We start from the raw sequence: 71,928 nt of genomic DNA, 5'->3' as shown, positions 1-71,928 counted from the left end.
ACCAAAGTATGCTCTCCTGGTGCAGGGTTATGATCCTGCTTTTTGCCTTGTTTCTGCCTATTCAGATCTTAAAATTCACTGTCCCACTGCCACAGGAGCCAAAGCTGCCCATGACCTTCATGCTCCAAGCAGTTCTTCCTTGTTTTAAAGAATCAGGTCCAGCAGAGCATATCCTCTCTTCTCAGTCACTTCTAATTAGCTATAGTCAGTTACCAGTTATCAACAATGCACTCCAGAAACTGCCTGGATTGCTTGTCCCTGCACTATTGTCCCTCCAGCAGATATTGGGGTGGTTAAAGTCCCTCATGAGGACCATGGGCTGCATACATGAGGCTTCTTCCAGTTGTCTGAAGAAGGTCTCAACTACTTCTTCCTCTTCAGTCTGTAGGAGGCACCCACCACAACATTGCCCTCATTGGTCTGCCTCTAATCCTGACCTGTAAACTCAGCTGGCTCAAACTCCATCTCAAGGCAGAGCTCCTTGCATGCTTGCCAGTCTCATGTACAGAGCAGTTCCACCTCTCTGCTGTCCCAGCCTGTCCTTCCCGAAGGTCCTATATCCATCCAAGGCAGTACTCCTGTAATATGAGCTATCCCACCATGACTCCATAATCCCAATGAGATCAGAGCCCTGCATTTGCACACAGACCTCTAATTAATTTTATTCCCCTGAACAAGCTGCTCCATTAGGGAGAAACTAATTTTTCAGCAGGAAGTGTGTGAGTATCCACCATCTAAAGGCAAAAAAATGGAGGCACCACAAATTTGTAATTAATTTATAAAACTCTGGACTAGGAAGTATATTGCTAAAATACTGTTTAATTATACTATTAAGTGGAGGGTTCAAGGGTAGGTACAGGAAAACAGTGTTTTTCACACCTCAGTTACTACCTTGAAGTAATCCAAGGTCAGGTGTAAAGGCAGTCAAGGTCTCATTTAATTTTAGCACCTGCTGGCTATTACAGAAATCATTATGTCTCTGCCCACTTTAACTGGCAGGCTCAAAAAAGAGGACTGTATTTGGGCCAAGATTTTCCACTTGAAGAAATGAGGAACAGTATATTTACAGAACAGAGATTTATTACATTCAAGAAGCCTAAAGTATCTGGTTAATTACAGTTAAATTCCTGGAATAAATTGACAATATTCCAAACAAGGCTTTATCAGCTTCTTTGTAATACAGTCCATTTTACTGGCATGCTGTTCAAAGGTTTCTGTTGCAACTCATATTTAGGAGAGTTACGTAAAAGTTGATGTAGGAATGAGTGACAAAGGTTTTATTTATTTCATATTATTATCTGTTGACTTTTAAAGACCTAAGTAACAAGACAGGTTAAGCAACAAGTCAATGATTAAACTGATAAAATGAGTATCAACTATCCTAGTTTTAAATGAGATTTAGAAAGTATGAAGTATAAAAAATACAGTTCTCCGAGTTGTAAGTTGAAGTACTAAGATTCTTCTGTTCTACTGCTTATTTACAGTCTCTGATATTTATTAATTGTCCTCTTTCTCAGACAACTTATTTTTGTATAATCTTTCATGTCAGAGGAGAGGCGTAAGTTTGGTAAATTTCATTTTTAGATCAACTTTACAACACAACTGGGTTATGCTTTGTCAAATTTTCCTAAAAGAGTTAGGAATTGATGTTTCCTCAGAGCAAACATTTTAGAATGTAGAGGGTATCATGTTATAGCAGTGACATGAAGGTCTTGCATAGTTCAAGGTTACAGTTCATCACCTACTTGAATAGTAGTTCCCTCACCTTTTCTAATTTTGAGTCATCTTTCTTGGACTGAATTGAAAGCAGTAAGATCTAGGTATATCCTTCTTTGGCCCTCTCTGGAATGAATTGGTTGTGGAGAAAAAAGAATGCAGTTCCAGGGTTTATATACACTTCCAAGTTGATATTAGATATCCAGGGGATAAATATTTTCTGTTTTTAAAAAACTGATATTTCTACATCCATTTTTTTTCCTCTATCAATCTTCTGTTTGGCAGGAAGTATGTTTATTGTCTGCACATTAATGAGACACAATCTGAAATACAGAATCATCATTAAGTATCTGGATAATTTCCATGTATACAGGAAGGAATCCCTTTTGTTGTGTTTACATGAGGATGACTTTCTGGCAGTATGCATTACATATTGGAATTCAGCAGTTTAATAATGTTAGAACAGCATCAATTGTATCTAATAATCTTATTATTACTCCAATATTTGGTACTTTTGATGCTCCTATCAACTTCTACTGCTGTGTTTATCAACATCAGATATTGCAGGGGAAAGACTACTGGAAAAACAGTAGGGCATGATTTTTGTCCTTCATTTGTCAGTGACACTAATTTCTTTGTTAATCACATATACAGATTCTGTTTTCTTTGAGTTGAAATAGCAACACTTACACATAGGAACACACCTATACTTCACCTTAAAAAAAATTCCTGTGTATGTTTGCTGCAGCTAAGACTCAGCTGCAGTCTACACAGTAACCGGAACAGCAGCTCCATAGTTATCGATCATTGTTGCTGTCTTGTTTTGATTTTTCACTCAAATTTAAGAGATCAGAAACTGGAACATCATTCTCCACACTACATTGTGGTTGATTGGTGTGGCCTGGGGATGCTTGTGTTAAGTATTTCTGTACATCAGAGGGGCTCTTGATTCCTGCTGGACCCCACTTCTCTGCTAGTTCCTGACAGATGGAAGAGTTAACACCAGGACTGGCTGCTTGGTCTCACCCTAGCTCCAGAGAACTTCCTAGCCAGTATTTCTGTAACAGTATCAGCTTCCTTTCCCCATTTGCCATTGTGGTAATCAGTTTCTATGTCCAAGAAACACAAATATGCCTAAAATGGGCTGGTGAAACATAGGGACTGATTCCACAGGCTCTTGAGGACTTACTCCACCATGGGTTAGCAACTGAGAAAGGGCTGTCTCCTGTATAAGCACAGCATGTCCTCTGGGAGGGAAATTCCATTGCTCATGGGAAATACCAGTTTTAGGGGAAGGCTTGTAAATTCAGAGTTATAGTCACAGTCTCCCACTAGTTTGATGCAATTTCAAGGAAAACTTGACGGCAAGGATAGAAACTTCTAATCTGGCTCCATATTTCTGAGGAGCCAGTACAGAGGGAGGAACAATGGCTTATGCTGCTGAGTAGGTGAACTGCCATGCTTTGAACTGATTTTTGCCCTTTTTCACATAAATTGCCTCATCCTACACACCTATTCAGAGAAATAGTTAAAACCTAAAATTCTTGAATTTGTAAGACTCCCTTTCTTGTGAAGGTTTGGCTAGAGGGGTCGCCAATGACAAGAAACAGAACTAGACAAATTTCCATGTGTGTAATCTACTCTATCACTATTCTCTAGATAACCTAGTTTTGTAATATGTTCTCTGTTGTGGGATGAGATGGGACCATGAAATGTATCTGCCAAGTGAGATTTGAGATAAATAAGGGATCTGCCAATGCAAATGGTTCATATTTTGGGATGTGACCCAATTTTGGACAAAAAGGGCATTCGGATTGGGTTTTGATAAATGAATCTTTTCTTCAGAGTAAGCCCAAGTTAATACTTCTATGAGATAAGTAACCTCTCCATTTCCTGATCTGTGTTGTTTAAATTTAATAAGCTTTATACTGCATTTAATTTCTATTTTTCCAAAAAGGGAAGTAATTTGTTTTCAGAATGCAAAGATGTAAACTGAAGATTAGAAAAGAAAAGAAGATAAACTAATTTCCCAAGATCTATTGTTTAACATCTCCTTACCACCACACTTTTCTTTGGCCTTCAAATCCCTTTCTCCCCTCAGTATCAACTGTATTCTAGGTGGAAAGCAAGAGGACAATCTGACTGACCTGGGCCCTAGTACATGAAATAAGGATCATCCACCCAGTTGTCTGTGGTTTCCTTCAATCTCCTCCATTTCACCTCCATGTTTCTTACCCCCCTGCTACATGGACACTGCCTGCTCACTTGCTTGTTATTGCTAAATATGGCAGTAAGTACCTTATGCTTTGTTTGCACCTCCATGGCTAAGATGACCATTGTCCTAGGAGAGTTGTGGCCATTTCAGAGCTCTTTGTTGTAATGTGCCTAGGAGCTGTGCACTAGTTTCACCCACCAGTCATCCCACCAACATCTTCTATAATGAGGTGGGAAGAGGTCCACCAACACAGTCATATATGACTTTGTTGGAATTAAGGTGGAAGCAACTGAATGATAATATGATATACTTTCTAATTTTTCTGAGTTTGGCAATATCTCAGCTATGTCCAGGACCCATTGTTATCTAATTTCCAGCTCCTTTCATTTTTCCATAGCTGGGTGGAGTAATGAGTACTCTTCAGCTGAACTTATGACCTTGACTTCTTAATATCTCAGTCTTTCCAGTGCAAGTTGGACATTAAGGGTCTGATCCTGCTCCTGCTGCTCCTCTTGCTTGTCATGAGTGACCATAACCATGTTCACCATTTACACAAATTCTGGTAGGGAACAAGGAAGAACCAACAAGAACTTTGAGAGCTACTCTACATCAGGGTCCTGAGGATGCTAATAGGCTTTAATAGCCCTGATCAGACTCACCTGGGGCCTCCTACACACCTTTCCCATGAGCACAGAATGGCATTTAAACTCAAGCTTGGGCTTTCAGGCCTGGCCTGGGGTAAGCTGGAGGTGTGCTTGATGCTGCCTCTTTGTGTCCTGGCTCACGGGTGGATTTTTTTCCTAGATGGGCAGTAGGTGTAAGATAAAGCCTGTATTATTTCCATTCCTATGTCTGCTCTGTCTCCTGGGTGGCCTTCAGGCTGATGCTGCAGATAATGTGTCTCCAGTCCTGTATTTGGCCCTTTCTCTTTCTTCTGCTCTTGGCTGACCCCTGGATGGCCCCTGGTCCTGATTCATCTCTTTGCTTCCTCTGGGCCTGTTGTTGTCAGCACCCTGGCCCCACTCAGGTACTGTGGCGATATCCTCTGCTCCTGGCTTATCCTCCCTATGGAACAGTCTTGCTCTTCCTCCTCCCTGATGTACAAGGGTCTTCCTTGCAGAAGGAAGAAGGCAGCTTATTCCACATTGAGTCCTGCATAATTCCTTATAGCCAAATCCGATGTTTCCTCTTCTCCTGGATGCACAAGCAGGTGTAATGAGCTTTCCATCAGATGCTGAGTGTGTGATGTCCCCCTGTTCCCTTAGAGGTCATGCACTTCTTGAGGCAGGATGGGGCAGCACCCCTGGGCTTTACTCTAGGTACTTGTCTGGGGCTGATGCCTGCTTCACAGCCCTCCCTCAATAAGCAATGAGAGCAGTCATCTGCTTGCAATGCTTCAGAGCACAGTAGAGCCTTCTCTAGAAAAATTAGGTATGGAACTGAGGGTTTAAAAGGCTAACATTGACTCTGGCTTGCCAAATAACATTAGCAGGGGCTCCTCCTACACCTGCAGTGGCTTGCACTGTCTGTTCATAAGATGCCTAGAGTACGTTTCCTCTCCCATCCTAAAAGAAAATGTTTCTTGTTGGCTACAGAAGTAGTCTTTTTAAGCATCTTTCTTTTTCCTTGACACTAGACACAGTGTGAGAAACAAGTAGAGGTTTAAAAGTTTGAAGAATGAATTTACTTAGTGTGAGTATTTTAGCAATTCAAAAGCCCATCTAAAAATATCCCAATATTTATTTATTAATAATACTTCACTCATCACCTTTGACATTTAGTTTAAAAGGACAGTGCATTCATTTACTGGAATACATCAACAGTTCATAATATTTTTATCTTTCCAAATATTTACATAAATGAAGGCTAACCTTTATTGAACTCAATCACTATCATACTGTATAACATCAAAATGTCAAAAGGAAAAAATTGAAAGAATAAAGCATATATTTACTCTGAGGCCTTCAGGAGACCTTATCAGCTAATACTGTACTAACATGTTTAACTTAAAGCTGTGATTCCTTTAGGAACTTCTAAACTTGTAACCCTTAGCAGGAGGGAAAAAAAAAAAAAAAGGCATGTAATATCAGTGCCTTAATTAAAATTTAATATAACAAGAGAGAATCTTATGTGGAATAATCAGAACTTATTCATAGAAGAACACATTCTGAATTTCAGTTGAAGTTAGGTAGAGGGAGGCACACCAAGTTCCCTATACTGAAGTTTAATATCTGTTACTGTAGCTGATTCCACATATGGTCAGCCCTCCTCTTTCAGCCAGGCAGTTGTGAGATGGTATCTTGTTAATAACATATATGCTTTTGCTAGAGTGTGTTGGCTAACTGCCTACCATCAGGGAGAAATTCTCCCTCTTAGGACAGATTGTTCCATGGTCATTTTACCCTTTATGACACTCCACTTTAAATGTGTGAGTGATAAAGACAGAAATTGGATTTCATCAGGGTGCAACATAGGATTGTTGAACAAATTTTGCCCTGTTCAGAAACAGAATGATCAGAGGGCAACTTATAGTGAAGATGCCCTGATTAATGAAAGATTTATTGAATAAGCTAAATTAATCTTAAAAGCAGAGTTATTCCTCCACTCTTGAAATGCAGGAGGAAAAAAACCCAGATGAACAGCTACTAGAGTTAACTCGCTGAAACTTTGCACCCCATTCCTTTCCTATGTTTTCAACCTATACAGAAGACTGCTTAATTATCTCCACAGGGTAAAATTCATTGTAAGCTGGTGATAATTTTGGCCATCCTTCAAGAAGTTAAAAGCTTCCTTTATTCATAAGAGTAGTGAATAGTGATATTTTTCAGCGCCTGAGAGTAAGAAATGGCCAGTCTGACAAGATGGATCATAACCCAAAGTGGTGTAGAAGATATGTGTCCTCTGTGTAGCAATAATAGGTGGTGCTGCAGGGATGAAAGAAAAGCTGCAGGTGACTCTCCTGTTTAGTGGCAACCATTTATAATCAAGTTGGGAATGCTTTCCAAGCTGTAACTGATGGTTTGTCCCGAGGCACAGTTTGGTTCAAAGGAACCCTCAGGTGTCTGCAGTATCATTCATGCTGTGAGCTGTCAGCACAAGGGAAAGAGGTTCTTGAGCACAAGCAGATCTCAGTCAAGACACATGTCCCTTGGCTTATTGTGCAAACACTGACCCAAGGTGTCTTGCTAGTTGTGATGAGCTGTCATCTGTACAATGCTGCTGGAGCTCCAAGCAACTGACTGTGAGTAGGCAGAAAGTTGTACAGCTGTTGACAAGGTTTTCTATAAAAAAAGGAGAAGGTAGTGGTAATTTGTGGGTGTATTATTTTCAATGTTTTTTAATGTGTGGTGCTGCATTCATAGAGGTGTCAAGAAAAGAAACGCTCAAGACGAGTGCCCAGCAGATCTTTTCTTCCTTTCCCCTATCTCCTTCTGTGCTAGATTTTCCCATCCACGCTTTTGATGACAAACTACTTTGTTGCCAGGATTTGTGTTGCCTTTACATAGCTGAGGCCACAGAGCAACCTTGTCAGTGCAAATGTGGGATGGCAATTACTCCAGTGGAGAAAAGGCAGAGTAGCAGGAGGAGAAGCAAACAGGAGTTACAACAAAACTTCATTTTTTGAAGTGGTAACAAAACTTCAAGTTTGAAGTGGTATTTTCTAGGCAGAGATATTTCTAGCCCTGAATGTTTTATATATCCCTATTTTTGTACCTGAACATGCATTTGCAGTGATAATGTCATGGATGTATTTTAGAACACGTGCTATTTGTTAGTTACAGAAGTAATGTCAGTATTGTCTAGAGAAGTTTTAGGATGTCATTTAACTTTCCAACATTTAAAAAAATATAGTATGCAATATTATCTTATAGAAGATATTCTATTTATAAGTAACTGGATTTGAAGGTTTTCCCTTCTTGTCTCCCTTGATGCTGTGTAGGTAGTTTCTCATAACACTGCAGGAGATGTAATTGATTTGCTCTAATTCTTTTCTGTTCAGTTTTCATCTGCACATCAGCCACAATAAAATATTAATACCTGGATTGAACTAATAATGCTACATGTTGTTGCTACAGGCAACATCTCGTTTGGTCACGTGTACTCCTTCTTTGCTTTTTCCAATAATGTCTTGAAAGTATTGATTAGTGGACAAAGCACCACTTTGCCACTTGCCTCTTTATTATTGTAAGGAAAGGAAAAATGTTTTAATGCAATAAATTTGTTAGTGAATAGGGGTATCAAATTCAGTTCCCTTTGTGGTGAGCTCTTTGCTGTCTGACAAAGAGCTTCCACACGAAGAAAAATGCTTTTTGGGGAAGAATCTTTAATGAAAGTTGGTCTCTAGTGCCTTACAAATGACAACTTCTCTGTGCCACTAACTATCTCAGACCAATGCTGTAGGAGGCTGAAAGCTGAAAAAGATTTAAGGTCTTCAGAACTAGCCAAGAGATGAAAATCTCCATGAGACGTATTATGACATTTGTTGGACTTCTTGGTTTGGCCTCTGTTTCTTCACCTGGTAAGGGGCAAATCCCATCACTGGCCTCAGGACAACTACAGAGAGAGGGTTTTTTTGGCATGTGTTTCCTAGGCACTACTGGAGTGGACATTTACTTGAAAGTGTCAGATGGGATGTTGGCATGGTTGGTGTTGTGGAGACCACCTGCCTCCTGTGGGTAGGGCTGTTTTGGAAGAATTTTCTCATTTGAAAGTTTTGTCAATTTTGATAAACATGAATTTGTAAAAAAAAAAAAAAAACAAAACCAAAATTCATTTACAGTAGAGTCAGAAATCAGGACTGAGAGAACACTAGTTTTAAATGTACTTAGCATATGGCCAGTGCCTGCTGGAACAAGCTGTAGGCATGTAAATCCCTGAAAACAGTATCCCCTTGGGAGTGCTAGTGTCCAGTGACAGCCTTATGGCATTATTCTCCCACTGATCTCTTCAAAAACTTGTCATATCATGTGTGTTTGGCTACCAGGTGAATTGGCAAGGGACAGAACATAAGACCCTTTATTAATTACATTTTAAAGAGAAGGATAGAGAGTTTTGATTTCCCTGATATAAGCTTGAGGATGAATATACCTTTTATAATTATTTTTTGCTCTTAAACTGGGGGAAACTGAGGGAATTTTATTCTTGGTAATTTCAGGGCCAGCAGCTGTCACCTTTCTCCTAGAGAGGACTGTGTTTGCCGCCCAATGCCTCTCTCTCCTGGAATAGGAGGTACAGCTTGTGTCTCTGTGTATTCACTCTTCATCAGACAGTGCAAACATGTAGAGGAGGACGGGGAGCATATACCATGTAGCAGATATGAACTTGCTTACCATGAGTGATGCTGCCAGCTGTCTCCTCTGGCTAAAACTGGCCTCAATACCACTGCCAGATAAGCTCACCACCACTGGATATGTTTAGCAATACAAAACTGGGGATTATTACCCTTGCTGTGCAGGTGGAATGTTTAAACAGAACAGCCTGGATTCGTTCCACTTTACTTTCAATTCCTCTGCTGGGTAAGTGTGGATATAGTGGTTCAAGGTCCTCTTTCTGTCAGTGGCAAAAAATTAGCACTTTCAGATGCAGTGCAGCCCATCCAGGATGTGATTCACCGTCTACAGGTTACCAATTTATTTTCCCTTGTGCACAAAAGGTGCATGAGTCTACTAGGTTTAAAGTTAAGGGCTTCAAGTTCATGCCTAAAGCTTTATGATGTGAGCCCAAATCAAAATGATGCAGTTTGCTAGTGTGGCAGATCCAGGAACCAAACTTTAACATCTCCAAATCCCTATGATGCTGTAATTTATAGTTCATTCTGCTTCTTCTGTACTTGATTCCACTAAAAAGTGTAAAGAATAACAGAAATACTTATAAGTCAAGTGTATGTCTTGGAATGACATCTGGGCTCCTTGAGTGGGTAAGACAAGGAAGCTGAGTACCATAAAAAATGTACATGTGCAAGGAAAATGTTATAATCAGCAACAAGGTACTATCACCCCACTTTTTCTAGCCAGCTTCTCCCCTCCACCCGGCCAGAGTATTAATGAGCATCTCAAGCCTCTGTGTTGATGGACAAGCTGGTATTCACAATGTTTTAATACAGACTGTGTTTGGGGAGTTTCGCAAAGAAAGAATTGTTAATGAGTAATCCTTGTCCATTAGGGCACTGAGCCAATGAGCCCAAGCTTTGATTCATTGTGTTATCACTACAGGCTTCTGCTAAACCTAAAAAAAAAAAAAAAAAAAAAAACAAAACAAAAATGTTCCTCTGTGAGAATCGTTAGGATACTGAACTGAGCGCAGAACTGTCTTACATCCTGCCATCTGCAGTCTTCCAGAAAAGAACAGTAAGTAGTAATTCCTTAAATTGATAGCTCTTGCTGTTGTGTAGTATAAAAGCAACTTTCCCACCTGAATTATTTAGTGAAGGTTAATGGATTTTTGACCAAGAAAAAAAAGATTTTTAAAGCTAGTATTTTATTGAAGAATAATATAAAGAGGAGTAATTGCATCTGAAAAACTGGTGCAACAGTGGGAATTCCTCTTGGGAAAAATGTTAAAGTTGTGAAAAATGACAGTGTTGGAATTTGTCTTTAGAAAGCTGGCTTCTGTGTCTGTGTGTCACTGGAAAAGAAAGCATAACTTTAATACTGAGTCTTTCCTGCAATAACAGTATCTAGCTAAATATGTGCATCAGCTTTAAAATTGTACTGGTTTGTTAATTTTTTATTATTTTAGGAACAGAAAATGTTCAAATGTGTTTAATGGGAGAATAGAGGACAATTCAGAAAAGGAGTAGTAATATTTGTTTTATGTAATTTCTTTGTTTGACGGTTTTGTATGCAGATTCCAGGTGCCTCTTATGAAGTCCGGGACTTCATCACTTATTTCACATAACTAGCACAAGCAAAAGAGGGTTTCATATTTCAAGCAATTACTGTTTGAATCCATTGCCAGTTTTTTAAAAAATGTAAGCTTATTCTGAGTGTTCCTGCTAGCCATTTATCTTCAGAAAACTATGACTGTGGTGGGACACATTTGACTTTTATTTTTATTGCTATTGTTTGTGTTACAGAGAATCTAGGGTCCCAAACTAGAGTAGGATCTCACTAGTCTAGATTGGAGTCCAAACCAATTTAAGAAAGGAGGGTTTGCAATTTTATCAGATGAGATATGAAAAAGATGTTGGAGAAAGGAAGACATGGAGAAATGGTGTTCAGCTAGTCATCCCAGGGACAGTCAGAAGCTGGCCCCACTCTTTGAAGTTACTTTCCTACTTACAGAAATGCCATTGAGACTTCTGTTAGAGTTTTCAGTTCTATTTGTGACTGACTTACAGATATTTATTTCTGCTTCAGAATTAAGTTGTAAGAATATCCTATATTTTTTTTTGTGTCCTGTGGCTCTGTGCTGCTCTGATTTTAAACATCATATTATAAAATCTAAACAGTAATTTTCAAACAAACACAGTAACACCAGTCTTGTCTCTGGTTCTCAAACTTGCTCCATATTGATGCTTATATTTTGCATCAGTTGCTGTGTAGTTGCCCGTGGTGTCATGCATGTTAAAAAATGATCTGGCAGCAAAAGGCTAGAAACAAGGAGCACAAATCTTCCCAATGCTTTCATGTCTCTTTGATACACTTTAAAACAAGCAAGCAAGCAAATAAAAGCGCCTCTCAAATAAGTGAGGCACTGCATTAAATATTCTACAAAAAGGCTGTGAGGGCAGATCAAAAGCCTGTGAACTAGACAGGAATCTTCCCATTGATGTTAACAGTGTTTGGATTGGGCCATAGATTAATGATGTTACTGAAATTTCTCTTTGAGCAGTTGGCAGCCAGATGTGAATAGCACAATATTATGGGATAGAAGGATGGAAATGTACCTCACTAATAATTGTGAAAAATTTTGCAGTGCTTTCATATAACTTCCTTTACTGAGTAATTGAAATACATTCAATCATACTTCTGAATTTAAAACACAATTAAATTGTCATGGAGTTTTCCTGATGATCATACGTATTTTTACTTTACCTGAAAAATCTGGGTCTATGATGCTTTTGTCTTTCAGTGAGCCTAGTTGATTTTAAATATTTAATGAAGAGGTTTGGCTTTGCATACACAGAAGTCAGGGGAAGCTTTACTATTGACCATAGTAGGGTCAGCGGTAGTCCTTTGATGTGTCCACAATAAATGTGAAACATACACGCACATGCATATGTGTATACATATATATTTGCATACTTCCATGAATATTTATCCTGTAAGAAAGCTGAATAAACATGCATGTATGTACATACAAGGAAGGAACAAGCCACATATATAATAATATACATCTCAATTTTCTCAGTTAAATATAGAATACATAAACATGCATTGATTGACTGCTCTGAAGTATGCTAAAGGATACATGTAATAATTTTACATAATTCAGAGCTCTTAATAGACAACTGATAAAAATAATCTCAAGCAATTAGGCATATATTTTAGTTTATACATACTGATCTGTTTTTCTTTGCTGTATATTTTTGGCCTATGAAAATAATTTCAAAAGGTGGAATAAATAGGTTTATTAACAAGCTAACTGAAACAATTATTTGGGGGAAAAAAAGCTTTGTAATTTATCCCGTGCATCTTAATTTCTCTTGGAGTCATCTTATTTTGGAGAGCAATATTGATTTCCTGTGCACCTATCTGATGCATTTTTTTGTTACACCTCAGGATGGATTATCAGTCAAGTTGGCTAAGGTAGTCTAGATTCATCTTGACAGCAGTATCTAAAAGATACACTTCATATAAGGAAGCAAGCATGAGGTAGCAATACCTATGAATGTTTAGTCATACCAAAGATGCCTGCCAATATCAGGAATCATTCCACTATTATGTAGTTATGATGGATAAAGAAATCTGAATTAAGAGAGTGGTTGCTGATCTCAGTTTGTGTAGATGAACTTATTCTGGAAGGTGAGATGACATAGCTTTATGTTATGATCCAAAAAAATACCTCAGACCTCCTATCTTTGGAAGGAATGCTTCTGCCAAGAGGTTCTGTGTATACATGCTGCACATGGCACCCTTTGTCATCCAGCCATCTTGCTAGCAATTCGGGTGTCTCTGCTGGGTGTGACTATCCCAGTGGCCAGAGCCACGCTTCTGCTCCATGGGAGTTGCAGCCAGCTGGGACCACAGTGGTTTAACCATGGCAGCAGCCCAGGAGGATTAGGCTGAGAAAAGGTTGATGGTGGGGTTCATGTTGTGGAACTGGCACTTTGAAAGTAGAGTCCACCCCTGGGTCTGTGATGCCTTGTGTCACTGACTTATGGTGACCTATACTACTTTTCAGAACTGGCCAATGTGTGCAATAAACGGTGCTTAAATGCTCTATATAGTGTACCTGGTGTAGGTCTGAAAGCTGGAAATTGGTAGCTGCTGCTTTTAAATATTGGTGAAATTAACTAGATAAATCTAATATAGGGTAGATGGCTCACAGCAGGCTGGATTCAGGGGCAAATCAAAGCACAGTGTCAATCAGCATTTAATGAAGAGTTTGGTGTTCTGGCAAACTTACAGTAATAGGGCTACATGTAATGGAAAATATATTTCCATCCCACCTTTTTAATGGTGATCATGTCTTGTGCCTTGCAGAAATCCCCAGAAGATAAGATTAATTTCCTCCATGAAACCCAGTAAATGGTCTACATCAGCTGCATATATTAAAGAAAATGAAGTATTAAAAAAGGTGGGAACTGTAAAATCATTATGAACATTTAACTCAAACTGAATTTACAGATCAAAAATAATGTGGTAGGAGGGGTAGAGTTACAAAACCTGTAATCTAGCATACCGGGAGGTTATGACAAATATATCCTAAAGTTTCTTAGTATAAACAAGGCAGTATTAATAGCACCAGGGGTGTTTTGTGTGTGTGCAAAGAATAGTAGATTGTAAGAAGTCTATCTTGAGGTTAAAAAGTGACATTATCTAATGACATGTTAAAAAATCAAATAGCCTCAAAGAAACAAGAAAGAAGTTTATAGACATTTCAAGGAGACTATAAAAACAGACACTATATTACCACTTAAAAATATAGCTTGCTTGATTTCTCCTTTATCTGCAGCATGGACTAGACATATGCAGGATATATACCTTACAAACTAAGCAGCTATGCATTGAAAATCTGACAGTATACTGACAGTCTAACAAAATACTTTAAAATGGATGTCATCTTGGGACTGTCTTTAAAGTATTTTGATATCCAACATTACCTAAGAAGATAAATTCTAGGCTCTATATGAACATATAGAACTTCACAATCCCAATGCTGACATGTTAGCTGTTGCAGTGTTAGCTCCTCAAATAGAGTCTGAAGAGGACGCATGAGAAATACTAGTAGTGATGGAACATAACCTTAATGTTTGGCTGTAGGGAGAGCTAATCCTGCAGGGAACTGCAAGGGTTGTATGTCCATGGGCTTTGAGAAAGCTATCGAAGGGCTTGGACATGAGGAGAGGGTGGAGATGGCCTCTTTCTAGTCTTCAGCAAGAAAATCCAGAGAAACACACAGGAGCCCTCTGAAGATGCCTCATTTTGACGTTCCTCTTACCATTATAAGGGTCCTGACTGTGCTGCTGTCTTCTCCCATCACAGAACTCTTGTAACGGGCTGTAAGAGCAACCCCTCTCAAGGGTTTGTCATGGGCAGTTCACAAGGAAACTGACTGTCAGGAATGGTAAGACCTCTGCAGCCATGTGGGCAGCCCCACCTCTTGAGTTCACCGGATACCTTCCCCAACAAATGTGGTGGCAAGGCAGAAAAATGGTTGGAAGTAGATGTGGGTGTGCTGGGGTGGCTGGGCTGGCTGCCAACCCCCATCCCAAGATACGCTGAGTTTTTTGCTGTTGCAAAACTGTATTTCTGTGCTAGATTTGAGACTGTGTTTACATGTTATTTGCCACAAGAACCCTATCTGGTCTGTGATACAAGTAGCTTTTGACATTTCTGAGTAAACTGTTTAAATTATCTGTGGGCAGACATTTAAAATACATCTGTCTAATTAGAGGGCCTTTGTTTATGTTAAGAAAGAACTTAATGAATCCTTACGGACAAATCTGAATATAATTACACAGTATGCTTGCCACTCTCACAAGCTACTTCCCGGCCTGCTCAGAACTGGGGCCTCCTGCTGCATTCACGTTTTTGTCAGATGACTTCACTTCTGCTCGAGAAACATGCTGAGCCCTTACTGGGAAGCGGACTGGGTTATAACTCTCAAATGCCATCAGTGAGTGGAAACGCAGTTCCAGGGACAGTCCCACGGGAATAAAACCGAATGAAGAATTAAGACTATAAAACAAAGCAAACCAGATTTCTGTCAACTTTATGCAGAATCCTCTTGGTGTCTGCATAAATCCTTGAGACATCTTCTTAGAGCTGTATGTTCTCCTGTTGCTGATGGTCCTGCCTCAAATGAAACCTTGAGTTGCTGCGTCCCAACCCCATAAGCCAGACCTGGGCGAGGGAGCCTCTCGCACGCCTCCCTGGATGCGGTGCTGCTCTAGCTATGGCCTCTGCTCAAGTAGGAGGCAATGGCAGGTCTATTGCCTCTTATTTAATAGCCTAGCAGTTGAAGTGGAAAGGAGAAGATCTGGCTACAGTGCTACAGTCAACTTAAGAAGATGAAAGCTGCTCCATTTGATCTGCTAGTAAAGGATGCTAGTGAGCGGGCACAAGCATCTCCCAACCTCCCCAAGTGAGAGTTGTACGGCTGCTTGAGACCACAAAAGGAGTGGATAGACGAGCCTGGTTATTAGACCAAGGCTTTGTTTTCTGATTTTGTCACCCTTTATTTTATTCAAAGAGTACTTACTGAAGGCAAGATAAAGAGCCAGTTGCTGGAAATTAAACTCAAATTTCCTGGCTTGGTTCTTCTGGCCTAACTTACACTTTTTTAGTAAGCAAAAACAATGAAATAATGAAAGGGTGATGAAAAAATAATGCAAACAACTGGTGTTCCCTGTAAGGAGGACTGGGCAGCATGTCCTCAGCAGGTCAGGCCAGATCTTCAGTCTGGAAATATATGAATAAGGTTGAGGATAAACTGCCATTAGTTTTAAATGAACAGCAGAAGGATGGCAAATGAAATATACCACAGCAAAGAAAAAACAAACTAGATGCAGCATTTTATTTAAAAGCTGATTTAGGTGTTGTAACTTCAAGCCAACATTTGTTACAGTGAATATTGAAACAACCTCCTGAATCCTGCCTTACAATAGGTACACAAAAATTAGTTATCTTGTTTTATGTATTCTTTTTGTTTTATATCTTTCAGGATCTCCCTTCAACCTATTTCTTAATTAGCATATTCCTCCTGAACTGAAGAATAAATGGGATCTGAAATGAATTTAATAGGACATCACCAGCTAGCCACTGCTGATGGATTTTCTCTTGCTGAAGGTCCTCATTTGTTTGGTAAGTCACCAAACTAGGTTAAAATAGCAAGCTATTCTTTACTTGTAAACCTAGAAGAAAATGCATGGATATCTCAAGTCAACAACGTGTTTGACATGTGCCAACATTCTTAAATCTTCAATACCTATGGAAGGAATAAAAAATAATGGGTCTGTGGTGTTAATGTAACTCTACATGCTATTGCTCTCATCACTGTCATAGCAGAGCTTGTAGGTTGCTTCTATAACACTATTCTAAAACCTGAAACCATTCAGCAAAGACAGACCTTTGTATGTAGGCTGGATGTTACTTCATGTGAGTATGTTAAATCAAGCTGAGTAGATATATTTTCAGTTAATTTGTAATAAAATTATATCATAATGTATTTGCATTGCCATATTATGCAAATTTATGAAAGTAATTTCACCTAAATTAAAAGAGTTGTCTTATCAAGACAATTAAAAACTTATGTTATTCATTTCAATTCACAAGAAAATTTATAATGCAGGCTGGAAAATTCTCCTTGCTCCAGTTCCACTGAATTTTTTGAGGCAAAGTATGGGTTTGTTAATTAATGAAGAATTCTTGGTCAATATTTTATAAGCATGGGGAAGCTGTCTTCTATATGTATTGCTAAGAAAAAAAGAGAAGAGAATAATAAATTTTTAGCCTTTCTTTTGGCAGCAGAGGGGGACCTCCATTGAGTAACATGATACATTCAGGGCCTCACACACAACACAGACCCCCACAGAAAGCTGTAACACTTCAGAAGTTTCCAGTCCAAATAAGACGAGAATTCTGGTTTTTTGAGCGCTGGAAAAATTGGAAACATTTCAGTTTCATCTATCTGAAACAAGAATAGTAGCTTGGGCATGGAGGGACTCTGATGCAGAGCCATTCCTGTTGCAGAGCTCTTAGAAGTCAGGAGCATCTCTCCAAATCAGACCACTTTGAGTGTCCTGGCTCCATACAGCTAAACTAAAGAACTAAAGCGCTATCCCTAATGATAAGCAAAACTCATTGCACTACTGTGTGTTGTTGGTTTTGGTTTTGTCTTTTTTTTTTTTTCTCTAAATGTTTTTGGTGGGAGAAATGTTTTTGCAGTTGTTAAAAAGGTATATGTAAATAGCTAAAATGCTTCTTTGCTACCTGTTAATTCCAATGTCGGGCCATGATACACAAAGAGGAGAATGATGTTCAAATCTAGGGTGTCTAATTTTATATCCAGTCATTCCTTTAAAAGACCTGCATAACTGAACTACTTCAGATTTTTGTCAAGAAGATTTTCCCCCTGATGTCTAGTTTTTTACTAATTATTTCGTTATTTTTAAAGAGTAATCATCAGGTAGCTTCAGAAGAGAAGGTAGCATGTTAATATAAAATACTCTCCCTCTACATTGAAATATTACTCAGAAATTGTGATGCCTTCAGAATAGGGATTGTTTCCCTTTATAGGTATTCAGAGCTTAGTACAATGGAGACTTAATTCAAACTGACATTTCTATAACAGAAAGAAATAATGTATTAAGGGGTTGAATCAGGGGTCCCATTAGAAAGGAGACTTAGCACTCCTGCTGTGTTTCACTTAAGCTGACCTCTGTTTTGTATGGCCACTTGGTCCTGTTTTGCAGGATGTCACTCATGTCTCAGAAGTGAATTATTTACAAATTTGGTGTCTTTTGCTTTTATAGCTAGAAGAAAAAAAAAAAAAAATCCAGAAATATTATGCATCTGAGTCCAGAGAGGAAGTTAGTCATTGTGAAAATATAAGTTCATCTCTTCAAAATGTTTGTAGGAAATGGTTTTGCCCCTCAATTTTATATTTGTAAACTACTCGCATTTTTTTTTTTGACATTCAGTTTTGGCAGGTAGAGACTTGTGAAGCCAAGGAAACGGGAAGAAAGTTTTTCTTTTAAATGACCCTTACAATATACATTTCTCCCAGGACTTCTCACACACTACAACTTTGATATAATACAAGGGAGAAATTGCTGGTTTGCCAACATCAGCCATTATACAAAACAGTCTCCTTTTTCAAAGATGCATACTCATATTCTGTAAAAAATATTGGAATTATATTTTCATTATGCTTTGCTTAATCCACGGGGACAGCGTTCTTAGATCTTCAAAAACAAACTTAAGTGCATCCCCAAACATTAGCTCCAGGTCTCTCAAAAGAAATGTTGTCAATCATAGGTTGCTTGTGCTGTGAACCTCATCACCATGGTAATTCCAAAGCAATTCTACCTACTTACCCTCAAGATTTCTAGGATTAGCAGCAGGTTTAAGAAGAGCTTAAAGAAAAAGGGTTTTCTACCTTACAGTAGTTGGAAATTGTATGTTGCTATTCTAACAGTGTAAGTCTAAGGTAAAGCATCTCTTTGTCTTTGGAGTTTGTGTTTTAACTGTAGTTTTTCACATCTGTAGTGATGAATCCCTGGAAAAGGGGACTCAAAATGCAAATGAAGAAGGATCTTTAACCTAGCAGAAGTGAGGTTCCTTCCCTTTCACCCTGTCTTCCTGGAAAACTGCTTCTATTTTTCTACCTCACTACTCAGGTGATTTAGAAACATCTTAGATCTCTTTACAAAAAATATCCTTTTGAAGAAGTAGCCAAAAACAGATACATAAAATGATACATCCTCTACAGCATCTGCATGCAAGATCAATTTTTGATTCCTTGCAGCTCTGGTTTTCCCAGTGAGGGAAAGGGATTCTTGACGACAAAATATCCCAGAGGTGCATGGGTCACCATGAGACCCCTCCTGTTAAAATAATTCTCTTCCTCAGTCAACCTGGTTTTACTTCAAAAGCCCCACTGAATTCTATGGGAAGACTGGCCTGTTTTCATATCCTGAAGTAAGAAAAAGTGACACACCTACAAAACTGTATTTCTGTAATTTAGGATTGATATCCTGGTCTCCTTTAAAACCTTTGGGAGCTTTGTGTTTCACTTTAGTGGAGCCATGAATTTATTCTGTGAACGTTTCTACCATGATAGACATAGACTGGTCTGAGCCCTCTGCTTTGCTCCAAATTGACTGGATGCAAACTGTGACCTAGAAGACACTGAGGTGCATTAGCAGAGCACTATGCCTTGCTCTAAGGCTTGGCAATTCAGCTGGGACAACAAGACTGCTGAAAAAAAAAAGGTATTTGGTAACATCTTTCAGTTGCCTTTGAAAGTCTTTCATATTAAGGCCAATACATGTGTTAAATACCTCTATTTCCATTATCTTATTTCTTTCAGCAGTTGTCACTTGCCTTCTTTTACAAGGGACCGAACTAATTTTCAGACACCAAAAATGTCTCCTTCATATTTTAAGAGTGGAGGGTAAACGTATATATTTGTATGGCATATGAAAGATATACAGCTTTTGGCTCAAACGATCATTTACATAAGTAAGTAGCAGGCCTTTAAAGGAATAGCCCCATTCTATTTTCTGTGAAAGCACCTTATATAGGAGTTATTAAGATGCAAGGTATTAAGTGTGAAACTTCAAGTATCAGAGATAGAATTATTTCTAAGAACCTGGAAAGGTAAGTCAGTAGTATTATGTTTAATTTGAATAAAGACCTATTTTAAGTATTTTTTGATGGCCTGACAATGTGTTCCCGTCATGTGACATAAAAATGTAAGACAAGAAATGCCACTCTCATTGTGCATGTCCCTAGCTGAGAGAGAAGTTTTGGGGGTGAATGAGCACCCTTAAAAGTAGTGTTGAAATGGACAAGGAAGAATAAACAAAAAATTACATATAACAATGAAGAAAAAGAAAGCAATACACTTAAACTTGTCTTAAATATTTGACAGTGTAAGAACAACAAAATGCTATTGAAAATTGTTGTAGGCATAGAAAAGTGACTAAGATGACCCTAAAAGGCTGACTCCTTTTAGATAAATTTGTATTTGTTCTGGTATTGATTTTTTTTTTTAAAAAAGGTAGTAAGATCAAGTGTCCAAACTGATTAAACAGCTTCAAGATCATAAGATATGTTAAATAACTGCTTTAGTACCACCTGGCAGATGATGCAACATCTGGCTTCATCCCTGCAGAGAAGATAATTAGGCATGTAACAGACCCCCAGATCAAAAAGAAACAAACCAACACAAATTAAAACAGAATATCTTGTATGTATAATAATTAAGAGATCCAAACCAAACAGAGTGGCAATCTGGGAAAAAACAAAATAATGAGAAGGAATGTAGATGAATGGGGCTCTGAGGGTGAAGATTGCACGACTGAGCAAAGCAAAACCAAAATGCATTTGTGCGATGTTTTCTTTTGTGCATGTGTGAGTCATCTGTGGATCTTAGCCTGGAGACTGTTTTGTGAAATAAGGGGAATCTTGCTGTCTGGGGCTTGATTCTCTGCCTATTTACTTCCAGGTGTGACCCTCAGACAGACTTCTGCTCACAAATGTGATATTGGGTCTTAGTGGGCTCATCCACAGTGCTAAATGAAAAAGGCTGAAGACTGAAAGAGGCACAGCATCCTTGACTGTCCATCAGACACTATTCAACTCATCTTGCTCTGGGGCTCTGTTTTGGATTACTTTAGTAGATGTCTTTAGGACATGGGCTTACACCAGGGACTGTTCCCAAAAAGGCAGCATGGACAAGACTGCAGTAGGTTTGGGTCCTTTTACCCTACACGGTCCTCTAACATTTGTTTCAGTGGGGTTTGTACCTTCCCACCTTAGTTGCCATCAAACCAAGACATGCCACAATCATCTGACTTCATGTTGTCCCAGTAGTGCTGTGGTGGCATCCAACACAGCCCTCACAATGTTACAGATGCTTTGATCTGAAATGACATATTAAACAATAATATGAGTGCCACAAGTAGGCTACAAGGGCCCAGAAAAGTAAGGTCTGCAACAAAGTCTGAGTAGTGCAGATGCATTCTGCCCACCCTAGAGAGAATTAGTTGCCCCTAAGCTAAATAGATGAGACTTGATCATTGATGTTTGGCCTTGGGGCAAAGACATCTCTCTGGTGTTCTTCTATCTTGTCATACAGATGTGTCCAGTATGGCCTGAGCATCTGGACCTTGTTCTGAGACTAGAACATCTCTGTGATTAAAACATCTGTTAATCGAGTCAGCTAAAACATGCTTCTTGTGATACTGAAGTGGTTAATCTATTGCACAGCACCACCTGACATTACTAAATATTTATTGATAAAAATTTGGTTGTAAATAAACCACAATAGGTACAAAATTACAATGGCTAGGCCACTTGGAGGCATCCCCTTGAAAGGCAACCAAATTTTATCCAGGTAAATCCACACTGGGAATGGGCACTGCTATTGTTTCAGACATTTACAAACCAGTTTCTCTGTAATGAAGTTAATCAGTAAACTATATAACCTCTGACCTGTGTCACTCCTTTGCTAATCTTAAGGAAAGCTCTCACAGTAAAGAAGTCAACAGGATATGGACAAAGCAGAATTAAGTTTTGTTTATACGTAGTCTTTTGGGGTAGGAGGGAAGAAAAAGAGGGGGAAAGGAGGACTGGGTACCTTAAGGAGAGTATTCTTCTTCAAGAAATGGTCAGACTGAAGACAGCCTAAGGTAGGATAGTTGTGTTCTTGCTTGGATGTGTTTGCCATCTATTCTTGCATTCTTCCTTGAAACTGTAGGATGCTGGAATGCTGTTTACACCAAGTGATCTGTAAAGACCTGCAAATAATTTGCTTGTAATTAAATCAAGTCTTCATTAATTGTTATGCTATGGTTTCCAAAATATTTAATCCTGAATCTTGTTCTTATTTCTTTAAGTTATTTCATTAATATCATGCAGAGAGCCAGAGGTCCATATTTTAAACCTGTTTAGAATTTTTTTCTTTTCAATTAGCTTTATATTAGTGGAACAATAGCTTTTACATTAAAATGTGATCTCCTTGTAATTTCTGTAAGATTCTGAATTAAAACTCCTTCAATCTGCATGTAACCTCAGAATAATTCTGCAAACTGAAAATAGTTTCTTTAGTTCCTACAAGGAAAATTCCCTTTCGCTTCTACAAGTGGTTAAGCCTACATCAAAAATTTTTTTCAAGTCTTATGTAAAATATTCTGTGTGAAAACAAAAGCAAAACTCTCCAATGAGTATAAGTTGCAAGTGGAAAAATATATGTAAAATGATGACCGCATCCATCTGAAGGTTTCACTTTGATATTAGTAAGTTTTCCAGATTTCTGTAAAATGCTTTTAATTGAAAAACATTTATTTGCAAAACATAATCTAAAAGATCTACAGCTGCAAGTAACATCACATTTGTATGTGCTTAAGTAGTCTTTATTTAAAAATGTAAGAGGTATGATTCCAAAAAGAATAACAGATAAATGTTTCAAAATAGTTAAGACCATCCAAACGTAAAATATTGCTGTATTCCAGTGAGCTCATTTCTGATTTCACTTTCACTGCTTATACGACTGCAACTCCAGTGATTTCAGTGGGCTGGCTCATGCTTTACAGTGGCAAGAGCCCAGCCCATCTCAGACTTCTTCTAATATATATCTGGACAAAAGCATATGTACATTCTGGTTGGCAAGATAAGGTTAGTTTTATTTTGTGATAAGAAACTGCTTGGTATAGACTTGTGTGTACTTTGCAAAGCATAATTCAAAAAATCAGTGTGGTTTTCCAATGTCACAGAGGACAGCAGTGCACCATCAGCTTTTACTAGAAGCCTTGTGCATGCAGAGGGCTGTGGAACACAGTTCAGACCATGCATTTTGGATGAGGCCATAGAAGTACTTTGTCCCAATAATGTCAAGGCATCTAGTTTCTATTTCAACAATTTGTTTCAATTTTTAAAGATAATATTTTGGAGTAAAAGCATGTTTCCACTAAAAAAATGAAATGGTTTCATTTTGAAATCATCTTTATGGAACACCTCCACAGTTTTAAACAACTGTTTTTAGGAATCACTTTAGATCACTGATGCTTTGGAGCAGATAATTTCTTGCAGTGTTTAATTCTAGACTCATCTCCAATTTTGTGGAAAAAAAATAATAATTTTACAATTGTTTTTGATCTGATCTGCGTAGAGAATGGTCTCACTGAGCCCAAGTTGGCTGATTTCTAATGATGAAATACAGATACCACCAAGACCTTCAAACAGGTCTACTTATAAAACAAAACAAAAAAAAGCCCCTTTAAGCTAAAGTGGGAAACCCCACATAGTTACAACCTAATTATCTTTAAAAATCATCCTGGTCTTCATAACTAGTATCTGAGAACTTCCCAGAGTTTTGGCTGTAAACCTGTTTTACACAAAACTCTTCTTTCAGTCTCTCTCAACCCTGTCTGTTCTTACTTTTCCCTTCCATTGCTCTGAGCATGGACTCAATTCAGCTGAAATGTTTAACTATGTGCCTGACACAGAAGGAAAAAGGAGGAGATACAGGCTGGTTGCTTTTTTTTTTCCCCCCCATATTTAACTTCATGCAGTAAGACTCGGATTTTTTTTTGTTTCCTTCAGAAGCAGAGTAGAATTCATGACTGTGAAGATTTTTCTAACTATATCTGTATTTCAGATGGATCTACAGTGGTTTAAATAAACACCCAATATTGTCTCAGGATGGGCTGCAGTTCTTCAGTAGTCCTGAGTTTTGTAACAAACCCTGAGATTATTTTTTTGCTGTGGAAGGACTGTTGCCTTCTCTCCTTGCTCTTTCAGAGGCCCAAGCAGTTCAGGAGGCTGGTATAGAGTTTTTGTGGAATTTCTTGTGGATGGCATAAAGTTAAAAATCAACAGTTTCTTCCTTTTTAATTTGGGATTGTCCTACTTTCCTTTAGCAAACTCAGTAACGAAGTAATTACTAACTAGCAAGTAACAACTTAGGTCTCCATGGTGAACATATTCCTTTCTAAAGAGAGACTGAATGATTTTTACAGTGATTTTGTATCTCATATTTAACACCAGTTTTTGTACCTAAAGTACCTTGAACAGTCTTAATAAACAGCAATCTCAACAAATATATATACTAGCAGATATCAGTGACAGTCTGCATTTGATGCACGAACCTGTAACTTCATCTCTAGGCACTTCCACAGAGTCCCCAGATGTCTGTATTTTGTCTCAGGTCTCTGTATGTCTATGCTGTTTATATAAAGGGCATAAACTTGGTTTTGGGAAGTGCCTTCTGCTATTCCTCTTCTGCTAGCATAGCACCTGAAGCCTATTCTGGTGCAACTAAGTGCAACCATAATTAAACTAATTGTCAATAATAAATGGTACTGTTATTCTCATTTAGTTTCATGTCACATTTTTCCAGACGTATATCTTGCTGCTTATTGTTGAACTGGGACCTCAACATCTGCTATTGGCAAAAATGTTCTGTGGACAATACAGCAATCACACAAATCCAAAACACTTGTATGGCTTCTGCAGCATGGTAAAGTAGGAAGGGCAGAAGGCTGCAGAGCAAGAGCATGAGACCTTGAAGGTGAAAAAGTAGGTGAAATGAAAAGGTTAGTTTCTGGCACTAATTGAAGTGAGACAAAGGAGAGGGAAGAATCCCCTGCTACATATTTTAATTATTGTTGTCATCACAGATGTTCCCTCTTCTTAACTGTTAGCATTTCTTCCTCGTTTCGGATTCCTCAGAAGTGAAGGAGACTTGCCAGGGAACCAATTTTATGTCAGCAAATAAGTTTTTGGAGTGCTTCTGAAGCACTGTTAAGTAATGGTCACCAATGTACATTAATCTATGATTTCCTTGTAAATACTGCTGATGATTCCAACAAAAGTGGGACTCAGCATCTTCCTGGAAATATGCACTGTTTTTCTAAGATTCTCTTATTGGAACTAATGAAGGAATTGTGTCAGTTTTTCATGAAACAGCAAGATGTGGCTTTGTCCAAGAGAAAATATGAAGTAGCTTGCAAATAACTTTTAAATTACTATTTTCAGCTGTTTGACATGGTCTTGATCTTTATTACACCATCCAGAGACTGCTAGATGTTGTTATAATACAGAAAAAAATGAGACTTTGTTTGCATTTCTAAACCTGCTGTTTAGTGGGCAAAGTTAAGGCAGCTTCCAGATACTGTGTTGATCCCAAGAGGAAAGGTTGCCATTCCTTCTACCACTGCCAGGTTTGTTGTTGGCTCAGAGGTGAACAGTGCTGCCTCACAGAGGTGCTTCACATGAGACCCATGCAACTGCACGGAGTGGCACGGGCTTGTTGGGGCTGGGCACCAGGCTGCAGAGGCTGGCTGGCCAGCCCCTGGAGCCTGGATGGTGAGAAGGTCACATTTCACCTCTTATATTAGGAATATCTTCCCTGTTCCTTCATGGTAACCTTACTTTGCCCTTTCGAGCTCTTCTTGAAGGTTTATTTTGTGTTCTTACTCTTCTAATTGTGCCTCACTTTTGTTGTCTTTCCCCAGTGCAATTTTTCCCTATCATGATGTATTCATGTGGAATTAAATACAAATTAACATGATGTTTGAGTGTTGATCTAACTTTCAGCAATGCCATAGGATTTTTGGCTTTTCTTTGGATTTCTTTTTTTCTGCAGTGAACCTAATTCAGGTTGCTAGCTTCACTGTGATGTGAATTGCTCTGTCTCGTAAACTGAACATTTATACAATTAGCTGCATAGTATCTTTCACGGCTTTTTTATGGAAATGCCAGTGCTGGACATTTCCACCAATAATAAAGGAGTAGCTGAGAATGGTTAAGTTACTTTTAAAATATCTTGCCATGTACTTGCATAGGACCCAGACCACAGCAATTCTGAGCTCTGATAATGCAATCTTTACGATTATGCTTTGGTTTTGAGATGGATGTCTGGAAGTGGAAACTTCTTTGATAACTGCAGTTTCATGGTGGTAATAGAAATTGGTTTTGCACTATTATTTTCCAGGTGTCCTTTCAGAGCCAATGAGTTCTCCAGTGCAAGAGGCAGATGTGTCACCTTACACACAGTACAACACTGTGTCATTTCCTCAAGTTCAGCCTCAGATTTCATCACCACCTTATTACTCCAACCTAGGCTTCTACCCTCCGCAGCATGAGGAATGGTATTCCCCCGGGATGTACGAGCTCAGGAGAATACCCTCAGAGACCTTTTTCACAAGGGAGACAGAGATAATGGATATCCCTGCAGCCAAAAAGCCTAGACTGGGTCACTCCACGGGCAGAGTGAAAGGAGAAGAGCTCTGTGTGGTCTGCGGTGACAAAGCCTCTGGGTACCACTACAATGCTCTTACTTGTGAAGGATGCAAAGGTAGGAAGAAACCAATTACAGAATACAATTCAGTTAGCAAGCACAGCAGTTTCTGAATATTTTTTTTTTCTTTCTTGTTAATTTTATCTGAGTCATTAAGCATTTTAGAGATTTACGTTTGGATCTGGTGTACGCTATTCTGCATTTTCCCCAAGACAGGTTGGCAGCATCTTCCACCACTGTCGTGTGACTATACAGCACAGCTGGCCAACCTACAGCTCTTGAGCCATCATTAACTCTTGGTAAATTGAAGAAGAGCTTCCATGTTGGGGTCTGGCAGCCTGGATCTGCTGTCTTGGAGGTTGTTCATGGTGATCTCTGCCTGTAGAAGGAACCAAACCCGTGGAGGCCCCTGGGAGTTCAGTGCTAGGCTGCCCTAGAAATCAGCTGCAAACCCAGCCCAAATGCCTCCTGTAGGGCACATTGAAAGGAAGGGAAAGCTATCAGCTCCCACCTGCAGGCTGTTCCCAGAGGATCTCTTTTCCCCAGCCCCCAAAGAATATGGTGAGTGTCTTCAGGTTTGTGAAATTAAAGGATATCTAATTCTAGACTGTCTTCTGGGGCTAGCCCCTATCCCCAGGGAGGGAGCTTCTTCAGAAAACAGACAGTATCTGTAGAATAAATACCTTGCCTCTTAGGAGAACATTATTCACGAGCTGGTGTCAGGATAAATGGAATATGGAAAATAATTGCGATTATTGGAATCATGATTGCCACGTATTTTAGCAGAGAGGGACAAAAGGTCATGCTGATGGAATAAATATTACACCTAAAGACAATTACTCCCTGACAGGGCTGAGGTACGCTATAGAAAGGAAAATAATGCCCCAATTTTAATTCTATACTGTATTTCATTACAATTTCTGTTCTGCGGATAAAGACTGAAGCATTAAAATATCTTAATATGGCACTAAGTGTCACTGAGTGACTTTGAACTCATTTGGAGGTTTTGATTTATTTATTACAAATTCATTTCTGAGGGCACAACAGACCATACTGGTCAACCACTCTAAACATGAATACAGTCATGGGTCGTTTAGTTTATCTCAATAATTCCGATAAAGAAGAGATTTGTTTCTTTCTGTTGTTGGCGTAAATAGTCTCAAAGTCAAAAAATATGAAATAACTCATATGAATGCTGTCATTATAAACAAGACTAAACTCAATTTTAATATGAAAATTCCAAGTAATGATACATTTACTCTGTTAGTAAACTATTCCTGCTATTTACTAACTTCATTATTAAATGTCTTACCAATTTTTCGAAGACTTACAATTACAAACTATAGAATTTGTAATGAATATTTCTAGGAGAGAGGGTAAAACCACCAGGTAAATACTCAGACTAAAGCCCATAGCAAATGGAAATATATGTTCATCTCTCTACTGATTCAGTTTGAATCACTCTATATAACCATGATTTTACTGCTTTATTGGGATAATTTATTTTATGTTTTTGCTCTGTTTCGTGACTGCAACATCAATTACAAAGACTACTACCCTTGATCAAACATAGTAAAAGTTGAATTATTTCTACAATAAACTTTTGAGGTGATTAAAGTACCAGCTGATTCAGTAAAAAGATGTGCTGAGGATAGTAATTCTGTTTGACAAGGTGAAGGGGATACTATGTTTTCTAGACCTCTGATCATTATTGTGTATCTGTGGAATTTTTCACATGGGTATGCATTACACTCAAAGCATGGTGACCAAAGTTAGGCTCAGTACTCCATTTGTTCTCTTAACAGTGCAATAGAAGAACCATCTCAGTTGCCTCACATCCAAGTATGAGATTAGCTCTTCTTTTTGGCAGCAAGACTGTTGATTCATGCTCAATGTGTGTCCAAAATAATATGCAGATCCCTTTCTGCACGACTAGTGCTCACCTTGCAGCACCCCTCCTCCACTGATGCCATGGGCATTCTTATTCAAAGGGGGAGGATTTGTGCACATTTTCATGGGATTCAATTCTTTGCAATGAATATGTTTGATTTGTTTTTGGTTTTTTTTTTTTTTTTTTTTTCATTTCTTTCATGGGTAATGCATTCAGCAATACCCTCCATTCTTTTTGGTTGTCTGTCTTAGGCAGAAGGAACAATATTAAGATTTTATTTATATTCCTTCATGAGAATATTCATCTAAAGATATGGGCAGGAGTATGCACTTCTTTATATTCTTTTTTAATATATTACCATCCAGTAACAAATATGTATGAACTATTTCATTAATATTTTACATATTATTCAAAAGCAGATTAAACAGAACATTTACCCTCACAACATTTACCGGTAGTACTACAAAACAAAAAAAAAAAAAAAAAAAACAAAAAAAAAAAAAAAAGAGAAAAGGCTTCCCTGAGGTTTCTCTCGCCTCTAATATACCATTTTAGAAAATGCTGCTTTGATTAACAATAATAGCATTACAGTTATGATTCATAAGGAATGAGGCAGTTCAGGCATTGTTACAGTATAGGGAGCAATATACTATGCTTTAAAGCCTGATGCTGTAGAGAGCATTTCTGGGCCAATCTTTGCAGACAGACATCAAAGGTTTTTTGGTATAGCCTCAGCCTGTATGGTAATACTGCATTTTAAGGGCCATTTTAAGAATAAGTTCTGCTGAGAGAAAAACTAGTTGTGAACTCCCACTGTGCTGGTTGGCCGTATGAGTTTTTGCAATCTTCAAACTGTTCCTGATAATGCTTGATGTTTCTCACAACAGACTGGGAATTCTTCTTGCAAAGATGGGTCCTGCTTTAATCTTCTCCTCGAACTAACACCCACCATGTGGCCATGGGGGGAAGGAACACTGGAGCATGTCTTGATAGTATGACAGAGTGGAGCAGGCACTTTGTTAGCAATTGTGACCTTCAAAAACTTTTAAATTGGAAAACCCAATGCAGTTAGCCATCAGGATGGCAAAGAAAGTTGTTTACAAAGATTTCCTCTACACTTGTAACAGCTGTCCTCCTTCAACTTCCATAATTTCCATAAGAAAAATCAGCATCAGTAACATTAGAGCAGCTCTAGCCATAATTAATCATATTCATGACAAGCTAGGAGAACAAAGCAAATTCAACATTTCCAGCCAACATGAGCTTTTTGTATTTGGCAAGATCAGATAAAAATTAGACTGTGCCAGAAAAGCCTTCAGCTTTTTGGGGCTACCCCTTCATTAATTTAACAGATGCCATTTCTGATTTACCTCTAAATTTTTGTAAAACTCTTCCTGGTACAGAAGGTCACACATAAAGTATTTCAGGCAGTTTAAGTTAATTTTGAATTATTAGTGAATAATATATATAGAAATTCTATTCATATAAAAAAGCTAATTTCAAAATGAATCATGAAGAAGTCTGTTCAAGAAAATTATTCAAGAGTCACTTCACGATAAAACTGAATCCAAAAAAGGGTTAAAACTCCTTTTTGCCAAAAAAAAAATTTCACTTTTCATTTCACATCATTTCACTTTTTGAAAAAATTTGTTTTCAAAAGAAAATGTCTGAATGCTTGAATCTTGTTTGTTTCTAGCTTTTGCATCCATATTTTTGCATTCTTCTTTCAAATTCTTCCATATTTAAAAAAATTAATTTACTAAAGTTCTTTTTCTTTCCTTTTCCATGAAAAAGGAAATGCACACCTTGTGGGTAGGGTGAGCTATAAAGTCATCAACTGGACTTAGAATGTCATAAATATTTGTGCAGAGCTTTTCAACATTTACTACTAATTAATATCTGTCATAAATTACAGGATTTAAATTTAACAAATAAAATTAATAAATGATGTAAAGCAGATGCTGTTGCCTTTAACTGACACTGAGAACCTACAGCTTAAATCCAGGCCTTTTTTCTCCCTTCCCAGACCAGTAAATGGTAATGTATTAAACACCACACGAATAATGAATAAAAATAATGCCTGGGGCTGCTGGAGGTTCTAAGCAATCTGCATTTCAAAAGAGACTGGTGCCAGTCAACTGTATTTATTTGAAAAGCAGCCAATAAAGCAGACAGCATGGAAGGGATTTCAAGCAGGAATTACAGCAGATTCAGAGAAATGCCCAATTTTTTGTGACCAGATAGTGGAATTGTTTTACTGGTAGCTACACACTGGTACTTGGAAGAGATTATGCAACTAAAAAAAATGGGCCAAAGCTGGGAAATTGTCATCTGACAACAGCAAAATCATCACATCATCTGTTATGTCACCTAGATTCAGTGAGACAGTGTCTTAGCTGAATGCATTCTGAAAACACACAGACAAATCATGCAATGGACAAAAATTGAGATTCACATCGGAATTTTCCCTATGCTTTGAGTATGGGAGACTGGGTCTTATCTGATGCCTCTTTTAGTGCATCAAAGTGCCAGGTTGGAAAATGATGGTGGTTTTATTGTGGCAGCCAGTGGCGATAAGAAAGCAAAAGCTTTGAGAATAGCTCTGGATAAAGTAAATTTACACAGAGCACTAGTTTGAAGTGCACTATAAATCAGTGACATGCCAGCAAAAGCTCCCAGGAGTTTATTTCAGAAACCTGTCCTCAGATGGGGAAGAGAACCAATTCCCTCTGTAGCTGATGCTAAACAGTTTCTGCCACATGAAGGACAATGTAAAAAGATTGTGATGGAACAGTAAGTTACACTAAAAATTCAGGGCATATTTAAGTCATCATTGGTGGCAAAGACTCTTGTTTTGTGATGAGTCTTTTATTCAGTTACATTTAATATCTTGAGAATTCCACATTTTCTCCACAGTACCACTCTCAGATGTGTGCTAGGCAGCAGTCAAATAGAAGACTTGGACAGGCTGAGAAAAGGTCCTCCAGTTTCTTGGATCAGTTGCTCTTTGCAGTTACCACTGTGCAATTTTAGAGTGAATCCAGTGATGATACCAGTAGAACTGCCTGCCCAGGTGAAATTAGGTGACTGCTTAACTTGTCAGATGGACAGTATTTATTGAGTGAGGCTGGAGTATCTTGTAAACAGGGGAGGAGGCCATGTGTACAATAGGTAGCTATGATGCAGCTTCCTTATTAAACTTGGGGATGGACAAGCAGACCAGTATATGGAGATTCTGCAGCTCCCAGGACCTTAGGGAACAGTGATGAGTTACTCAACACTCTTGCTGCACATCCTGCACCTCAAGAGGCTTAACACACTCATCATTTTTCCACTGGCTATTTGTATGGTATTACCCTACAGCTCTACTGCTGGTGCTCAACCTGCTCCTGGCAGGTTTCAGACTTGGGTCTGAATTTTTCCAACATTCACACTTCCAGGACCTTATTTTGGGTTAATGTCTAATGTTTGGGCCCATGATTTATCATGTTGATTAATTAAATTATATGACTTTGTTGTCAATACAAATATCAAGAATATAGTCATCCGGGTGCTGAAAGAAACTTGCAGTGCAGCAGATGTGTCATTCAGAAAACCCAATGGAGATGGAGGTGCTCTTCAACTTGAATACTTTGTTTCTTTGAGTGTTTTACCTATGTTACTGCTGTGTTGTGCAGGATTCTTCAGAAGAAGCATCACAAAAAACGCAGTATACAAGTGTAAAAATGGAGGCAACTGCGAGATGGACATGTACATGAGGAGAAAATGCCAGGAGTGCCGTCTAAGGAAATGCAAGCAAATGGGCATGTTGGCTGAATGTATGTATACAGGTATTTGCATCATATAGTCAGAGTGTGCTTCAAATACTGTATTTGTTTAATTAGGCTGGTTTTAGTAATAAAGCTATAAAAGATATCATCTGGCAGGTGGAAGGCACATTAAAGTTGATGACGTGCCTATGCATCAAATCCTGTTGAAAAAGATGAATGCACTTATAAGCAATGGGATTTAGTTCGTGGTCAGGGACACCAGGGTGTAAGAGCTGACAAAATAGTGAAGGAAGGGCTGTCCTGCCATAGATGACAGCCATTAGCCTGCTTGAGTGGGAAGAAAAAGCACTTAGGGGAAGCAAGTCTATGGGAGACTCCCCAGGAGCAAGGAGTTTGCAGTGTTGTGGAAGCCAGAGCAGGAAAGACATGGCACTTCCCTTTGGTACTCTTTCTGGGGCTATCCCTGTCAAGCTCTTAATAGCCAAGTCCAAATTCTGGCACTCAAACAATGCCATTTTCAAGAAAAGAGGAGGACTGCTGCTAGCAGGAAGTTTCTGTGGACTTGCCAAATGTAGGTTCCCAGACCTCACCCAGCAATCAGACAAGGCCTGCTAAGGACTAGCCCTTTTTTATAGTCTCATTAGCTTTTGTCATGGCACTATAGATTTTCCTGCTTTGCACATAGGTACATAGGTAGAACCATCTCCAGAAACAAAGCTGATGGACTTTAATAATGTTTCATATTAAAGCGACTATTCTATTCAGAATGACAGCTTATAAATTTCACTTAACTTCATACTGGATAACTTAGAACAACAGGGACATTGGAGTGCAACTTTAAACACATTTAAAACTTCATTGTGAGTAAAATGTTGGTGGATCCATTATTTTTGCAAGCTTGCTCCTGAAAACTGTCTGTAAACATCTGTTCTCCTGCCTTCCATGAACAGGGCTACAATTTATTTTTCCTGATGGCTCCAATCATTTTAGCATACACATATGTGTGAAACCAATTTAGGTTCATACAGGAAATTAATCTACTTGGAATTTTTAATATAATTCTATCCCTCAATCTGATCAGAAGATACTATATTAACTGTTGGTTTTGTGAGAAACAATAAGCTCCATCAATATTTGGAATGCATTGCCAGCCTAATGTAATTAATCTTTCATTCTGCAAATTGAACAGGCCACAAAGATCCCGAGATATGACATATTCTCGTGCAATATGTAAATATATGAGCAGAGAGCACCACTGTGATGACAGCACTCAATGTGTCCCTAAGCGTCAGAGGAAAATAACTCCTCTGTTGTGCTGATCCCAGACCCATTGTTCCAAAATTCTGAGGGTTCAAAATAGCCTGGGTGACTCAGTAGAACAAAAAAAACAATCCATCAACAAAAAAAAATAGGTCAGCGTAAATAATACTGACTGGGCCCACATGAAACTTTTAAACTGGCCTATCATTTTCACTAACTGGCATATGTGAAATAAAAGCCAGTGAGTGCCACTGCCACCTGACTCCCTCTCTGCAATGGAAACACTGGGTATCTTGTGTTGCTCATGACTTAACCATAAGCGTGCTCTAATGCACTGCAATGAGGATGTTTGGCAAGGTATTATTTAATGGCTTTTAACCAGGAGTGTGCTGTATAATTGCTTTCAGTTCAAGGCAATCCAGGACAGTAAAACATGATGCTTCTAGTAGTATGGAGCATTTATTTGAAAAAAAAAAAAAAGACTAGGAAATAAAAGGTTACCTTGAACTTTGTTTTACTTACTCATTTTGTAGGATTGAAATTGCAATCTCTGTGGATTCTTTTTTTTCCCTCTAAACAAGGAGTTAAGGTCTTATAAATATTTATGGAACGGCTTCTCAACAATCCTACTCCTGCCCTTTATACGCAAACTACAGACAGACCAAAATTACAAACCATCAATTTCAGTCATTTGTTGTCATTTTGATATAAACTGCAAGTTTCTTGGGTGAAATATATACCTAAGGAAGACCCAGGTTCTGCTAATCTTCCTGAAAGGTAATATCCATTTAATACCCATTGAAATATATCTATCTTTGAGGTAAAAAAGTAAAGTCCTGTTTGTCATATGAGTTTCCAGCTAATTTAAATGGAGCCAGAATAAGATGTCAAGGTACTACTCAGTAGCAGGAAGCATGAGAAAAATCTGTCTTACTGCTTAAGGCAAATGTAAGCCAAATTTTCCCTAGGAAAGTAGTAGACCAGATCCTAAGCTGGTGGAAAATAGTACAAGCCCACTAACACTGCCAAAGGATGCACTGAATAATTTAGAAAAATCTATGATGCTGTGCGGCAGCACAAATTACATGGCTTGATACCCATTTTTATCTCCATCGTTCCTATTCCCCCCTTTCAAGGTATTATTTGCAGGTCTTATTTTAATCATGTAAATTTCCTCTTCTCTCAGTGGTTCAGGTAGGTTATTTTATATAGTGCTTAAACAGGAAATTAAAAACATTCACAACGAAATTCACTGTTTTCATGGTATCTTCCTCCACCATCATATACTCATTGAATGACCCTCTTTTCTTCCTCTGCATTTTCAAAGGTGAAGAATGGGAAGGACACTTGAAAGAAGCTCAGGAAAAAAAAAAAAAAAAAAAGAAAGAAAGAAAGAGAAGTCCTATGATGATAGTTTTATTTTTAGACGAATATTTAGCTGTTTACTTTTTCATTAGTGCTTTCTGGCTACCTTCCACAGGTTGTGTAGGCTACCTATTGTCCCTTTCTTTTGTTAGCACAATCAAATTGCTAGTTTTTATGACATCCACACAACGATGCTCCCTGGTTCAAAGTACTGAAATGTAGTCTAGAACAAAAACACCAAAACCAAATCACAAATGCAAATATCTTTTCATTAGACCTAGCAAAATGCCATAGTAAAACCAGGGCTTTATTCAGTTCTCTAATACAATGCAATGCAAAATAGCAAGACCAGCTGGGTAACATTTTGAATAAATACATATTGAAGGTACATTTTCCAGCCTGAGTTACTTCTGAGCCTACATTTTCAGCTGTTGGTCTATCTGTATAGTGACACTGTAATGGCGAAAGCCATGGAGTCCTCTCTTGTGAGTGGGTGTTCTGTGTGAAGATTCTGCACTACAGCCACAATATTGGTTAAGGATTATTGAAAACATCCAGTGCCCTTTGTGTAAGAACAACTGCACCTTGATTACTGTTTTGGATGAGATGAGGAGCGCACTTTTGATGACAGTCTTCCAATTTTTCCCATTTATTGCTCTTTGGTTTGGGTTTTGGAGAACATGAAGGGGTTTTCTTTTGGAAGAAACAAACCAAAGGCACACTCCAGTGCATTCCCATCACTAACGGGTTTTCTGTCCGTAAGATTAGAGCTGGTCCAAAGCAAGACCCCTGACATGCACACTGTGTGGATGCTGGGTCACCAGAATCAACTGTTTTCCTCTGCAGATGGGCTCCTGCTGGGCTAGACTCCTCATTAGTGTGTACTTAGTATGTTTCATTAGACTCATACCCAAAGATAATGACACAATCAAGAGATGATATGCACAGGTAAGTGGGTTTGTTAGTGTAAAGGGTGTTCATGAGCATGTTTATGTACTTATTCAATGCCTGAGGCATATATAAATCCAATTGCTATCTGTTGTATTATGTGTTCCAGGTCTGTTAACAGAAATACAATGCAAGTCAAAAAGGCTACGGAAAAATGTGAAACAGCCCCCAGATCAGACAGTCAATGAAGATAACGAAGGCCATGACATGAAACAAGTGACATCTACAACTAAAATATATAGGGTAAGAAAATTCTTGTAATAGTTTGTACAGTAGTGGTGACATTTGACCTAAATCTGTCTAGTACTCTCTATTCACAGAGTGTACAGTACAGAGTACTTGCAAACCCTCTGGAGCTGTCTGTATTAATGAAAACTCCATCTCCCACCAAGTCAAGGAAATACCTTGATTATAGTAGTTCTGATATTTTTAGTCAAAAGTCAGTAAAGCATCTATAAAATCCATAAAGTATTTTTTCTGTGATACATATGTCAGGTATATATCACATACGGAGAGGGGGGTAATAATAAAGTTTGAGCATACCTAGTTATTTGCTAAACATTTCCTTATTTCTAATAATAAACCACACAAACTCATGCAGTTTAGAAGCATTACACACCTCTCTATATACTTCTATAGAAATATCAGTGATGAGCAAACTTCTTGTCTGATTTGTCTCCAAGTGTGAGAAATAGATGTACAGCTTTTGCCTAAAGCAAGAGATGCTAGATCATTTCTGTGACTGCATTTCATAATGGGCTTTTTTTTTTTGCCAGTATAGGAGAAAGTAGAATTTACCCCAGAACAGCAGAACCTTCTTGATTACATCATGGATTCATACAGTAAGCAACAAATACCACAGGAAGTGTCAAAAAAACTAGTAAGTGCATTGATGAATTCATTTTTGAGATGCAGATAATGAAGCTGAGGATTACAGAGCAGAAAATGGACAACCATTGGAGACAAATTGCAATGTTAGATGGATATCTTGCCTGATCCCCTCTAATAATTCTTGCATTTTATGCTCTTAAACATGAAGTGACAGTGAATACTAAACGGATTTTGTTTGGTTTGGTTTTTAACAGTTACACGAGGAATTCAGTGCTGAAGGAAATTTTCTGATTTTAACAGAAATGGCTACCAGTCATGTGCAGGTTCTTGTGGAATTCACTAAAAAACTACCAGGTATATCCAGTGTGTTGGGGCAAATTTTGTTACTGCAGTTTACATGCCTTTCAGTTGCCATTGGTGATTGTTGTATATATTTTGAAGACTACAAAAATGCAGCCTCCTCTGGCACATATGCATTCTTCAGACACTGTCTAAAGAAAAACAGCTTTCTGCTCAGAGGAATAATATGTTGAACAATTAAAAAAAAAAAAAAAAAGCCTAGCACAGCAGTTGTAACTATATTTTTCATGTTAACTGGGATACTGGCTCGCAGGAATGAAGAAGGGAGGAGCTTTGTAATTGAATAATCTACTATTTTCAGTGTTGACTTAGAGTACATCTGGCAGGGTTTATCACCTTTTTGCTTCATTCTCTACTTTCTCTTTTACTGTGCTTCCTCACAGAATCAGGGATGGGTATAAGTTGGGTGCCTGCATTAGCAAGTATGAGGAGAGTTTCCCATGATCTTCAGCTCCCTGTTCTTCTTCAGAGGAGTTGCTGTGTAGTCACACAAGTTGCCAAATTTCTCCTGATTTCTTCAGTGGGTTTTAGAGTCCTTCTCCTCCAAAAAGAGAAATGCTTATTTAAAACATAGCAGGAAGCCTCTGTGCAAAATAGTATATTAGTCCAAAGGCAAGGTGAAGTATTTAAAATTAGATGCTTCAGATGCTGATTTTTGCCATTAGAGCATGGAAAAGGCTGAAAGCAGCATGGCAGTGGGAGAGTCCTTTAGAGAGCTCTGGTGGAAACAGGGCAGAAGATGTTAGGGAAAAGCACCAGGCTGGACAAAATGCCCACTATTGGTTATACTATGACACTAGATTTTGCTTAACACATTCCTCTTAAAGTACCATGAACACTGAAACACAAGTCTAATGCTCACAAACTTCGGTGAGGTCCAAATCCGTGTAATTTTCTGGAATCTGGGTTTCAATTTCTGCAGCACTTGGCAACCCTACTGACATCAATGTCAAGGTTACACAGATATGTAACACCTCATGTGCAAGAGCCTCAGGACAGAAAATAGCAGGGACTTTTCTGTTGCTGCCTTATTTATCTATAACATTTCCCCAGGCTTCCAAACCCTTGATCATGAAGATCAGATTGCTTTGCTGAAGGGCTCAGCGGTAGAAGCCATGTTCCTCCGTTCAGCTGAGATCTTCAGTAGGAAACTTCCTACAGGACATACTGTCCTTTTAGAAGAAAGAATTCGCAATAGTGGTAAGTATTTTGTTTAACGAGGTAAAAATAAACCACATCATTGCACTTCTGTGGCAGTATTTTGCCCTTGGAAAGCTAGTAAAATTGTTTATTAGCAGTGAAACAGGGTTATCTGAATGTTGTTCTTTATATTAACTAGAGCAAATCTAACTCAGCCTTGAGTCTAAAGGTCATAAGGTAAAGGTTTATTTATACATTGCAAGTATTATGAATAAAGCTATGACACATAAACCCACTGCAAGTCTCCAATGATAAGCATGAAAGCATGACTAAGAAGAAATACCAGCACTTCAAATTATTCACATAAAATATCAATATGCTTTCAAAGGCAATCACTATAAGAAGGAAAGAAAAAAAATTTTTAGCATGTTACTGGAAATGACTAAAGGGGCCCACCTATTCTTAAGGTCAGTTTGGTAAAATTGAATCACACTGCACAAGGTGCATAGAAGAATTATAAACATGGCATGTTCTCAGTATGTTTTCTGCTTCTTAAGGTCCATCAAAGGCTAAGTGGTTATGATAAATTCTATTCATTCTAGATATAAATCTTAATAATTATGAAAAGCCAAACAGAGCTGGATATTGTTTCTTCCTTAAAACAAAGTAATATTTTGCATTGTTTTGTATTCTTTGTGCTCCACTGATGCATTACTGATTGTTCTGCCTTTTTCTGTATTGACCAGAAAACTTTACCCAAGCCCCAGCTACCTATCATTCAAAATTCTAGTGTAACAACAATTCTGAATCAGAGAGTCTGTCTATAGAATCTGGCTTCTGGCCTTCCTGTTTAATGGTTGGGAGAAGAGACAGAAGAACATTTAACCTCAGTACTAGTCATAGAAATGAGCTTGAACTCAGTTCTGAAACTCTTAAAATCAGTAATGTGAGGGTACTACTGATGTATGCAAAATTAGGCCAATACTTACATATTTGAGACCCTGAAAAGGAGTTATAAAATTTGAGAATAACTCACTTGCTAAATATACGTATTTAGTTTGGCTTAGCATACTCATTTCTAGGTTTATGTTTTGTAGTTTTTTATATATATTTCATTTTGATTTATAGTAAGAGGCTATTGTTTGATGGACTGAAAATGGTAACTTCCAGAGTTATATGAATGACTTCTAGTCCAGGTTCTGCAGGCAGAGAAGTGTACTAAGAAGGCCAGAGATATTTCCTGGAAACTGTAATGAGTTGTCATGGATCCAAATGTCTTCATTAAGAGATTCTTCTATTGGATTATAACATAAATTTTTGATAAAAATTGGTTTTAGAGAAATTAATCCATATGAATACATAATTACTGAAAGCTTCTCTCCTTTAACCTATACAGTGAGTATCAATCTTCTTGTTCAGGGTGTCAACTGTTTATAAAAAATAGAAGCAGGAAATACTTTGATCCAGAAAATTACATAAATCATTATGTCATACCAATATTTTTTCCTTACTCATAATTTTAAAATGGCCTGTTGACTCTCTGCAACTACTGAGTCCAGCTGAGATGCAATATTATTTTTTACAAATATGTACTAGACTTAAAGATAGCATTTCATATCATAGCATAACTAGCTGGAATATGACATTGTATGCTGCAGTAACATTATTTACCTGTCATGAAGCAGATTTTAAAAAATAGCATTTTGTGTAGATGAAAATTTCAAGACAAGTAACGATTTGAAATGTGGGATTATTTATTCCAAATGAAGATTCCCTGCATTTTTTTTTTTTTCTGTGGAGAAAAACCCCTCCAAATTAAATTAAAAATGAGGCCTGGATCAGAACAAAACCTGGCCTGAACAGTTCCCAATAAATGAAACACAGTAACTTTTTTAGTGTGTATATATACACACGTATATCTTACTGCTCTTGGAAAAAGCTCTCTAAAACATCTTCCCTCAAGCCAGGATCGAGTTGGGGACATACGAGGAAATACTGCTGCTAGAATTTCTCCCTCCCTATACTACAGCAGGATAATCCAGTTTACATACTGCTGGCTGCATTCATTCCTTCTATTAACAGCCAGAATACAGAACAAAATACCCTTTTCCATGTATTTTCTTTCTCCACTCTGTGCAAATTCAGGACTACTTCAAAACATTTTCCTTGGCTGCACTTAATGATGCTCTGACAGTAAACAACAAAGTAGCTTGTAAATCTTTGCTTTAGTATCAGTGCTAATTTAATTGCTGCTACCAATGCTATTTAACTGTTAATGCTACTGCACAGACACAGAAACCACTCAAAATTTCCAGTCCCTCATTTTGGGCTGATATTGCTGCATGCTAGAGTGTATTTGTCAACCTGGAAGCGTCCCTTGCATGAAAAGGCTTAAATGTGTTTTTTAAACATCCCTCTGCCTATGGTTTCAGTACTGGTAATTGCCTGTCAGTTAGTGGTATTCCTTCCTTTAAACCGAAAATGCAAGCAGATTGGTTTATAATAGGAAGGATTTTTACTAGGTAGGCTTGACTCTCTCATGCTTCCCAAGTGTACTTCTCAGTGTTCACTGAATTTTCAGAGGCATCTTGTTCATCATCACACAAGCTACCAGTTTTTTGTTTTGACTTTAAGAGCCCACAATGGTGCTATTTTTCTGCACATTTTGTCTTAGAATAAATTCCAGAATTACACATTTAGATAAATGGAATAATTTCAAATTGTTTTAAAAGATCTACTACTGAAACAGTTTATTTTTGTGGTTTAAATCCTGGTCATTTTCAGGTGTCCTGTGTCTAAGTAAAATGAAAGAAAGGCATTCAAATTTTTCTGTTATCACTGCTTACATATACAACTTTCAAAAATACTAAATAAGCAGTTCACATCCCTGCATGTCATAGGACTCAATACCAGGGTTCTAGGTTGAATAATAGCCTGTACCAAATGTGATATTAAGGTAGAAACCTAAGCAGCCTCATTCAGCCTTAGCCAGTAAGGACAAAAGCTATGAAAAGCTGCAGCTGGCCATTATCCTGTCCAAGAGATAAGACTGTCCAGAAGAGATTAAACCCAAGAGAATTACACATAAATTTGGAGATAGCGACTTTGTTTTTTACATACACCTCACTGAAAAAAAAGACTAAATGAAGCAAACTGAAACACCCTGCAAAGATAATAGAGAGCAGCAGAGGAAATTCAGTGATAGTTGAGTGAGTTTAGAAATTAAATTTATAGGTAAGGAAGGAGGAAGAATCATCAAGATTATTTATGGCTCCTAGTGAGGTCCTAAACACTGGCAGGCCATCAGTCATAAATTATTGCTGTTTGTCAGAAATTCTGTCTGCATATTTTTAGGTGCAGACAAATGTCTTTATGTCACCTAAGTCCTCTTGTCAAGTCTTGATGTCTGTATCCATAAAGTCAGAGAGGGTGGTGGGGATCCTGCCTAAAAGTCACAAGCAAGCTGTCCAGACTTCTGTCACCTGCCACCATGTCCACTTTGAAGCCGCTCTCATCTATTAATATTTATGTTTTCCCCAGTCTGATTGTATGGAACTGATTTTTTTTTTTCTTCTGATGAAGAAGAGAGAGATCTGGTGGTGATGACCTTTGAGGATTAGCAGCATTCATTTTTATTCTCATGCTGATGAGGTGTATTTTCGTTTCTTTTCTTGACTGTATAGCTCAAGTCCTGGTGCATCTCAGTGACTACCTTTGTGCCCTGATGGTCTTTCTCCATAAGGTGTTAAGGAAATTCTTTCATTAGCTGCTCCTGAGACTGAAATCCTCTCCTACTCACTAATATTGAGACTTAATGAGAATACAGAAATTTTATTTAATGTTAATAAGAGCTTGTGCCACTTAGCAATCTTAGTTGATACTTCACTACACATACACCACCTTGTGACTGATTGACTCATTTTGTGAAAGGCTAACATCCCAGTAATGTAATGCTTAGTTACTTTCTGTTATTTTGAAAGAAAATTCTCCCCATTGTTAGCAGTACAATATTTTTAAGAAACAGTGCTGAGATACTGAATGTTTTCTCAGTGAGCATTTACAATTTGTTTTCCTAAGGACACTGGCTTTCAGTGGTCATGAAGAGATGCAGATTTTTATTTCATCATTTTATAATACAGAGTGGTTCTACTAATTTCAGTATTGGGGAATAAGATACTATCTGATATGGACAGAAACAGAAGAATCTGGACCCAAATATTCAGTTGGCAACAGGACACCTACATTATGAAATATACTGTTGTCTTCCTGGATGGGTTACAGGTGCTGAAGTACAGTGAGATCCAAGGAAAAAAAGAAATAGCCACAATTCAAAGCATTGGCAAGAGTACACCTTTTGCCCTTGAATGTGAGATACAAAGTTCCCATTGATTTGGACAAGAGACTCGTGCAATCAGATGCAAAATCTGGCACCAGAACAGTGGATAATTAATTACTTCCATTGATTTTGGCTTTTATTATTTGATTATTAGTACTGAATAACAGTGGTGTTTCAAAACCCCATTGTGATGGCGTTTGTGCAGAGAAACAAAATGAAATGATCTTCACTGCCGAGTCCAAAGTGTCTAACCCTCCAAATGGTCATGTGCATCCACACAGAAGGAGACACTTACCATCCTGTGACTTGTCCCCAAACTGGCACATTGCTCAGAACATTTAGAAATTTGGACCACTTTAAATTGCAAGCTATAGGAAAGAGCTTTTCTGTTCCTGTATGGTCCTTCACAAGCTACCACACCAAGTTAGCCAGTGCCATGTTCCTGAATTACAAATGGAGTTGCTAAAAGTGTTTAAATTGTATCTACGGAGTTAATTTATACCCATGAAAACAAGAACAGGTGTCAGGAGATCCAATCTCTTTTCTTCTGCGTAAGTGTGCTTCTCCAGGCCAAAAACTTATTTAGACTTGACCTATGAAGACTAGCTCGAGGCAGTGCAGATGCTGCTGCTGTGTGCCAGACCACACTTCTCTCTCGACTGCAGGCACTCAGGCCACTGCCAAAGGATGGTATGTGGCATTGTCATTTGCATCCTCCTTTCGGGTTTGGTTGGTTTGTTGTTCTGTTTTGTTTTGTTTTGCTTTTTAACTAAGATTTCTTTGCTTGCAATGATGGCTTCACAGTGGTCCTACTGATTAAGAAGATGGGTTTTTGCTATCCTGATTGTGAGTCCTTCTTGGCACACACTAACCTCTGATTTAAGTTGGCCATTCAACCTCTACAAGATGATGTCACGTGCACATGCTCTGGTGTATCTTCTTTCCTGGCTAGATCTTCCCCTTTTCAGCTCTCAGCATCAATAGAATGAATTTGGTTGGCTGCTGATTAATTTGAATAGCTTAGAAGGGAGATCTCATAAGCAGCATGGAAAGCAGTTCTGGTAGATGAAACACTGAGGAAGATAAGATGTAATTTTGCAAGTAATTAATATATTTTATTTTCATAAAATAGCTACTACTATACCATTGGTTTCATATCCACTGGCACTTCCATGTTTATCAAGAAAAAAAATCTCTTTATCCATATTAATCACACAGCGCTAGTTACTGTTAATTAGTACTTATTCTCAAGCTTTTTTCTTGCAATAGATTAATCTATTCAGTTTTACTGAACAGACAAAATAGAAGAGAGAATACTGTCTCAAAAAACTGCCAATACTGACTCGATATCACAGTAAAAACATCTACTTCAGGATTATGTTAACCAGATAATTTTTTATGGCCTGAAACCGCAAACCTTATGAAAGCAACAGTTACCTTACCTTCAGAGAGAAATCACAGGAACAAAACCCTAAAAAAGGCAAGGTCTAAAACAATGCCGTGTCTTAAGCTATAGATAGGAATGAAATTGTGTAAGAAGTAAGGCATGCTGAATGAATAATGCTCATGGATTTAAATCTGCTGCAGTTTAATGCTGCAAGGCCATACTCAGTAAAGCTAGTATTTTCCATTGACTACTCTGGGGTTTACAGCAAGTCGTGCATTAACATAGCAAAATCAATCAAATTAACTGCAGTGTCTTCCACAGATGACGGAGTTGGGCTGGTGGTTAGGCAGAAATCTGCGCAATTCAGAATGATGCACAATGCAACATGAAGGAGGAGCATGTTCTTACTGCCATAATGCTGCATGAAACAAAGTTTTTAAAACCTTTCTGAAAAAAAGTTAAGGAGCCACCATTCACACTGACCAGGAAGATCTGCTTGACTGACACAGTACTCTGCAGGGCTCTCGTCTGATCTAAATAAAGTTAGACACAGTTAACTTTTCTGTTCTCAGTGAGGCCAGAAATATAACTTTATCTATCTGATTTTTTTCCCTTTTAGAGCATGATTTGTAACAATGACATTTGAAAAGTCATATAATTCATTTTTTCTTTAGCCTTTCCAGTCATGGGCACTAAATTGCCTTTAATTCTTCTTCTGATAACCTGAACTGAAGCAACAATATCTTGTACAGTAGATAAGAAAAAACCCCACAAATTCTAAACATCTGTTTCCTGCTTTTTTGCTTCCCGGTGAAGCTTATTAAATCCAAACTGAAGCATTTTCAATCACATTGGAAAACAGCCCCCTCTTGTGATGGAACAGCGGTTTGTGTAACGTGCATACAGGATGATGAAATAACAGGGAAACTCCAGCACAGATGGGATGAGTGCAAAACTAGTAACCGAGAAAAAATATTATCTTAGTCTCAGAACTGCTCATTTTGCATCGTTTTCTTCATAATTGTCTTGTGACATGTATCTGTTTAAAGACTGCAAAATTCTGTTCTCTTGCTGAAACATCCCTTCTTACTCCCTTTTACCTCTTCTCTTTGGAGTACAGTAATGTAGAGAAGCTCTCTGCCTTAATTACATTTGCTTCCACATCTACACTAATTTTTTGCTTCACTCATCCATGCTTCAGTTTCTTAATGTTAGATTATAAGCTTCGTGGGGCAAGGATTGTTTTACTGCATGCTTATACAGTGCCTGGACCAGTGAGGACCTGAATTAGTTATTCCACACCTAGTTCACAAGCATCATTTTCATCCCACTCCTGCTATTCTGACACTAGGACTTGAGGAGCTTTGTGGTCAGCAAAACAGTGAATTCATCCAGCTGAAATCTAACCTGAACCCCCCCAAAAAAGAGGAAAAAAAAAAAATTATTAATATGAGAAACAAATGGTCGGAGTCTTAGTCACAGCCCACTTCCTCCCATTTCCTGTCTGCTGCCAAGATGAACATGCCCAGCAGTGTGATACCTTGCACAGAGACTTCTAAAAATAACCAGTTTCTCATGGACTTTTCTCATGTTATTGCTAAGCTATTCACTTCCACAAAAGGCATTTATTTGCTCTGCTTTAGGGCTCAGCTAGACTTTTTTTTTTCCCCCTGTTTCTAGATGTACATGAATTTTAAGACTCTGTCATATGTATGTGTTCCTTACATATATCATATTGTAAGGAACTTTGGCATTTAAAACTGCCCAAGAGAGAGGCAGGTGGTTCCCCAAAAGTTAGCAATAACAAGTGTTATGCTATGACTATTGTTTGCTCTGTATAAAGCTCCAGGTGTGTTACTAACTGCCACAGAACAAGCTGACCCACATCGTATATATCTGCTTAATTGGCTTAGACTCTTCTCAATAGTGTTGAACTTGTTACAAAAACAAGATTTGTGGCTTGTAATGTGAACAGTGGCTGCTCATGTCACATGACTAAACACATCATTCAGCCACAAAATAAACCACACCCTGCAAGACCATACTTTCACTGTTGGGACATAAAACTATTCCACTGATTGAAGTAAGTTGTCACTGTCACAGAAAAATGTGACTGTTTTGCGTTAAGTCAAGTGGCTTCATGTTTCCTTTCTTTGAGTTCCACCTGCTGTGTTTCATTTCTAATCTCCCCTATTGGAGGCACTCCAGACCTCACCAGTCTTGGACTTCAGCTTTGTGTTGTATGCAACACTTAAAACTTCATTATTTCATGTGATTTCCACACCAAGTTACACAGGCTTCTCCTAGAACAGCTCAAAATCAAGAATAAAATGACAGGAAATCCCATGGCCCTCATCTGTGGGAACAGAGGAGGTGTCCATCCTTTCAGCTGAGGAAAGCCAAAAGGCTCTTGCTGCAGAACCACTGGTTTGGATGGCCACACCTCGTTGTTGCCTCTGCTTCAGAGCTGTCAAGCAGCCATTGTCAACAGTTTAGTGGCAGTTCTGAGTGACTCATACACCATTTAAAAAAAAAAAAAAAAAAAAATTGATGTCACAGGGCCTACTTCTCTTTTATACCAAAAAGCAGAATGGAGTACATCTGTAATTTAAGTCTAAGGAAGAACATTGTGACCTGATGATAAAGTCAGTAAGAGGAAGCCCTACCAGCATGCCCCAGTTTGGTAATGCCAGAGTTTTGCTGATGGTGAGAGATTCACATGATTCCATCCTTAAATCAGGCTGGATTTTAACTATTTATGGTCCTGTACTTTATAATATGCTAGTTTATGCTTAGTAGTAGTTGCAAACAGGTTGATCTTGGACTACAGGTAATCCTAGACCTAGCAAAAGTTTCAGGCTACATAAAAGGAGCAATTAAGTCTCTTTATGGAGACAACAGAAGCAACTGCCCAAGGCATTTAGATGTAGAGTTAGGCTAGAATTAAACCATACACTCCGAGAAGTTTCCATATAACTAAGGTAAAGACGGGACATGGGGACTGTTTCGCAAACTGTGCATCCTGGAAACAGAAGACATCTAGAATATCAGCAGACAGCGAGAAAAACATGTATGAGACTTGTCCTGAAGAGCTAGATGGATAAACCTGTAGTGGAAAAGGAATCACTTGAGAGAAAGACTTTAAAACTATGAGAAAATAAATTGCCAGTGCTTGCCTGTTTCTAGTCTCATCTGGAAAACAAGGATGTGCTTGCACTTTTATAACTAATTGTCTTGCATCAGGTCTGATTTGTGTAGTAAATTGCTCCCACCAAGACAGTCAAGGCTTCAAACGCTACAGAATTCCTCTGTAGCAATAAACCAGATTATGTCAATAATTTAAAAGTATTATAACATTTTTTTCTCACACAGGTATCTCAGATGAATTCATAACTCCCATGTTTAATTTTTACAAAAGTATTGGAGAGCTGAAGATGACACAGGAAGAATATGCACTACTCACAGCCATAGTTATCCTGTCTCCAGGTAACTTCTCATCCAGAATTAGTGGTTTTGGAAAGAAAGCATGAGGAGTGTGACCTAAGACTTGTAAAAACTTACATTCTACTAGAGTAAGTGAGCATACACGCATATTCAGTATATTCAGTTGTTAAACCAAAAAACAAGCACACAGATCCAAACTCCAAATGTCCTGCTATACCATTTGGTTTTGCATACAGGGGAAAAAAGTGCCTAAATAATACCCCGCTTAAAAACATTACTGGATCTCTTCACTGATTAGTATAACAGGCTTCTTCCTTCAGAAAATCCCAGAGGTGGTTACATGCACATCACTACAAACCATTGTGGAATGTCACATTTTTTAGAGGGAAATTAGGAAACAGTGTAACTTAGAATAGAGAATGGAAATGAAGGTCTTCAGGCTTATTGAACAAGTACTAGTTGGCAAGAGCATAAGGATGGTAGCAAGTTGCCTTCTCAAATATAAAGTGTTGGAAACTGACCTTTCAGAAGTATCGGCACAATAGCATCTCAGCCCTGATTTCAGGCTTTGCTGTAAAAACTATTCAACAACACAAAACTAACCACCTCTGCCTATAAAATATGGAGAAATTGTATAGTGCCTCAAACAAACTGACTATCATAGGAATGGGAGAGGCCTGATGCTTCAGAACAAAAGACAAATACTGAGGTTTCCAAATTAGGTTTCATGAAAGACGGGAAGGTGAAGAAATTCCATCACTCTTTGAGTCAGTGTGGCTCAGGAAATTTTTTTACACTGAAAATTTCAGTGACAAAAAAAAACATCCTCCTCTTTTCCTCACTCTCCAAATACCCCAACACATATTTCCATATGAACAAGATAAAAAGACAAATATTTTCTAACAAAGAAATCTAATCTGAGGATGAAGATATTTATCCCTGGTGACCTGCACGTACACTCTTCTCCACTGGGCAAATTCGCCAGTTGTATTCCACCTCCAAGAACTTACACCGTGTTGCTCAGTTGTTGCAATGCATCACAGGATGTACCCAGGTGCAGAACTGCATTGGGAGATGATGATACAACCCTAGAGAAACATTTACGAGTTAAAATTCTTCCGTTTTTGAAAAAGTTGAAAGTTTTCCCTAGCTGGAAGTGGTAAGCTTACATGACAACTCCAAACCAAAAATACAATGTTAAGCATTTCTATTACCTCTTAATTTGAAAATATATTTTCTTGGTAGGTGTGAACATCAGTGTCTGGTGTAAATATTTGAATATTTTTATGTTCAGTTATTGGTGTAAATAATTGCATTTGTATCAGAGCATGCATCTGCTAATTACTTCTTTTCTTTTAAAACCGTAACCAGATCGACAATACATAAAGGACAGAGAGTCAGTGGAAAGGCTTCAAGAACCCCTGCTAGATATTCTACAGAAATTCTGCAAACTTCACCACCCAGATAACCCTCAACACTTTGCATGTCTTTTGGGTCGTCTTACAGAGTTACGGACATTTAACCATCATCATGCAGAGATGCTGATGTCATGGAGAGTGAATGATCACAAATTCACACCTCTTCTCTGTGAGATCTGGGATGTGCAGTGATGGATACTTTTTATTTTATTTTAGGAGAAATATATTTTTAAAGGACCACATAGCAGTTATTTTCATAGAAAAACAACCCACAGTACATTAACTTTTCTTTACTGCATTTTTATAGAAACACGCCACAGATTCATAAAAGTAATTTTGTTCACTACACACAGAATATGGTATAGCTATCAGATTTTCACACATATTACTTTCTTTGTATTTATATTCTCGATCAGAAAAAGTCCACCATCTCCTCAGAGGAACCATGTTAATTCCTGCTGCAGTTAAGCTGGTTGCAGTTACAGTTCCTCTTGACAAATGGGGAAATGCAGGTTTCCATTCATAGTTTTTCATTGCAGTGGTTTTGTGTTTGGCTTCTGTTAAAGAATATAGTTCAGATATTTATGGTACTAAACCAGCTGAAATGGTTAATGCCACAGTCATCTGCTGTTCTGCTGTGAAATGTGTTCGCATATGATGTGCAAGATGTTATTTCTTCAGAAGATGAAAAATTATGGAGAAAAGCCACACACACAAAAAAACTCTTTATATAAACATGTAACTTCATTTGTATTATTATTTGAAAGTAAAAATTATACAGTATCTATACTTTGTGAGAGTGCGTCGCAGGTTATTTTGCCTTACATCTTTGACTGTGGGTGCTTAGTGGGTCTGAAAAATACCTTCAGCAACATCCCCAAAACAGGAAAGTGTGTATGGAAGTTGTCCGAGGGGCATCCCTGATGCCAACAGGGCCTGCAGGCTGGGTGGGTGGTTTCTGTGTGCTGCGGTCTGATCCCAGCAACATGAAACCAGGCGGCTGGGACCCTGATGTGCCAACCACGTCGCCATCCAGACCGTGTCCCCACGCTGCTGGCAGAGACACCTGCTCACTCCGCTGCTAAAAGGTCTCTTCGGGCAAAAGCTCCTCCGTGGGCAGGCGCTTCCCCTGACCGCCATGCACCCAGCACCCACCACGCGTGACCAAACCCACCACCGCCGCCCCAGGGAAGCGCAACTGCTCCCAAACGCTGTGGGTGACAGGGGATGGAGGGGACAGTTGAGGCTCGTGGTTTCCTGGCAGACCAAGCGGCCCGGGGGGCCATCTCCCGCAGCGCCCGAGCGGGTGGGACACCGAGGCCTGGCCTGGCCTGGGGAGGGCTAGCTGTTAGCGGGCCGTCACCCCGCGCCCTGCACCGCCTCAAAAGCCGCGTCCCTAGGGGAGGCCGGAGCGGCGGCTGCGCTACGCAGCGCCTTCACCCAAATCGGCGGGGGCTCTGGCGGAGACGCCCGAGCTGCCCCCGAATAAACCGGGGGGGGCCGCGACGGAGCCGCCTCGGGGCCTGAGGGCCGGGCGGTGCCGCGGCCCCGGGCCAGGTGCGGCGGGCCTCGCCCCGCCCCCGCCCCGCCCGGCGGCCGCTGATTGGCCGTTTCGAACGGAGCGGCCGGCGCGGCGCGCGGGGCGGGGGGGGGGGGCCGTTCTGGTGCGGGGCCCGGCGGTGGCGGCTGCTGGTGAGGAGCGCGGGGCCCGGGGCCCGGCCCGGTGCCGGGGAGCAGCGGGAGGGGCGGGCGGTGGCAGCGGGTGCGAGGCTCCCTCCGCCCTGCGGTGTGGTGGCGGTCGTGGCGGCGGTACCACCGCGGAGCCGGCTCCGCGAGGAAGGTGAGGGGCGGCGGGACCGGCCGCGCGTGGGGAGCGGGGCGCCGCTGCGCGTCGGTGCCCGCGGGGCGCCGCTGCGCGTCGGTGCCCGCGGGGCGCGGAGCTGCTCGGTCGGTTGTCTGTAAGGGCAGCGCTGGCCGCGGGTTGAGCGTCGCACGCCGGGGGGAAGCCGGTGCAGCGGGGGCAGGCCCCAGGGCTGGGCTAAGCCTGGGCTGGGCTGGGCTCGGTCAGGCTTCCAGGGGCAGCAGGTCCCATCCGGCCGAGTTAGCCTCCTCGGCACGGGTGCTGGAAGTGAATTGCCACGAAACTTACCTTGGGGAAGGGAGAGGGGAGAGTTTTTTGCGTAACAGCCTTTAAACCAGTCTCTCCTGTACCTCACGCAAGCGTGTGGGGATGCGGTGCTGTTTTTGTAGGAAATTTGCCCTGGTGCTCTTGGCTAAAATACTCATTCATATTGCTTAGTAAGCTGAGAAATGTCTGGCTCCTTTCTTTGCCTGAAAGCTGGCTGTATTCCAGGGATGCTGTGTGTCACCTTTGGCACAGTATCAGATCAAGACATGGGAAAATGTACATGTATACCTTTTGGACCTATAAGGCATAGCTGGCCTATGCATTTGTAATTCTAAATCCACTGGGTGGATCTTTCATAAGAAGACAGGATTTTATATTTAAGTCCTAATAAATTCTTCCTGACAGCCAGCAGCCTGTTGCCTGAGCATCAAAGCGATGCTCCCCTCAGCATTGCTTTGCTGGAAAAAACGTGTGCAGGAAAAAGGAGGGGGATAAGAGTTTGTTTGTGGAACGTGAGCAAGTGGCAGGGGTAGCGTGTCTTGTGTTAACCAGCCTCTCCCCAAACTGGATGCTCCTGTGGTAAAGGAGCCGTCTGCATGTCTCCTGCGGAGATGAAGTGCTCCTCCCTCATTTCAAGTGGGTTTCCCTGCCCTGACAGGTGAATCCAGGGCCTTTGCCACGCTTTGGAAGGGGACAGCAGGCTTGATGCTGTGTTGTTATGTGTGCTGTCGTGGAGAGGTGTGTGGAAAAGCAGTCCCCGTGGAGAGCAGTGTAAGGAGTTGGTTGCCACCTTAAAGCCCATCACCTTGGACTGACTAGTCTGGTTCTTTCGCTTTCTTGCCTCTAAGGCCTCCCCAGGGAAGCAGGGCTCCTGCTGATTCAGTAGTGCAACAAAAGGCCTCTGTAATTCCTGTAGTGACAGAGAGAGTAGCGCTCTGCTCTGTGGATGCCTCTTGTTGTGCCTACCTCTTCTGCGTGTTAGGATATGTGTAGCAAAAAAAATCTTGGCTATCCTGTAGTAGGTTTCAACAGATACTTACTTGACAGCTTCTTTCATTTCAGAATGTTTAAAAAGGTGGGTTTGGGTAGCTACTGTCAAGACTAATCTACAGTTTCCAGCTGCTCTGGGTTAGTCTGTTGTGACTGCCTTTGGGTGTTGATGGAATAGAAAATGATGTATTATATATATTAAATATAGGGTAAAGATGTAAAAATGTTTTTACCCAAGGTTTTTTTGTTTTTTTTTTTAATGTGTCTGTGAACACATGGCTTTTTAATGAGGTCCACTTAAGCTAGGTCAATGGCTGCTTCATCTATGGTTTAGGTATATTTGGAGTTGTGGATTTTTTTTGTTTGTTTCTTTGTAAACTCTGCAGTCAGGTAAAATGGGACTTGGACTCAGTTCATCTTGTGCTTCAGAATGGCTTGTAATTAGTGTAGCATGTCTTGCTGGTTGGGCCCCAATGGTTGATCTGTAAAACCTGATACAGCTGATACCAAGCAGGGTATCTTGTGTAGCATCTAAGAGCATGTGTTCATCCTGACGTATTTGCGTAAAGTGCTTTAGTATTTGCTGACTTTGGTGTTTCTCAGATTCCCTGGGGGCAAAGTGGCAGGCATCTCTCTGGAGAGCAGAGGCAGACTATGGTCTTGTGAGCTGTCCTGCGCAGGTCATGTCCAGGGTATGTCTGCACACCCCTTTTCTGAGAAATGCCTGTCCCTATGCCATGTGTCACTAGATAGGTACATTTTTCTCACCTCTCTTTCCTAATGTCGATCCATAGCTCTAGTCCTTTATTGGAGGTTTGACAGTTGGTCAGCTGAAGGCAGCTGCTGCCTTCTCCAATGTATCATTTGGGGCTGACCACCCGTCAGTAAATCAGTGTCGTTATATTGATCCAACCATAAGGTGCTGCTAGACAGCATTTCTCCTCTTGTCCCACTCCATGGAACCTGTTGGCAGCAGAAGTGCTGGCAGAAATGAGGTGTTTTTCAAGAGTGGTGCTAGTGGTGGGGGACCCCTGTGCTGAGCTTGGAGCTGGGCTGGTTGCCCCCCTGGTTGGGAAGTACTTGCAAGTTTCTGGTGCTTCCCCTGTTTTAAGGGATGAAGCAAGTAGAGAGCCCTTGTTAGGAACCCTAAGGATATCAGCTGGCCTGGAAATGGGAATGGCATGGCCTGAGGCTATGTGTGGGATGTGATACAGCGTGTTTTCATTCTGGGGTCTTTTCTTTCACAACTGTGATCACTGAATACCAAATGTCTGTAGAATGAAGGTGAGTTGATAAAACTGGCATGCATAGAAAGTGATACAGTTCTAGCTGGAGCTGCCTGAATTCAATATCAAGTACTTGCTTCATTCATTATGTACAGCTTTTTGATGCAGGGAACCCAACAGGTTTTAGAAGAAGTCAGATTTGGTTATGACTCTATCTGGTACTGCAGCATTTGCCTCACCACAGCACCTTCTGTACCTTTGCAGGCTGACTACTTGAAGGTGGCAGACTTCTGGGTCTTCTCATCCCATGTTTCTCCTTGTAAGTGATAAGGCTACCTTAATCTGTATTTCCTGCAATTTCAGAGCTGGACTGTTTGGGATCTGAAAATGGGTAATTGCTACTATGATAATTTTTTAACTCAGAATTCGTGCAGGATAGTCTGTATCATCAGAGGGTTTTTTGTTAAGTGCTATCCATATGCTCTGATAATAAGTGAAGCGGTTTGACTTTCTGGAGAGCCCTTTGGCATATGGGCTTACAAAACAACTTGCTTCAGAAGAGCAGGCTCTTGAAGTTCAAGTGCCACAAGTTTTGTCAATCTCCTCTTTATATAATTTTTTTTAGACTAGTTTTTGTTAGGCATGCCACAAAACTGCAGATGCTGAGCATTCTTGTGATATCTGTTGTGTGAATATTTTGCTTTGTTCGTGTTTTGAGTGCTCCCTGTGAATTAGGCCGCCTTTTGTTTTCCCTTGGCAGTTAGTATGCTAGAGCTCTTGTTAGCCTATATGGAGCTCCTTATTTTAATGAGACCAACTTCTTTACTGACTGTTCTGCTGTTGTTTTATTTATTTTTTTAATCAATGAATCCTCTTACAGTGGCTCTCTTGGGACAATAGCTTTCTTATACTCAAGAAAAATGTATTCTCCTGGACAAAGCTGTGGGAAGCATAATGTGCTCATTAGTAATGCTTGGTATATATGCTGCCCTTTCCTTGTTCATTCATAGAAGGAAAAAATGACATCAAGGAGAGGAGGTCTCTTTCTTTGTGCCCCCCCCCCCCCTTTTTTTTCCTGCTAGAAATAAAAGGAGGGAGCGAGATATCACTTGTATTATCTTGGATAAAGTTTGAGAAGTGCTAGCAGTCCTGGTACAAGCGAGTGGTTTCAGTCCGAAAACGAACTGGTTGCTCGTTTGCTGGTTATTGTAAGTTATTTGAAATGCCTGACGTGTGGTCCTATGTAGCGTGGGAGGGAAAAATGGGGAAGAAACAGGACCATTCTGATTTCTGGGTAGGAGGGAGGGGGAGAATTTTTACAAGAATTGGATGGTCTTTGATGGGCTATTTGTTCTTTTTTCGTAGGAAGGCCAGGTTGTGCAACATATGGAGGAGGAGAGGAGAATGCTATCTATGTATAAAGCTTAAACATCTGGGACAGGAGAGGGAAGTTATTTATTTTTAAAGGAAAACAGATGAGTTAAAACTGTCTGACAATGTCTGCAGTCTGGTTTCCAGCTTAATCAATAAGATGAGGTTTTATTGCAGCTGTTAAGTAATGGAGCAAGAAAGTTGCTTTGAACTGGCTTCAAGACACAAGTACATTTCGAGGTTGTAATGCCCTCCACTACCACTGTGGAGAATTATGCTGAGGAAATTCCTCTGATAAGTGTGTATACAGCTAACCTGGTAATAGTGAGCATGTCTAGACCTGGAGCCTATGTGGAGAGACTTACTGATCCCCAGCCCAGTGTAGAGTTTATGCTGGGTTTTTCCATGGTTGAAAACATTGCTGGAAATATACTGTGCTGGCTTCAGGAGAGAAAGGGTTGACCAGATTGCTTCTAAAACTTTCCTTAAGGATAGTTTTGACAGGGAATTGTCCTGATAACCATACTGCTGTCATAGTTCACAGCACTGTGTTGGAAACATAAGTGTGTGCTAGCTGCCTGGGAAATTGACATCTCAATAGAAGTGAATAAAAACACTGATTTCTCTCATGGATCTATGGAAAAAGAAATCTCATTCTTCAAAATTATTTCCTTGCTTTAAGATTTTCATAATCTTCAAAGTATTTAATGTAAGCTCAGGATGCATATATGTATATGTGTGTGCATGTAAGTATGTACAAGATATACTTGTGATAGCTTAAAAGGAAATGGTGAATGCCAACATTGTTAAATCCAAGAACGGCTGGAAGTATTTATATTTCTCTTTGTCAAAGTAAATGCCTTACAGGACTTATACTCAAAGATTTGCATGATTTTTATTTATGCATGCAAACTTAGTTGCTACTTTGTGCTGTAATAACTGCTGCTTTATTTAAGGGCAGAGAACTGAAGTTGGCTGAATGCTGGATCAAAATCTTAGCTACTAAGATACTTCCTTCTTTACCCCTCTATTCCCAATTAGACTTGTTCTTGTTTTTTTCAAAACAGAACTGTTGGGTTTTTCTTGGGATTTTCATGAAAGCAAGAGGGGCTGTATTAAAAATTCTTTGCTTTTTCCCCAGGGGGAGAAACTAATGTAAATGCAGGTGACAATGCAGAATGCAGTTCAGGTAAATGCCCTTTTTTAATGTTTGAAACCTGTAAAATACTTTAATGAAAAAATCTACCCTGAAGCAGATGAAATGCTAGAATCCCCAGAGTTATCTCTAGGTTGTTTTTTTTGTTTGTTTGTTTTTTTTTTTTTTTGTTTTAAGTAATAGTTTTCCCATTTTACAAATGGATCAATGTGACAAAATAGATAACCTTGTGTTATATCAGATAGGTGATCCTTTCTCTTCCTAGGTGCTATTACCTAGGAAGGTTTTGAAGTCAAAGACTGAGATTATTTAAAAACTTGCTTGATGATTAAGAGGAGTTTTTAAAAACCCGATGTTCTAGTTAATCACTTAAATATAAATAAATGTATTTTATAAACACACACACTTAATGGACTGAAAGAAAGTAGTTAAGAATACCAGAAGGACTCTTTCTCTTTGGGAATTTTGTACGTGAAATTTGTGTGGTCCTTTTTTGAAATGTAAATGTACCTTTCAGTTTGAAAATATGCAATCCTTAAGAGAAATGCTAAGGATTCATGTTCAAGAAGTGTCTTATGTTCTTGTATGGGAATGTTTCCTCTTTTAACATCATCATTTTAATGATTTAAACACAAAATGCCTCTGAAATGTTTGATGAGATAAATCAGTAGTCTGTAATAAATTATATGATAAACTGTAGATTTCATTATTTAAAATGTGCAGAGGAAAAAAAGAACCCACAAATTTAATGCAAGTTTTCTTTAATATTCTGCAAAGTACATAATTTTAAATCCAAAGAAGTCAAGAGAATGAATATAGTAGTACTTTTGATACAGATGTTACTAATGAGAACTGAGCCGTTCGTGGTTACTGTTGTGTTGGTTTTTGTGTCTGAAGAGGAATGAACACTTTGAATAATAGATCTTCAGCATAATTCAGAACTGCAAATTTTTGTCATCTGACTGCAAATATTAGAGCTTGCTGTCTTCAGCTTACTGAAATCTTCTGCAGGTGTGGTTTGGTGACGACCTTCCCTTAAGTCCCCGAAGTCCTTTGACTCCCAGACACGGGCCAGGTTTGGCAGATGTGTGCCTGTATGACCAGTGGATATCTGTGCGGCATGAAGCAACTTTGGTGCCTATGCAAGAAGACCTGTCAATCTGGTTGTCTGGCTTGCTGGGTGAGGTTAAAAATAAATCACTGTCTAATAAATTTCAAAGCACTTTCCAATATTCCAGCCAGTGCTGAAACTTAATATCTATAGTACTATTAAGATCTGGTGTATTTGAGCCTAAATGGCTAGGAGAATTGCGTTAAAGTGCATGCTTTAGTTTTGGATTTTATTAGCAGTCACCTCTTAAAAATAGGATGATTAATCATTCTAACTTATATTTCTGAATCTTGTTAGTCTAAAATCTAAGTGGATGTTTGATATTAGTTTACTTATGTTTCTACTAATTTTCAGTCTTTAACACTGGAGAGAATGCTGTTTGAGTTGCCTCTAGTTTCATATTAAACTTCTTTATCTTCTGCAGAGGAATTCTAATACTGCCTTTCTTCTTTTAGGAATAGAAATCAAAGCAGAACAACTGTTAGAAGAACTTGATAATGGGGTACTACTTTGCCAATTGGTTGGTGTTCTTCAAAACACAATTAAAAAATGTTGTAGCTCAAATAATTTAAGGGTGAGTCATACTGTGATTTATTAGTACATATATAAAGTCTTTAACTGTAAGTAGTAGTAAAAGTGAGCGAGGCTATCCAAAGCGGCATTCTGTGCTGTTTATCCAGAAACTGATTAACTAGTGTGGCATTATAGATGGATAAACTGTCCTCATGTAACAAATGACTCACTTTGTTAATCAAATTCTAATGTCCTTACTAGTTTTTTAGTTTGATTTCTGTAGAATTTTTGCCAGAGGAAGATCTAGTCCACGTCCGGAGTTTGTTCCCATGACAACATCTGTGTGGATTCGTAACAAGATATCCATTGGCACTCGGTGGAATGTTTTATTCCAGAAACTTGTGTCTAAACTCTAGTTAGTCATGAAAATACCCATGTTGAGATGTACCTGGAGATGGGCTTCAGTGTTTTTGTTAGGAACAAAGGCTGAGTTGAAACATGAAGCTCAAGCAACTTGCGGTCTGTGTTTGTACAATGGAAAATAATGATGTGTCACTCTGGAGTATAAAACCATGTAACACAGGTGCATGTAGCATATGTTCAGTGTACAGGTACCCAGTATAGCTACAGCAATGTTTGGATCTGTCAAATAGTATGGTACCAGCTAACGTGCCCTAATTGGGAGTTTTTCCCTTGGGGGCAGGAAGAACTGTTTCACCATATCCAGACCATTTTTTTGTCTCTACTTTTTACTGGTTTATCTCGTAAAACAATAGTTCTAAATAATGGATATTTACCATTAAGTAATATAATAACTAATATTATTACTAACTGGTGGGGGGACGGGGACAGGGCACAAAAGACAGCAGTCTTAGGATGATATTTATACAAGAGCCATATGAATGCTGCATATCCTTGGGGGTTTGTTTGTTTTAAGGAGGACAAGATGTGCAACTTGTATACCTTCAAACTGTTTAGTTTGGAAGATACCAGTTTAAAAACAAATAAGTACTGAATTGTTTTAAAACCCTTTGCTTCCTTTTGATTCCCTCTGCTTTCTAGAATGGGCTCTAAAATGTTGAAATCTGGCAGACAAGTATAGTGTAGTTTATTTGGGGTTATCTCTCTGTGCTTATTCTACTGCTATGAACAGATCTTGGAAGCGGGGAATAACTGTAGACCTGTGAAATCACCACTAAGAATTTTACCCTAGCATATGGGGAAATGGGGAAGCAACTGTATGGGCAGCTTCAGGAAGGTGTGCAGAGCGAAGGATCATTCACTCAGTGACTGTTCACAAAGATAAGGTGGAATGCCATCTACTTTAGCATAGCTTTTTTTGTTAGAATACATGGTGGGTTGAGAACAATATAGTTACTAATCACTGTTTCTGTACTCTGGATTTATGGTTTATTTTCCTTTGCAAATATGCTTTGACATGTGTTGGCAATGTTGACGTGCACAATGTACTACTTGTTTTCTTCCCTTGACAGAATTTTCCTATGAGAAAAGTTCCATGTAAGAAGGATGCTCCATCAGGATCATTTTTTGCCAGAGATAACACAGCCAACTTTCTTAACTGGTGTAGAGCCATTGGAGTTGATGAGACTTACCTCTTTGAATCTGAAGGTTTAGGTAAATCTCTCATTGTTAGATTTGCTTTGATGATCTATATGTGAATAACTACCTAGTCAGAAAGATCTCTTGTGTATTTGAAGCCTTTGTCACAACTGTGCCTGTCTCATGCAAGCTATTAATTTTTTATTTTAAGGCAGCGTTCAAGTAAAAACTTTGCAAAATTGGTTCAGTAACTGCCCAAACTTGCATGTTACTTTTCCAAACTTCTAAAAGTTGCCATGTGGGATGAATGGGGGAGTGACAGCTGTGCAAAAAACTCTCGATGTTTTCCTTCAGTAAAAAGGCCACTGAGAAACAGAGGAGAAAATTGTGGTCTTGCTTTCCCTGTGTGGGAAGACCTCAGGGCCATGGAGTCAACTCACAGTAAGATCCTTTATTTGGTGTTAGAGCTCATTCTTGTTGCAGAAAGTCCTCAGAATAATGCATTCATGATTGCTAAATTTGGTAACTACATCAGGCAGTTGTGCCTGAAGTGACAAGAGTCTGTTGGTAAACGTTTACTTCAGGACCTATTTGACAGGATTCTAAACCCATTTTCCCATTTAATAAGATAGCTATAAAAATAAATATTGCCAACTGTGTGTATGCCTGCCCCAGTGCACACTGTCCCTTATAACAAACAGCTTCTAGACTGATCCTTCCAGATGGAATAAATTTTTTTTGACTTCTAATTAAGAGGAACTGTGCTTTTATCACATGGTAAATAATGAAATGCTCTTCTACCAGCTATTATGTCAGTAAAAAATAATATAAACTTTTCTGTAGCAAGCCAAATACCATTATCTTAATTTTTTTTTTTTTTTTTTTAAAGGGCAAAATATCAGCCTGTCAGCAGAATAGGAAAAAATTTTGAAGTACCTTTTGTTTTCAGTAATCAAATGAATTTTTCACAATATCTACTAATTTTTCTTGAAGTCTTTGTGCCATTTGATGCTATTTAAATGGGAGGCACTGTTTTCATTAACTGCTTTTCTTTCAAGCTGTCCTCCCTGCTAGTTGGACTGCCTATGCCTTCAATACTGGATAAGTCATCTTTTAAAATAGTTGAGAAAGCATCTTAATTTGCATCTGTTTCATTCTCATTTAACTAGTGAGTGTTTCTTTTTTCAGTGCCACGAAATACAGATGAGTAGGAGAACTAAGCTATAAGAAAATTAGTTTTAATATTTTTTTCAGTTCAACTTGTATGAATTGCATTGCTTAAACATCTTAGTTCCTGTAAGTGGATGGGTAACTAGAACCTGTTTAGCCTCCCTGAGATAAGCAGACAGGATTTTCTAATGCTGTGGCTTTTGCTCATAGCTGAGAAGTGTTTTGAAGTCTGATTGTAACTCTTGACACAAGCATGCTTTCCGACATAAATAGCTTCTGTGAGCCTTCTTGGCAGTCGAAATGAGCAGACTTGCAGCCGCTGTGATGAAACATTCTTTCCACTGATGTTCTCCATCAAACTTCCAAGCCATTCTTTATGAATGAAATAGGGGAAAGACAATTTCATTATTGTCTTTTTCCCATCAGATACATATAGCAAGACTTCCTGAAAAGTGTGAATGGCTGTGAAGTGGCTCGTGAGACAGCTGAGAGTAGCCATTGTTGGATGCCCTTTGACATCAAGCCAAAACAAATGTCTTCATCTCTGCTAGGGGGGTATATTTGGATTTTTCTCTTCTAGATTGAAGAAAATGATACCACTTCTGTTACAGCTGACAAAAACACCAAAAAAAAAAAGAGATTCAAATGACCTCTAGTACGTTTTAGATTATGGCTCTCTCAACTTTCTATTCTAGATTTACCCATCATAATTTGATCTTTTTTAAAAGTAGACTTACAAACTGGAGTAGATGACGTAAACAAGAACATCTGACTTCATACTCAACTTATACTTTAGGAAACACTTCAGTCTTATTTAAAGCAAAGTCATTTAAAATGTCAGATTGAACATCAGAAAGATGTTAGATTTTATCTGTAACTATAAAGCTGTCTCATTAGCTTTCTCTTCAGAGTGAATTTCCAGTTTCTACTAAATATTGTTACTGCACAGTGTGAAGAAAATCAGACTTGTTCATATAAATGTTACACCAGATGAGAATTGTATATATAGCTTTTCCCATTTCTTATGCTTGATGGTGGAGAAAGAGAGGTGCCATGTGTGTGGGTTGAGGGGTGTTGAGTGACCTTTCTCCCAGACTTTGGTTTCAGAGTTATTAGACAGTATTCCTCGTAGTAAAGTCCCTAGTACTCTCCTATGGTTGTTCACCTATAGATTGTGTGTGCCTATCTGTCTGTATGCACAAACATGAACAGATGGAGTATATTTTCCTGTTTGCAGTTGTTGAATGCTCTTCATTTTTAAGACTGCAATCATGTATTTGGGGATAGGGGAGGGAAAGCTCTGGGATCAGTTTCTTTCCAATTCATATCAAGAAGGAACAGCTTAAAACCAAGTAAAGCATATTTCTGTTAGGGGATAGAGAAGAGTTTGGTTTCAGGAGTGCCAGGATGGGTTTAAACATCTTATGGAATAGAAAATTAGAGTTGGAAAGCATATAGACCTTTATCCATGATAATGTAGCTTGTGTCTGGGTAGAATGATGGCAAAGTTAGTCATCTGTTCCTTATCCTGCCTTCCTCTGTACCTAATTGCACAGGCCTCATCACAGTAAATGAGCTGTAACTCCCTTTTTTTCTACTCCCTTTTAGTTTTGCACAAGGATCCAAGACAAGTGTATCTTTGTCTGTTGGAAATTGGGCGCATTGTATCCAGGTATGTGATCCATGCATGTTCCGAACAAGAAGCTGAAGAACACATTCTATTAAGTAAAATCTAAGACAAAGTTAAGACAACCTGTGGTCATTAAGTGCAATGCAATATACGTTAATTCTGTGCAGGAAGTAATGAGTAGCTTTTCTAGGATCATTGTACAAGATTAGTATTTTTTCAAGTATTTATCAAACTCTTCATGGAGAGGTGCTGATCCACACTATCTTTTTTATAGCTGTAATTTGAAATGCTACGTTCATCTTACAGATATGTATACATCTTGGAAGAACTCCCTGAATATTAAGTACCATTCTAAGGTCTTTATTTTTTTTAAGCTTTTTGGTAGGTATCTCCTTATTATTCTCTAAATTTAGAATTTATATTTATTTTTAGTGCAGAGCTGGTAGATTTAAGATAGTTCATCTAAATAGGATGCAATCTAAATTGTGTAGTTTTGGCAGTATTTTTACTGCCTTCTCTGGTAGCTCCAAGACCACCTGAGGAAGGGCTTCCATTAGAAAATTAGAGGTGCTCCTTCTCTTTGGATTATGAAGGCAGTTATTCCTCTGACTGATATAGTACTGTGTTCTCAGTCAAGCCGCTCAATTTTGTATGTCTGTTATCATCAGTTTCTTTTTTCTTTTCTTTACTAAATTAGGAATTAAACTCCTCTACTTTTGTATTTAAGGTATGGAGTTGAACCTCCTGTACTAATAAAATTAGAGAAGGAAATTGAACTAGAAGAAACGCTGCTAATGACCTCTGGACCACCATCACCTATTAGCACAACAAAGTCATGTTGTCACCATGGGGAGCTACATGAGGCAGTAAGTACTACTTATTTATTGTGATATGGGCTTTAAATCAAATTCTTTAAATCTAGTACTTGTATGATCTGACTCAGTAAGCATAGGCTGTTTTTCATCTAATATTTGTGAGCCTCCTTAAATAGAAAACAGAAGGGTATGCACCTCTTGAAGAACTTTGAAGAACTTTTTTTTTTTTTTAATGTAAGCTAAATGCTGTCCTATACGTTTTGGAGTTAATGCCTTGGTGCATATAACTTGCCTTGATTTCCCACATCACCCCTTTCATTGCTTCTTTGAGTATAAGAAATACATTCATTCAATTTTTCTGATGTGTCAATATTCTATGACAGTACCATATGCTTCTCTTCAAATTGATGTTAAAGTAGGCTTTGATGAAACTCTTTTGAAAAAGACTTTAAATAAAAACCTCTGTAGCTGTACCAATTGGAAATGAATATATATGCAGAAAAGGAAATGATTTGTCCATCTCATTCATCATTCCTTTCAGACCAATTCACAACTTTCCTATTTTGCTTAGAAATGCATGTTGAGACTTCAAAATTCGTTTATTTTAAAGCTCTTCTGTGTTGCAGTGTAAAAGTTCTGCTTCTTTGGGGATGTCAGCCACCAGATCCCTGCTCCCTCTGAAAACTCACTATTTCTCCTGCTTGGCAATAGTCTTGCCCTTCCGATTTGTTAAGTTTCTAAGTGACTGCAAGAGCCACATCTTTTCTAACCATGGACTTAATTAGGGACTACCTTCCTCCTTTTTTTTTTTCCAGTGGTTTCCTTCTTGTGTGTCACATAGAAGATAAACTTATAAAAGCCTTACAAAAAGTTAGGGAGAAGGCTGAAGTAGCCCTGGGCCAGGTGTAGCAATGAATTTGGTCACAGGAGAGACCCAGGCATTTGTTTCAATTTATAGAGAACATAGCAGTGTCTTCACAAGGCTGTAGTTGGAATTGATGCTGCTATGCATAGTGGTATAGACAAATCTTTAAAATTAAAGTAGAGATAACTTAAAATTGAACAAATCATGAAAATTGGATTGGAACAACTCAAAATATTTGCCTGTACATACGGTTTGTTCTTTCTTTTGATCTTTTGTTATACGTTTTGAAGCTCTATGTAGCTGAGATTTTCCTGTGATGGAATAGAATGCTAGTGTTTTCTTAGATTATGGGATAAAAATAGGAGTATCTTTTCTTGTATTAAATCTCTCAGTAAACTGTTAAACACATACTTGTGTCAAAATACTAACAAATGCTTTCAATTTCAATAACTAGGTTAAACATATAGCAGAAGATCCTCCCTGCAGTTGTTCTCATCGGTTTTCAATTGAATACTTATCAGAGGGACGTTATAGATTAGGAGATAAAATACTCTTCATACGAGTAAGTAGTTTCTCAGAATTCTAATTTATATTCATAATGGGGAGAGATGCTTTTTAACTGGAATACCTAATTTTTATGGTAGTGTTTGAGAATTACAGAATGATTTAGGTTGGGACACCACATCATCCAATCTCCTATTCAAAGTAAGTGTAGCTACTTAGCTCATACAACCATTGATTTTACAACTGCACTAAACTGAGTTAATGCACTTCTGTGCTGTTCCTAAAATTTCAGTAACCACCTGCAATACAAATAAGGATAATGCTATAGCATATCCTGAGAACGCTGCTTGTTCAAAATCTGGACACTTGGGTTTATAATTTGCAGGATAGTTGAGCACTCTCTTCAGCAGACATAAGAGTTTGTGTTATGAGGACGTCCATAATTTGAACAAAACTGGTATCCAAACCTCTGTATACTAAATAAAGATGCTGACAGAATGGTTAAAATGTCTTCTGTATATATGCTTTCATTATTTCCCTGCACATAATGACTGTGTCTGCAAGAGAATCTCTCATAAAAGAATTGGGAAGCATAAACCTTATTTATTACATAGTGCCACTTCTTTTAAAAAAATGTTTCTCTCTAAGAAAGGAGGTCCTATTTTTAGTCAATTTCAACAGAAGTTAATGTAAGACGAAAACAGTGCTGCATAAAACAAGATAGAAATTTCTTCTGTCCTTCTCATGCTCCCACCCCCTGCTCTTCCATTCTCAGATGCTTCATGGCAAGCACGTGATGGTACGTGTTGGTGGAGGCTGGGACACTCTTCAAGGTTTTCTGCTTAAATATGATCCATGCCGAGTGCTTCAGTTTGCAACTCTGGAACAAAAAATCCTGGCGTTTCAGAAAGGGGTCACCAGTGACAGTGTCCCCAACTCATCAGCTGGAATTCAGGAGCCTCCTGTTATGAATCCAATGTCAGCTGTTGACATGTTTCAAAAGCAGCCATCAAAACCACTTATTCCTGTTTCAATTGTCGGTGCCACTGCCAAGAAGGCTTTATCTAAACGTCCTCAGTCCCCTGCCCTGGCATCACCAAAAGTGCCAGTATCCCCGTTCCCTACAGCAAAGTCACTGCCACTCAGGTCCAAATTACAAGGGTCTTCAATGACAGGCATGCAGTCTCCTTTCAAACCATTAGCTAGCTCCTCAAAGAAACTGGAGTCTTCTGCACACACATCACCGGCTTCTGCTCCTTCGCAGCCTGTCAGCAAAAGCTCTTCATCTACAGGAACAAGAAGGGCTCTTGTTCACTCCGAAACATTACGCAAACGTATTCGGTCCCCTGATGCTCCCAAGGTGAAATTTGCCCTGCCTCAGGGCTCCCTGGCACCAGCGCTGCATCCTGCCCTCTCGTCCTCTAAACAACAGCCGTCTCGCTTGCCTGGGACAGCTGAAACACAGGTGGCTTCAAACCAGAAGTGTGTCCCTGCTAAATGCAAACCTGTATCTGTCACTAAAACCAAAGCAAATTCAGTTGCTCCGAGGGCTGCTCGGACACCTGTTACAAATCTGCGTGCTGTTGCCAAGTTTGCGCATTCTCAGCAGCACCTTGCAAAACCTCTCCCTGGAAATGCTATTCAGACATCAGGAACTGGGTCTCAGCATCCTCCGAAAGCTTCACAAACAGCTTCTGACCTGGCAAGGAATCTGAAAAGTGCTTCAGTCCTAAAACACTCTGCTTCTGTACCTTCCCTTGCAGTTAGCAAAGCATCAAAGTCATCATCTACACTGGTATCTACAAGCAAAAATCTATCATCAGCTGTCAATAAGCAGCCAAATGTCAGTAAACCCCCTCAGGTTGGACCCACTTCATCCAAACCTCCTGAACGCACTCCCTTATCTGTTGTACGGCTTCCTCAAACTTCAGCTAAAGCGGCAATGACCAAAAAGCCAGCACAGCTTTCCACAAAAAGTCAGCCTTCAACCAAAAACTTGCAAGCAAATGAAAGCTTGGCCCCAGCAGCCAAGAAGCCTCTCCCTAAGGGAAAATCAGCAACAGCATGTAACAAAGGAACACCTAGTGTTTCAAAAAGTCCTCTTATGAAAAGCAGGCAAGATGATCACTATTTTGTTATGACAGGGAGTAAAAAACCCAGAAAGTAAACTTACTTGTTACTTTCTGTGGAAGTCTTAACTTTGTACAAATGGGCCTCTTATATCTGCTACGTTGAGAACAAGGAAAAAAGTTAAATAACACTACATTTACCGTGAAATATTAGGTATAACCTACATTTTGCTGCATAACTTACAGTAACAAATGTATTTATTTTGCGGTTCAGAAACTTCTATTTGGATATATTTAGAAGTGAGCTTGCTTGCTATGTAGAACCATGGAATATCCCTGTTTGCTGCTAGCCTGACCTGCTGTGGGGAAGGCGGGAGAGAGGAAAGGGGAGCTAGGGCTGCTGCTCTTGCTGCTGCTTGTTTTCGAGGGAGTAAAGCCTGCCCAAGAAACATCTACCCAGGGCAGATCCTGAGTGATTCTGGTGCTTCTGGCACATCTGCATTGAGGCCTGTGGCAAGTGATAGAACTGTGCACAAGCTGTAAAATTTCTAATACCTCAAACAAAACTATGTTTTTCGTAGTTCACTAGTGTCCCAGAACCCAAATTTGGGTCACATGCATGTATGAGAAAGAAATGTCTAGTCATGTTTAGATTTGACAGCTACTGTTACGTGTTCACTGTGCCCCCCATATGCCTTAAAGTGGCTTCAGCTCACTTGGAAGTGGAGTGTTCTTGATTTGTGTTAAGTTGGACATGGAAAATCATGGCCTTGATCTCTTGCTCTCGTTGTGCCTTAGCCTCTCAAATTCATAACAGATCTCTTCAGTGAGCAATGCTACTTTTGAAACCCTGGGCAGATAATCATGCTTTGTTCATGTTCAAATCTGTCAGTAAGCGAGCCTAGTCTTTTCTAGAAAGCTCTTGCTGCATGGAGTGAAGCTCCTGAGTTGCTGTGAGGATGCTTTTCCCTGGGATGGAGCCCCAGAGCAGCTCCTGTGCCAGCAACGCAGAGCTGCGAGTACTGACCTGCACTGGCAGAGACTTACTGCTCTGCAGGAGTGGCCTTTATATGTAACACTGAATTGCTAAATACTTCTCTCAGTGCTAGTGGTTAATTTTCGTGAGCAGCCTTAGCAGTGGCATTTTTTGTTTTATTTATGGAGACCTTCTTGCTGGCTCTCCTGTATTACTTTCTGGAGGTGAGTAGTAGTTTCCCAAAGATGTAACGAGGGACTGCATTTGCTTTAAACATCTGAAAGTGCTAGAAAGGTATGCGCTGTTTATGCTCTCAACTCCTGAAGGCTTTCAGTGGGTTAAGCATCTGTGGTACCCAACACCTTTATGCTTGACAAAAGTGAGTTTCATGATAGATTAATAAAAACTAATGTCTTTGGGCATTGGCATTGTTTGGGTTATTTGGGGTTTAATGAAAGGTTGTTCCTATAAACACAGGAGCTCTCAAGATCTGAGAAGGGACACTGCTGACTTCTACAGACTGTCACTTCTACTCTCCATTCCCAGGATATTTACTTATGGGCAGGAGAAGACATGCATGGAAACTGCAGTTTCTGAAGTTGCATATTTAATATATATTTCTTCCCCTGGAGCTAGAGTAAGCAAGCATCATAAACTGAGTTCTCATGTGCAGTGGCGAAGTCATTGAGCTGCCTTTCTGAGCACCTTGTTAGCTTTTTTATTTATGATTCTATTTATGCATATCTACTGTATAGTACTGCTTACAACCTGCTGGGAGTAAACAGTAAATATCAATATCCAAACTGTAGGAGCAAAACAGATCAGTTTTAATAACATGGACAGGAGTCCCACAAGCTCATATGCAAAGTTATATCACTGAGGGAAGGCCTGAGGCCTACTTGTTTTATAAATACACTGGTCAAAGGCACTGCTACAAATGTTAAGAATAGTGTTGACTGTAGGGGACCGCTTTCGGGTTTGATAAATATGGCACACAGTTTCATATACTGAAAGCATATTACAGTAGATGACTTGATTTTGATTTTGGGCTTCCAAAGAGCGAGTTACGATGAAGTGTATCTCATGCATGTTAATAGGTGAATTCTTGGAGTTTCTTTCTGTACAGGGTCTGGCTGAGATGGAGTTAACTTTCTTCATAGCAGCCCTTATGGTGCCATGTTTCAGATTTGTGACTAAAATAGTGTTGATAACACACCAATATTTTGGCTGTTGGAGAACAGTCTTTGCACACGGTCAAGGTTTTCTCTTTTTCCTGCTCTGCCCTTACAGCAAGTAGGCTGAGGGTGGGCAAGAGACTGGGAGGGACATAGCCTTGACAGCCAATCTGAACTGGTCAAAGAGCTATTCCGTACTGTATCTCATCACCCTCAGCAATAAAAATGGGGTAGAGGAAGAAGGTGTGTGTAGGGGAGTTGGCTTCCAAGGTGGCCATTGTTTGCAGACTGGCTAGGAATTGATCTGCCTGCGGGAAGTAGTGAGTGACTGCCTTGCATCACCCGGTGGTTTGGTTTTTTTCCTCTTTCCTTCAGTTATTAAACTGTCTTTATCTCAGCCTGAGTTTTCTTGCTTTTGCTGCTCTTCTGTTCCTCATCTTGCTGGGGATGGATGGAAGAGTGAGTGAATGAGCAGCTGTGTGGGGTGCTTGGCTGCTGGCTGGGGTCAACCCACAACACCTCTTGAACTGTTTACAAGGGTTTTAGTAGTAATTTAAACACAGAGACTCTGGGATCTCATTGTAAAGCTATCTCAACATCTACCTTTTTGAACTATAACTTCAGAGAAAATGAAGCAGATGACTTCATCTTTGTGATCCATTATCTCATGTACTAGACTAAATTTTATGGTTCAAAATGAAATAAAAATCATAAGCTTTTACAGTCAAAACCTTAATCAGCTAATCTAAAGATGGTTCACCTGTTACATGTGGGAAGGTTTGGTTTTATTACAAATATAGTGTATTTGAGCATGGTCCAACTTCTGTAAATATTGCAGTCTCCAGCTTTATAGTCATGCTGACTACAGGTGTCATGTAACTTGAGGTGAGTCAAGAATAAGATGTAACAAAATACCTCCTAATGGAAATAAATATTCTTTTTGCAATATTTACACTGCCAAATAGCAAGTCTAATATTTAGCTTGTACTACTTTTTGTGAGGGAAAGGTAACTTGAAGCAAGAATCTGACTGAATTCTCCATGTGTTATTGATGTCCTTCTGTATGAGTACTTATTTTAAATAAACACATAATGCACCTTTTTTACATGCACTTTTTTTCTACTGTCATCTTTTTGTGGGGAGGGAAGGAGAATGTATTTCAGAAGGCTTATGTTCTTGTTCTACCACCACATAAATTATAGTATATATTATAGACGTAAATAGCTGCTTCTAATCTATTCCTTTGGAGTGCAAAACCTCTTTACTCTGATCCTCATTTCAGTATGACTAAATGAGTATAAGAGACTTCTTACTTTTTCCTAGCTGATGATGTGCCTGAGTACATTCAGATATACCTCCGAGAGTTTTATTCTCTGCAGCTCTACTTGAAATATAAAACACTTCTGTGCCAATATTTTCCATGCTTAAGTCCTGTCAGCAAACTTTAGACCTATCTCTGTGCCTGTTACCATCAATAACAAACTTAATTGGTTTTACTGAAAGGAGAACTGGGTTTTCTCCCTGGAGCCACCTAATTACCTTTTATCTCCTTATTTGTTTATAAAAAAAATGTTTTAATACCTGCAGTTCTTTGCCTTTTCCAAAGTGGCTTCAGTTCCTTCCTGTCTGATGCTGGTGCCTAATCATACAGATACACTTATCCTTCCACTTCAGCTTTGTCTAGTAAGTGCAGTCTTACAGCACCTACCATACTCGTTCCTACAGGACCAAGCTCTGTGGAGATGTTAGTTACGTCTTGCTTTTAAGAGACGGTGGCATTACAGCTGGCTAATAAAGCACAAAGACAGCCTAAGACTCTCTCAGGTAAGTATCCTAATCATCAGACTACAATGTCATGACTCCTTGTCCCAGGGAATCTTAAATCACTTACTGTCCACCAGTAAAGCTCTACAAGGAGATGGAAAATGCTGCTTCCTCCTACTCCAACACTGCCTTCATTGCTGGTAGGTATTACGCATTCTGGTGAAATTGCATGTTTCAGTCTGAATGAGGATAAAGTGAGGTCTTCTTCCTGGGTTAGCTTTCAAGCCTTTAGACCTTAATAGAAAAGATGGGATCTTTCACACTTTTTACGGGTAGGTATACAGGGTTGGTATTTACTTTCTTTTAAAAAATGGTCTTATTTCTAATATCCACAGTTCAAAGCCATTCCTCTATGTCAGTGGAGACGCATTCCTGAAGTCTTAAGCTCTTGCTTCTCAAACCACTGAAGAGTGTAATGTTGGTCAAAGTGTAGCTAGCAGTATTTGTTACTGTACTAAAACTTGAGTAGATCTAAACATACTCACACTAAAAATTCCTATCTAGTCACCTCAGTCTAGTTCTTTCAGCTGTGTAGGTCCCTCATCTGAACCAGTAGAATAGCTTTCTTTGTTGTCATTGCTGTCAAAGTCCTTTGGTAGCCAATGGTCTGTCACCCATTACAAATGTATGAACAGGATCAAGTACCCTAAGGGCATTCCAAAGCCATGCTGAAGCATGCAAAAGAGTTTGTGTGAACCTACACGTGAATCTTTCTGGTTGTGGGGTGTTTTGTTTGTTTTTTTTACCAAAGCCCAACATATTTTCACCTACATGGTAAAATCTGGCTGTGCTACTCATGGGTGTTTTACTTCTAACAGACAAAGCCAACTGATTCAGAACAAAATGAGCAAAAGGAAAGGGCCAGTAGGAAGATGCCTTGAGATGGTTAATATGTACCTCACTTAGGACTGACAGTAAAAAGCTCAGGAAACAACTGGAAAGTTGCTTAAAACTGTAGCAGCCTTAGATTTTGTGTGGCTGATACAAGGGCCCTCCAGAACTGGGCTGCTCTGTGACACCTCAAAACTTCATTCTACTTTCTGTCCCAGTATCTGACATAAAAGAAACTCCCCAAAATGAGCACCATATATCTAGTAACATATAGAAAACTGCTGAGTTTGGATTGGTGAAGTACTCATGCATGTATGCAATTTGAAGACCTTCATTTATGGCTCAGCAATTTCATATATATGTATCTATGCACACACACATATATAAATTTGATAAAATCCAAGACCGTTTTCCTTCTAGAACTTCAAGCAGCCATAGCTTCAAATATCAAACTTTACAGCTCTTTCTCTACAAGGAAACTAAAATCTGTTTGTGAAAGGTGAGTGTGCTATGAGGCCATCTGGTGTTTCTTAATTTAATAGGGGCTACTCTGGCAATGCAAGACCTTTAACTCTTCTTCAAATCCACAGGCTAAACCTTTTTCTTTGATTCAAATTAAACCTTTTAGCTAACAATATCCAGACATGGCAGGCAATAAATAATGCAAGAGATGTTTAATTTTGTAAGACCCTTTCATTTCATGCAAATACATTTTTGAAAACCTCCTTGTCATTATTTTCTTTTTTCAAGAGCCAAGATTAATGCTCATGTCCTTACTAAAAGTTTTGAAAAATAAATTGTGTGAAATGTAAACAAGATCAACACTTTTATACATTTCAAACATCTTACAAAAAAGTAAACCATTAATATATTTGAGAGGTGAGATCTGCTCACAGTACAGATCTAGCCAGCCAGTAATCCCCATTAACTCAGAAATGAACTTTCAGGTGTGTTACCGATTGCGAATGCCAGCAGAGGATGGCTTTCTAGTTGTGGAGAGGAACTGATGTCTAAATCAATGCTTTTAGGACACTTCTTGCAAAGTATTGGGTTCCAGATGGAAGAAAAACCTTACAGGATGGGAGCAGCTGGCCATTTCTCTAAGGAATATAGCTAGGCAGAAAATATTGACAGATTAGTTGTGCTAAGAGTTTTTAGGAGGTAGGATTGCAGCATAGAACTTAGATATCAAATTGGTCTTTAGTGCTGAGTCAGAAAGTATCATACAAAGCTGAGAGCCTACAAAACAAAGCCAAACTCGCATGTTTCCTCAAAAAAAGACCATGTTTGGATATTCA

At 39.1% G+C, this 71,928-nt stretch overlaps 2 protein-coding genes across 9 annotated transcripts; both read left to right on the top strand.

Annotated features, from left to right (window-relative positions):
• Positions 1-16,261: 16,261 nt before the first annotated feature.
• Positions 16,262-49,271, top strand: NR1H4 (nuclear receptor subfamily 1 group H member 4). Of its 3 annotated transcripts, none has more exons than XM_009967161.3 (9): positions 16,262-16,401; positions 26,261-26,623; positions 32,135-32,275; positions 35,910-36,043; positions 36,582-36,680; positions 36,886-36,985; positions 38,045-38,191; positions 47,227-47,340; positions 48,670-49,271. In XM_009967161.3, the coding sequence occupies exons 1-9, from the start codon at positions 16,317-16,319 to the stop codon at positions 48,906-48,908; spliced, it is 1,422 nt and encodes a 473-aa protein (XP_009965463.1). In that variant the 5' UTR covers positions 16,262-16,316; the 3' UTR covers positions 48,909-49,271. The 3 variants fall into 3 exon arrangements, with proteins under 3 accessions (XP_009965463.1, XP_032866112.1, XP_032866113.1); XM_033010221.1 differs by having other exon boundaries at positions 32,135-32,287; positions 48,670-48,908; XM_033010222.1 differs by lacking the exon at positions 32,135-32,275 and having other exon boundaries at positions 48,670-48,908.
• A 1,100-nt stretch (positions 49,272-50,371) lies between these two features.
• On the top strand, positions 50,372-69,086 carry GAS2L3 (growth arrest specific 2 like 3). Of its 6 annotated transcripts, XM_042793178.1 has the most exons (11): positions 50,416-50,556; positions 53,325-53,379; positions 54,426-55,177; positions 55,573-55,620; positions 56,599-56,767; positions 57,154-57,272; positions 58,705-58,846; positions 61,550-61,613; positions 62,299-62,437; positions 63,706-63,813; positions 64,531-69,086. In XM_042793178.1, exons 4-11 carry the CDS (start codon positions 55,591-55,593, stop codon positions 65,920-65,922), a joined length of 2,163 nt encoding a protein of 720 aa, XP_042649112.1. In that variant the 5' UTR covers positions 50,416-50,556; positions 53,325-53,379; positions 54,426-55,177; positions 55,573-55,590; the 3' UTR covers positions 65,923-69,086. The 6 variants fall into 6 exon arrangements, with proteins under 6 accessions (XP_042649111.1, XP_042649110.1, XP_042649112.1 ...); XM_042793176.1 differs by lacking the exons at positions 50,416-50,556; positions 54,426-55,177 and adding an exon at positions 50,382-50,408; XM_042793175.1 differs by lacking the exon at positions 54,426-55,177.
• The last annotated feature ends 2,842 nt before the right edge of the window (positions 69,087-71,928 follow it).

The sequence above is a fragment of the Tyto alba genome, unplaced genomic scaffold (assembly GCF_018691265.1).
Source record: "Tyto alba isolate M040663 unplaced genomic scaffold, T.alba_DEE_v4.0 Super-Scaffold_2, whole genome shotgun sequence".
NCBI lineage: Eukaryota > Metazoa > Chordata > Aves > Strigiformes > Tytonidae > Tyto > Tyto alba.
This window is presented reverse-complemented; position numbering and strand designations above follow the sequence as displayed.

Excerpts from the sequence above, each read along its gene's own strand:
- NR1H4 (XM_033010221.1), top strand. The coding sequence starts at position 16,317 with ATGGGATCTGAAATGAATTTAATAGGACATCACCAGCTAGCCACTGCT. Across the intron at positions 36,044-36,581 it reads CTACAACTAAAATATATAGG|GAGAAAGTAGAATTTACCCC; the intron begins GTAAGAAAATTC and ends TTGCCAGTATAG. Across the intron at positions 38,192-47,226 it reads AGAAAGAATTCGCAATAGTG|GTATCTCAGATGAATTCATA; the intron begins GTAAGTATTTTG and ends TTTCTCACACAG.
- GAS2L3 (XM_042793177.1), top strand. The coding sequence starts at position 55,591 with ATGCAGGTGACAATGCAGAATGCAGTTCAG. Across the intron at positions 56,768-57,153 it reads CTGGTTGTCTGGCTTGCTGG|GAATAGAAATCAAAGCAGAA; the intron begins GTGAGGTTAAAA and ends TTCTTCTTTTAG. Across the intron at positions 57,273-58,704 it reads GTAGCTCAAATAATTTAAGG|AATTTTCCTATGAGAAAAGT; the intron begins GTGAGTCATACT and ends TTCCCTTGACAG.